The sequence below is a fragment of the Octopus sinensis genome, linkage group LG6 (assembly GCF_006345805.1).
Source record: "Octopus sinensis linkage group LG6, ASM634580v1, whole genome shotgun sequence".
In the NCBI taxonomy this organism is placed as follows: Eukaryota; Metazoa; Mollusca; class Cephalopoda; order Octopoda; family Octopodidae; genus Octopus; species Octopus sinensis.
The window spans coordinates 93,231,939-93,304,027 of record NC_043002.1 but is presented as its reverse complement, the minus strand read 5'-3'; the positions used below and the strand labels follow the sequence as shown (position 1 = coordinate 93,304,027).

General features: G+C 36.2%; 1 protein-coding gene across 2 annotated transcripts; it reads right to left on the bottom strand.

The window, feature by feature from the left end:
* Positions 1 to 15,098: 15,098 nt before the first annotated feature.
* Positions 15,099 to 64,196, bottom strand: LOC115212989 (synaptojanin-2-binding protein). Of its 2 annotated transcripts, XM_036504164.1 has the most exons (5): positions 63,747 to 64,196; positions 63,556 to 63,705; positions 22,174 to 22,310; positions 18,300 to 18,413; positions 15,099 to 15,321 (listed from the first exon to the last, which is right to left on the bottom strand). In XM_036504164.1, exons 2-5 carry the CDS (start codon positions 63,620 to 63,622, stop codon positions 15,181 to 15,183), a joined length of 459 nt encoding a protein of 152 aa, XP_036360057.1. In that variant the 5' UTR covers positions 63,623 to 63,705; positions 63,747 to 64,196; the 3' UTR covers positions 15,099 to 15,180. The 2 variants fall into 2 exon arrangements, with proteins under 2 accessions (XP_036360057.1, XP_029637715.1); XM_029781855.2 differs by having other exon boundaries at positions 63,556 to 64,196.
* Between the last annotated feature and the right edge of the window lie 7,893 nt (positions 64,197 to 72,089).

Below are 72,089 nucleotides of genomic sequence, written 5' to 3'. Positions count from 1 at the left end.
CTAACTCAAGTAACATGCAGACTTTGCATACCAAACTGAATGAAGGCTTGAATTTAGTAGTCTTGATTTAATGAAACTGACCGGATCTTTTCGGTTTGAACGGCAGTTTTTTTAACATAATTTCTAGGTAACTAAAAAATTTTAAACTTCGTATATTGGTAGAATGTGTTAATAATACATCTTTTTCTCTTGGCTTTATTGAGAAAATTCTATGGTTTGTAAGATATTTGTTGTTTTTTTTTCTTCAATTTCTGCAATTTCAACCAATCAGTGATGTCTATTGAGGTAAAAAAAAACATTGTGCCGTATGAATATGTCCCTCGTTTAAGAAACAGATTGGGTTTATTTACATTTGTGAAGAAAAAAAGATACCCTTCCCCTAACCCTAACCCTAAAACAGATTGAAATGCAATAGATCAATACTAGGGTCATAATTATGGGTGACAATTTCATATGACACCGCTAGAAAAAACTGCCGTTCAAACCGAAAAGATCCGACTGACCACTTATTATTTGCTTTTTTTCTCTTTGATATTTATTTTAAAAAAACTCTCATACAAATATATTCATTTGCTGATTGAAAATTGTAGATTTTTCTAAAGATAAATTCTATAGATTTTTTTTTTATTTATTCAAACCATTATTCTTTAAGAAAAAGAAAAAAATATTGGTATTTAGCAATACAAAAATCTGAATATGCAACAAATTAGTATTTTTATGTGTTTTTCTTTGTTTTTTTTTTGTTCTTCATTCCATTGATTAAAAATTTTCCATAATTTAAAATTTTCCCTGGCACTTAATGAATGAATCTAATTAAAAATATCAAAATATATTAAAATAGTGCAAACAAATTAAGTTTAAAATTTTTTTTAAATATATATATATATAAAAAAATAAAACAAGGAAAATTAAAAGATAAAATTTCAATTGAAAAAGACAAAATAGGAAAGAAGCTATTTTAGAGATGAAAGTGATATTAAATGACATTTATTGAAAAATCATAAATTGATTATCTCTTATTACTAGTCCTATTTCCTCAAACAGGCTCTTTACATGCTAAATATGTCAGTCAAAGTGAGTGCAGCTTCAAAAGGAAGCAAAGAGCAGCAGGCAAGCTGCCACAATTGGTTCATATTTCAAAGAATCTTTTGCTGATTGCTTTAACCCTTTCGTTACCAACCCGGCTGAAACCGGCTCTGGCTCTGTTGTACAAATGTCTTGTTTTCTTAAGTTTTAAATTAAAATCTTCCACCAAACCTTAGTCACAATTTATGTTCCTAACACTAGCTGAATGATTACTAATTTATTTTACTAAATTCTTTGTTATATTTAAAGTAATTGAAAGAAACACAGAGCATCTCAAAATAAATACAGTAACAAAAGGGTTAAGTAATCTCTCACATTTTCCCCACTTAAATCATTGCAAATTATTACACTGTAGCATCAAACACAAACAGAACTTAACAGCAATTGTTTTTACAATTTAGCATAGACGCAGGTAAGGCTGCGTGGTTAAGTAGTTTGCTTTGCGACCACTTGGTTTCAGGTTTGGTCCTGCAGTGCAGCACTTCATGCAAATGTCTCCTACTATAAGCCCTGGGCTGACCAATACCATGTGAGGAGATTAGGTAGAGGGAAACAGCAGGAGCATTTCATGTGTGTATCTTTTCTTTTATTTGTTTCAGTCATTAGACTGAGGCCATACTGGGGCACTGCCTTGAAGAAGTTTCGTTGAATGAATTGATTCCAGAACTTTTTTTTTAAGCAACATACTTATTCTGTCAGTCTCTTTTGCCAAACCACTAAGTTATGGGGACATAGACACACCAGCACAAATTGTCAAGCAGTTGTGGGGGACAAACACAGATGTAAAGACAAAGATACACACACAGAGAGAAAAACATGTGTGTGTGTGTGTATGTATGTATGTATGTATGTATGTATGTATGTATATATATATATATATATATATATATATATATATATAGGTGCAGGCATGGATGTGTGGTAAGAAGCTTGCTTCTCAACCACATAGTTCCAGGTTCAGTCCTACTGGGTGGCACTTTGGGCAAGTGTTTTCTACTATAGCCTTGATAACCAGTGTTGGTGTGTTTGCATCCCCATAACTTAGCGGTTCGGCAAAAAAGACCAAATGAATAAGTACTAGGCTTAAAAAAATAACTTGTTCAACTAAAACCCTTCAAGGCAGTGCTCCAGCAAGGCCACAATCAAATGGCTGAAATAAGTAAAAGCATAAAAGAATATATACAGGGGTTGGACAAAATAATGGGAACACCTTAAAGTTTCAAGCAAATTTATTTTAATATGGGGCATGATCGCCTTTGGCAGTAATTACAGCTTGAATTCTATGAGGTACAGACTCATACAAGTTTGAATTGTTTCCAAAGGAATTTTTGTCCATTCTTCAGCTAAAACAGTCTCCAGTTCTTGTAGTTATGATGGTGGAGGATATCGACTCCTTACTTGTTTTTCTAAAATGCACCATAAATGTTCAATAATATTGAGATCTGTGGACTATGGTGGCCAGATAAGATGTTCAACTTCACTAGAATGTTCCTTGTGCCATTCAGTAACAACTTTAGCTGTGTGAATTGGTGCATTATGATCCTGAAAGATTGTGTTTCCCACAGGAAACAGATCTGCAACCATAGGATGAATTTGATCAGATAAAATGCTTAAATGTTCTTGACTATTAATTCTGCCACGAAGGCTGGCGGATTTCCGAGATATAACCCCCAGATAATCACAGATCCTCCTCCGTGTTTAACAGTTGGAAGAAGGCAGTCTGGGTCAAACACGTATACTCAGCCAGTAGTTGGAAATAAGGTAAAGGCTGACTCGTCTGAGAAAATAACATTCTTCCACTATTCTAGGGACCAATTCTGTAGATTTTTATTCCTCTCTAAATGCTTTGCAACATTTGTTTTTGAAAGTAGTGGTTTTCTGGTTGAAGCCCTCCCATGAAATCCAGCTTTGTGTAGCTCCCGGTGAACAGTTTTTGTAGAAGCTGAGTTCTTGAGGTGGTTATTAAATTCTGCAGTAATTTTGGGAGCTGTACTTTTGTGATCCTTTCTAGCAATTCGTGTAAGAGTCCAACGGTCCCTATCTGAAAGTTTTGGTTATCTTCTGGAGTTTTGTTTTGATGAGGAGGTTTTTCCCTCTTTCTCAAAGGCTGTCATTATTTTCGAGACAGTACTTCTTGATACACCAAACATTTCGGCTGTTTTTGCTATGCTAGTGCCTGCCATACAACTTGACCTATTTGAAAGTCCAATAGATCTGTAATTTTAATGAATTTTAATTACCTTTTTCTTATGATATCTGAAAAGAAACAGCAATTTCAGCAAAACATATTAAGCAACACTAATGATAAATCAAAAAACATAAAAATAAACAAGCTTTCGATGGTTTTATAAATATTTCAAAATTATGATGCTAGGTGTTCACATTATTTTGTCCAACCCCTGCCTGTATATATATATGATGATGATATATATATATATATATATATACACACACACCATATTTTAACATGTATCAGGAACCCCTTTTTGTCAAAAATTAGGTTTAAAAAATATTGGAGTTTCTTATACATGTATAGTATTAGAATCCCTTACAAAACCTTTTCCAAATTTTAAGCCCCCCAAATTAGGGCATTCTTTATACATGTTAAAATATGGTGTGTATATATATATATATATATATATGTAATTCAAAGGGCCAGCCTTGTCACACTCTGTGTCATGCTGAATATCTTCGAGAACTACTTTAAGGGTACATGTGTCTGTGGAGTGGTCAGCCACTTGCACGTTAATTTCACGAGCAGGCTGTTCCGTTGATCGGATCAACTGGAATCCTCGTCGTCATAAGCGACGGAGTGCCAGTCATTTATATATATATATATATAGCAAACTTAGATTCAGTGGGATATATAATAACACTTGCTAAAATGTGAGTTTATGGTGGTTTTGGAGTTTTGGCTCTGATTTTAGCAAGTAGTATTATATACCCTACTGAATCTAAATTTTTCTTATATTATGCCTGTAATGTTGTGAACTTGCTGGCCACCTTAATATTACCTTGTTAATACCACTAATAACAGTAATAAAACATCTTTATTGAAAATCATATATATATTATATACTATGTTAAGAAAGTGAATATGGTGTCACCTGTTTCTCCTGCCAGTCAGCACAGTTGTCCAGTATGTAATAAAATGTGTAAAAGTTTGGCAGGGCTTAAAAGTCATATGAGGGCATCACATGGCATCACTAATGAATCATTTCAGCAAGTCTTTTTGGCAATGCCTTTTCTTGTGTAACAAGAGTGCAGCTATGATATATATATATATATATTGGTAAAAACAGTAAGATAACAAAAGAAAGAAAGAGACCTCAATATTATGTAAATAGAGGAAATTTATCTGCAAAACAATATGTGACAATTATTCGGTAGCCAAGATAAAACTCTGAGTTTCGGATGCCGAGGTGGAAATCCACAACACCATCTCTTTGGTTATCTGGCCATCCAGATATATATATATATATATATATAAATACATATATACATACATACATATATACACATATGAATATATAAACATACATATATATAAACCTATCTATATATATCATTAGTCAATCTGTATATTGAGATTATCACTAGTCAATCTGTATGTTCAAATACCTATGGAATAATGAATTCTCTCACTTGAAAAACATGTAAGGGTTGGTGGCAAGAAGACCATCCAGCTGTAAAATCCTCCCTCAGCCAATGCTAGCATGGCAAAATGGATAATAAACAAACATGCACAAAGCAATAAGTATATATTATCAAAGATTATAGCAGAATGAATCGTTCCGCAAATAAGTTATTGTTAACATGAAAGGAGCATTTTACAAAACTAACCTGATATAAATATGTGGTGAGAAAAAAAATAGCATTAATCAATGATTGATATGATTTTCATTTTGGGGTGAGAAAATTATTCTTGTTAGTAAACAGTATATATAATTCATTTAGGTAAAGTAGCACAACGTTTTGAAAAAAGCAGGTTTTTCTAGAAAATAAAATATGTAAGAATAAATATTTTAATTCTTTATTGTTTTATGTATTTTTATGAAGCACAGTGTGAGCCAACTGAATTGCTTGGGTGGAACAGTTCTGAAGGAATCAATATTCTTAAACCAAATGAGGGTTTATCATTGATGGTTGCCAGAAACTTTAGAAAGTAATTTATCTAAAATATAGTGAATTCTTGTTATTATTTTAAGTATTAATAAACCCAGGTACAGCTTCTAGCATATACATACATATATATGTGTGTGTTTAAAACAACAATATATATCATCATTTAACATTCATTGTTCATGCTGGCATGGGTTGGATGGTTTGGCTAGCACTGGCAAACTGGAAGGCTGCACCAGACACCAGTCTGATTTAGCATGGTTTCTACAACTAGATGTCCTTCCTAATGCCAACCACTCCAAGAGTGTAATGGGTGCTTTTACGTGGGTCTTCATCTCAAAGAACGGCATAATGCCAAAGTTTTTGGTCATTTTATCATTGCCTCCATGAATCCCAACACTCAAAAGATGCTTTTCACATCCCACCAGCATTGGCCACCTTACCTCTGTGAGGCCCAATGCTCGAAAGGCCCTTTTTACATGCCACCGGCTCACATGTCAGTTACATGACACCAGCATTGGCCATGACTATTACATGATGCTAGCATTGGCTATTACTATGATGCCGGTAGCATGTAAAAAGCACCAATCCGATCGTGGGCCGTTGCCAGCCTCACCTGGCACCTGTGCCAGTGGCACGTAAAAAGCACCCACTACACTCACGGAGTGGTTGGCGTTAGGAAGGGCATCCAGCTGTAGAAATACTGCCAGATCAGACTGGAGCCTGGTGGAGCCTTCTGGCTTCCCAGATCCCTGGTCAAACCATCCAACCCATGCTAGCATGGAGAACGGACGTTAAATGATGATAATATATATATACGATTTTACCCACTGAACTACCTGCTACTGTACAACTGTACAAAGGACTGTACCTACTCAGGTAATCACAGGATTTAATTATCCCTTAGAAGTCTTAAACTCCTCAAACTGATACCTACACTACATATATATACACACACACACACACACATATATATATATATATATATATATAGACATATATATGTATATATGTCGATATACATACATATTCTTTTACTTGTTTCAATCATTTGACTGCAGCCATGCTGGAGCACCACCATTAGTCGAGCAAATCGACCCCAGGACTTATTTTTTATAAGCCTAATACTTATTCTATCAATCCCTTTTGGTAAACTGCTAAGTTACAGGGATGTGAACACACCAGCAGTGGTTGTCAAGCGATGTTGGGTGGACAAGCATATACACACACATACATATATATATATATGTACAATGGGCTTCTTTCAGTTTCCCTCTACCAAATCCACTCACAAGGCTTTGGTCAGCCCAAGGCTGACCAACGACACTTGCCCAAGGTGCCACACAGTGGAACTGAACCCAAAACCATGTGGTTGGTAAGCAAGCTACTTACCATACAGCCAATATACAGGGACACACACACATATATATATGTACATACATATATATATATATATACATATATGTATATATATACTCTCACACACACACACGCACCACACAAACACGCACATACACACACATATATATATATATATATAGTATTAATGGATTTCATATCAGACTTTTATTAGGTACAACATATTTCAACCCATCAGTCTGGGTCTCTTCAGGTACACTGATAAAGAAGTCAGGCTAGATATTTTTTGTGTCAGTTGGCTTGTTGCTATATGCCCATCCAGTTTGAGAATGAATAAAAGTAAAAAAATATTGTAGAAATGCTAAAAATTCAAATATGAACTTGGAAACCATTCATTCCAGTTCAGATAAATGATGTAACCAGCTTATGGTTTTGTAACTGGTTAGAGGAAAAAGAAAGGTGAAAGGAAGATTAATACTTAGACAAGTATTATCGTGTTCATGTGTATATACACACACCTCTATTTACATACATATGCTCACATATACATACATACATGTATACATATATGGACATAAATATATACAAAAACTAATATATTTAGGTAAACGTGCCTACAGACATACATACACATACACTGACATATAAATATGTGGATATATACGTAGACCCATATATACACATACATCCAAAACCAGACACACACTTGTATTATACACACACAGATATATATATATATATTAACATATCTATCTATCTCTCTCTCTATATATACATATGTATACTCATATACACATGTATAGATACATATATCTATCTATTTATTTATATTGTAAAGTTACATTTAAACACACTAATCTTATACGTTTGTCTAAATTTTCTGTTATTATTATAATTATTATCATATATATATATATATACATACTAACTGAATAGCCTTTTGTTGCCAGGCAATTTTTATAATAGAATGTCTTATATAAATCTTATTTATACCATGTCAGAGCATTTCTTCCCCGACAGATAGGCCAGATTTGTGCAATTTTTTGCCAAAAAACATACTTGAAAATTTTTTTCCTTTTTTAAATTATTTACATGTCTGTTTAACCATTTCACATGACTTTATTCATTAAAACTTCTGGATTTCTTATCATTTTGGTTGTCATAATGCTTTGCTTTCATTTGTTTAATAAAAATTCTTCCTCCTAATGATTTTGCTTTCATTTTGTGATAGACAGCTATCATGCAGAAAATGCCAGCTTCCAAATCCTGTTTTCTGATTAGGTAAAATTGATTAAACTGTAAATCTCAGTAACATTCTGTTATTACCTTTCTCTCACACAATTTTTTGCAACCTTCTCATTTTATCATATAATTTGCCTAACACGCCTGGGGGAGGATACATTATAGATTTTTATTGAAATCCAATTAGCCTATTATTGAACTGGATGTTAGTGTAACATGTATACAAAGTTTCATGAATATTGGTTGGCTGGTTTGGGCACTAAGATGGTAACAGATAGACAGAAATTGCCATTTATATATTAGATACATATATATATACTAGCAGAGATACCCAGCGTTGCCCATGTTACATGCCATTGAAGAATTAGACTTTTCTGTTATATTTTCTGTAATGAACTGGAATATGTTTCGAATTTCATCAAAATTGCAGATGAGGGTTATTTCCCTCTTTACACACCCGAAAAAAATTGTAATTATGCCACATGTATCCCATACTGCTGATTTTTATGCGCATATTCTAAAATTCCAGTCTAATTGAACCTGTTAAAAAGATTTTGTTCCTGAAAAATGAAGGTCATGGAGCTCTAAAATGTGAGAGTTAAGGCTCCTGTTGGGGGTGGGCATCTTAATGTCAACCAGAGAAGTTGAATTGTTGAGAGTCTTTTTAAATTGGGTCTTATATCTATTGTTTGAATTTCTTTGAAATAGGAAATATATGTTTACTGGGTTTGTAAAAGAGAGCAAAGCTACAGGAAACCAAAAGATGAATGATCACAATAAGCAGTCAGCTACCCTACCCTAGTCTTTTCCACTCCCAATGTAGGATTCCTCATCATCCAGGTGACAGGCACAGCCATAAGATGCATTACGAATCTATAGCAGCTGGAAGGGCGTGACCCAGCTGAAATAAACATTAACAACTGTGTGACATGAGGGCTAGGGAGAAATTAAAGTGTCACCTCTGGAGTTTGCAAATGACCACTATACTGATATGTAACTGGACAGAATAAATTTACAATGTATAAGTGTCTTTGAATAACCAGTCACTCATCTGGGAAGGCCTTGAAATCAATGTTACCCTCCGGGGACTATGTGTGACCCAGTGATAATAAAAAGACTGAAAAGAGGTCTGCAATCAAATAACTTTACTCAATACTTTGCAACTGAATCAGTGGAGGTAAAGATGCCCCCCCATTTACTTTACAATTTATGCACCACATTGCAGAAATCACAGTGTAAGTGTATATCAAAGCAAACTGTTACGCTGTTATACCATTGAATTACAAATAATGCTCATCTTTTATGCTCGGGTAACCCTACAGCTTCCAAGAGCACAACTGTATTCGTTTTTGCTTAGATAAAATGACAAAATTGTGGGCGTGAAGTCCCCATGGAGGGGTCCTTGTAACTTGTAAGAAGATGAAATTTTATAAATATTACTTCATTTGTGTGTAATATGTATGGTTAAAATTTCATCAACAGCAAAAATATATGAAATGTCATGGGGGTTATGGCCCTTATGCATAGAATATAATTTTAAAATTTCATAAAGATCCATTCAGTACTTTTGACCTAGTTTTGGATCATATAAGAAATTACTAAAATTGATGGATACAACTGAGTGGGCAAACAAAAATGAGACAGAGCCTAGTGCTTTTTTTATGTTGATAAGCCTGGTACTTATTCTGTTAGTTTGTTCTTGTGAAACCAGTAAGTTACGGGGATGTGATTTTTCACTGGTGTTGCACCGAATTGTTGGAGACAAAGTGATGTCATTGGACACGAAAGATGCAGTGTAGACAGAGGTGATCAAAGGATTCTAGTCGCTTAATATCTTCCACCCTCATCGGCCATGACTCGCTGCCGTAAAGGAGAATCGTTCATACTAGTGCTTGGTAGATCCATACTTTGGTGGTGCATCGGATCTCAGATCTTGACCAGAGTTGTGCATTGAGTCGGTTGAAGGTTTGGCGAGCGAGGTCGATTCATGTTTTAATGTCAGCCTCACCTTGACCTGTAGCTGTAATAGAATGATATTTGGCTATAGAAAATCTACCTGAACAAATTCCATCTGACCCATGCAACCAGGGAAAAGTGGACACTAAATGGTGATGAATAAACGAATGAGCGAATGAATATCAAAACAACATCAAAAAATTTTTCTAGAATTTCACTAAATCAATATCTGACAAAATTTGATTCTTACTTCTCAATATTTGTACCAGAAATAGCAATTTATGTTATAACATGAACATTGGAATGAACAATGTGGAAATAATGAAACTGTAAACCCAGCCATAAATGCATCATATAACATTTTATACTCTTTAACGAAAATATACATTCATAACACAGACTCAACAAACAATGGCATTGAAATATATTTATTTTTTTTTTAATGAAACAAAATTTAATGAAAACAACCAGAATGCAAGTTCTTTAATCTTCAATAAGTTCCTCCAATAATTCTTTAATTTTTTAATTTTTTTATAGTGTCTGTTTCACTTCAGTCTTCATATTTACTTCTCTTAAATGGCTAAACTTCAAAACATTCTCACATTTTTTTTTCTCAAACTATTTATGGAGAAATCTAAAGAAACTGAATATCAGCTAGCCCTTGCTTCTACTGTTCTTCATTAATTCGTTTTTTTGTTTTTGTTTTATCCGTTATGCTCCCCCTCTCTCCTTTCAATTAGTTACTTCATTTTTTTGTCCTCTCTCCTAAACTTGCATGACAATTTTGTGGAGTAAATAAACTAGATTGCATCAAATTTTGGAACAAATATTCTGTAGTCCACCATTGCTTCCATCCATTTTGATCTTCAACAATATGTTGGGCAATGAAAATCCTTCCCACACTGCAGCTTGGCAACACATATACACATTTAAAAAAAAAAAAATATTTTAATAACATTCTAGAATTTCAATTTAATTAATGGATTAAAAGTTGTTTGGTACATAATGCTAAACTAATTCTTTAAATGTTCCTTGTAACCTACAATATAAATATAATTATCATAACAACCATCCACCTGTATCTGAGTAACATTAATTAATATAATCGTTATAACACAGTTAAATGTGTAATTAAGTAATGCTGATATTCTGTTAGAGTAAATATTTTTTGTATTTCACTAACAAAATATTTTAACAATAAGCTAATAAATTTTACATCAAAGTATATTAGAGATTAGAGTTTATTAACCATGTTTTCAATAAATTTCATCAAGAATTTTTTGTAACTTTTCTTGCAACTCTGAAGAATTATAAACATCAATACTCTAAAAGTTCTTTGAAGAAAATCTACTGAGAATTAATCTTTTTTTTATTTTATTTATTTATTTTTTTTTTTTTACAGAAACCAATCCACTGGAAGCTTCCTCTAATAGGTTTAGTTTTATAAATTACTTCAACATATTTAAAAAAAAAGAGAAATTTTTTTAATCTTAAGTATTTAAAAAGGACACTAAAACTATTGTTACAATTTTGGGGAATTTTCTCTTCTAAAATCACAATTAAAAGAATTACAGTTTAGCCTCTAAAAGATGATCACTTTTTCAAGATTCCTTCTGGTTAAGAGTTAAAAGCTTGAAGAAGTAATTTTAAAAGTAGCAGCATTTTAAGAATACTTTCAATCAAAAGAACATTTTAAAACCATCAGTATTTTAGCATTTGATTCTCCAATTCTTCCAAATGGACAAACTTGTACAGTATAGCTCTATTCATTCCTATTCACCATTATTTCAGCTATAAAACCTAATTTTCTTATCTCAACGTCTTTACAACATATTTTGTCCCCTCATGCATTATTTGCAATATGTGTCTATATATAATGCAGATATCTTTTTTTAAACACTAATCAATATTCTCGTTTTAATTCATTATACTTGGTCTAAATCTAAAGTTCACACAACCATTTCCAGCAGTTGCTAACAAAAGAACTGGTTACATAAATGTTTTCTCTCTCTATTGTTGTTGATTTCATCTCAATCCCAATTACTCTACTTAACCAGTCAAATGTATTACATAAAAAGTATTGAGGAATCTTTGGCTATTCATTTTGGCAGTGTTGATCCTTTGTCAGTCTGTCCACTTGAAAGCCAAATTATACCTAATATCCTCCAGCAGTACTAACTTCCAACTACATTCTTCTACACAACATGGAAAGTGCAGAATTTTCTACTACACTGTAATGTGATAACTGTGTCTATATTCATTTTGCCCAATGTGTGTTATATATATTTATAACCAATCTCTTAATGGAAAATATGCACAAATGTTTCAACATGGTCTGTGAGCAGTGATTCAAATAAACAAAATGCTTTATAAATATCATCCAACTGATGGTTTAAAAGTTGAAAATTGCTGTTAATTCACAAAGGTTAAGACGAAAGCAAAAAATACAGCAATTTTGGCAAACTATAAACTATATTAGAATAAACTGTCAATAAAAGAACCTTCTGAATACAGTACTGTATTGAAGGAACTGACAAATCTATATATCCAGTATAGTTTATTCTTTTCATATTTAAAATGTTGAAAAAAAAGAAAGAAATTTTATAATTTTAAAAATTCCGTAAAATTTCTTACATGAAAAAAAGATTTCCTTAAGAATAAAATTGACATCCTTGATGTAATAATAACTTAATGAAGATGAGTGCAAGCATTAAGTAACACTAACTTTATTGGTTGGCAATCAATATGATAATAGACTTTATGCAGTACCACCTGTCTTTACTGACACTATGGAAGTTTATTTGCTCAGATTTGCCTGCCCAGCCATCTTTGGACATCATACTCAGTTAGCTGAGGTGATGATCATCATTTCAAGTGATGGAAGAACAATAACAACAATCTACCACACACCACTAATTCTACAAGCAATATGTCACAGGTAAACTGGGAGTTGAACCCATTAATCTCGCATAATCACAATTACAAATTACATTTTTATCTTATTCAAAACAATAAGAATTCAATGTCTTTAGAAGCAAAATTTCACAAAATTCCTGTCAGGTCTTACGTACCACAAATAAAATATTTTAACTGGATGGGCAGAATCATTAGAGCATCTGATAAAATTGCCTTTTGGTATTTAGAGGCAGCCCCTTATGTTGAATTCTCACTGAAGTAATTAACATTACTTTACAATTTTCCAAGATCAATAAAACAAAGAACCAGTTAAGTACTGAGGTTAATTTATGTTCCAAGACATGAACAGAATTATAATAGAAAAACACAGTTTCAAATATATCTCCTTGAGTTTCTGATGCAAATATTTACAAGAGAACCAAACTTTGTGGTATTTGCTGTACCAGTCAGAACATAGGTGAATTGGTCAACCAATTGGCTTGAGTATTAAACTATAAAATATGCCACAATTCAATTTATAATTATAGCAATTAATTATATATAGATTTGGAACTCCAGTAATGAATCACTTTAATTAAACAGCAGTCATTATGTTGTTGTATCTGTAGTTGTAGATGTTATTACTATCATTATCAAAAAGATACAATGATTTTGTTTCTAAAGATAAATACTATATTCTCATTAATAGCACAACATTACTCACTTGGTAGACAAGACTTTAAATATACAAGGTTCATTAACCAAATGTAATTAAAAGATAAACCATCAAAAGTCAGAGATTTCCTTCTAAATGCAATTTTTAATAAATATGAATTTTGATTTTCTCAAATTTGAGTTTGCTTCTTTGGTTTACAATTAAAATTAAATTGAAAAACAAACAAAATGCATCAAATCCACTGATTAATCAAAGTCAGTTTATTTGAAACCTAATTTTTTAAAAATTCATAAATGCTTAGAATGCTAAATGTTTTTTTTTTTTTTCTTTCTTTCACTTCGAAATAGAAAATAAATTATTAAAAATAATATTGTGTTTTCTCTCTTAGCTTCTTCGAAAACATTTTAAATGCTTTATTGAATATGACTATATATATATATATATATATATATATATATATATATATATATGAGTGTAAGTATGTATGCATACACATACATACATGTCAACACACAAACATATACATACACACACGCGCGTGTGTGTGTGTGTGTATATATATATACATATACACATGCATACATACATATATATATATATAAATATATATATATACACACACATGCATACATATATACATACATATATAAATTTCTTTTGATTGAGACTTCAAGTTTGTCCTAATATCTTATTCAACCATAAAACTAAGTAAAATAAGGTGTTTTGTGAAACTTGAAGTCGCAATCAAATCTAATAATATAACAAATTTTTCTCAACATTTAGTTTTGTCATTGTAAAAAATTACTTTGAAATAACAACCTCAAAATCAACACACACGTGTGTGTGCATATATATATATAGATAGATATATATATATAACGAACATGTGTATGTAAATGTGTGTGCATGTGTATATATATATTTGTATGTATGTATGTATGTGTGTGTATATATATATATATATATATATATATATATAAATATATATATATATAAATGAGATTAATGTTTAAAAGAAAGTTTTGGGTAAATCCCCAAAAGTGGAAGAATTAAGGAATGTTTTAGAATCCTTTCAGAGTCATCTTTACAATTTAGACAATAGGAACACCCTCCCAAAAATAACTTGCAACAGTCAACCACCTTACACTATTAAAAAAGGAATAAAACAATTAGGAATATTACTTAATTATTTCAAACTTCACAGAAAAGGAATCATTAATGCAGAAATATGTATATCTATTGCTATACTTGGGGATGGCATATTTTGCTAATTAAACATGCTATTGGTTTGAACTTCACTTTAGCTATATTATTATTGTTTACAATAATAACAAAACTCAAGTAAAGACCAAGGATATAGTGCATGTGTTTGATTGGCAAAAGATGACCATTGCCAAGTGTAACAATATTTGTTTCAACACACAATTTCACATCAAGAATCTTGCAAAACATACATACATATTACACATATACATATATGTGTGTATATACATGTACACACCCACCTATAACTATATATATATCACATATATACTTAGGTGTATGTATATGTAGATAGATGTTGCATATATATATATACTGCACATATATATATTTTATATATTACACCCACACATACACTATATATTACATGTATGTGTTATATATATATATATACATACATACACATATATATATATATATATATATATATACATACATACATACATACACACACATATATATATATATATATCCCCAGAGAAGAGACTTAATTTTTTTCCTCTTATGCACTAAAGTGAGAGGAGGAGATCCAATTCATTTGATAGATGATAAAATAACTAAATGTCTAAAATTCTACATAATTATCTGTTGAAGAAGCGTTTGTGTACAAAGAAAGCGCCGGCAGAGAGGACAGCAATGCCTGTCACCAAAAGCAGGGCTGGGTAAATATAATCTGTCATCGATTGCTTTTTGTCATGATCTATTTTGCGATTGGCAGCCTTCTGTAAAAGAGAAAATAAACTTAAATGAACACCAGTTTTAAGTAAGTGTAAAAATAGTAACAACAAATATTTTACAAATATTCAATTAAGGTATTATATCAATATTAAACTTGTTATCATTTGATTGATAGATACATTTATTTGTTTATTTGTTTATGATTGTGTGTGCATGTGTGTGTGTGCATGTATGGCTGCTTGTTTCTAAAAACCATCAATGTCTCTGAGAAAATGTAAGACAATTGCAAGTTAATAATTAATTTGAAATGATGAAAGTTTTGACAGATATACAAATGAGGTAGTGAAGCTATTAATGTTCATGTTATATTTATATTATATAAGTTAGAAAAAAAGTAGTGGTGGATGAATTACATCTGGAGGGCCTAGCTGATGTATTCACCCAACCACACAGATCTTGATGACAGGCACAGATGCTGCCATTAAGCTATCAAATAAGCTCCATTGGTAACTAATCCCTCAAGTATTATCCCAGTGACTATTGACTTCCACAGTGGTAACCAAACACCCTCCTTAAATTACAGAGAGACGCATCTGAGAAACTAGACACTCTGATCAGCTATCAATATATAGAATGGGTTCTAGCCTCATCACATACCAGAGGCATATTTGCCGCAAGCTGCAATGAATGCAACCCATCCAAGAGAGGAGAGCTGTAACTTTGAATGAAAAATGATACAAAATAGAAGGAACTCTGCTTTCCTGGAATTTGGTATTTCAAATTAAATAACCATCTCCACTGGCAAACTCCAAAATTTTTTCACCGTTCCTCATGCCATATCCATAACTCCTGTAAGCTCCATCAAAACCATGTTTACTCCTTCCCAAATGTCCACTGAAGACTTTTGCTGCTATGAAAACTTGTAGATCTTTCATGTTTGCCATCAGGTTTTCTGGCACATACCAAGGTTTACTCCCTCCTTCTATCAGCAGAGCATATCTATCCTATGATGACATAGACTGAAAAGTTCAAACCCCTTGTTTCATCATCGTCAACCTTACACTCACTCTAGCTACATTCATCACAATTTACAAATTCTTCAGGAGTGGCTGTGTGGTAAGTAGCTTGCTAACCAACCACATGGTTCCGGGTTCAGTCCCACTGCGTGGCATCTTGGGCAAGTGTCTTCTGCTATAGCCCCGGGCCGACCAATGCCTTGTGAGTGGATTTGGTAGACGGAAACTGAAAGAAGCCTGCCATATATATGTATATATATATATATAATATATATATATATATATATATATATATATATATATATATATATATATAAGTGTGTGTGTATATGTTTGTGTGTCTGTGTTTGTCCCCCTAGCATTGCTTGACAACCGATGCTGGTGTGTTTACGTCCCTGTCACTTAGCGGTTCGGCAAAAGATACCGATAGAATAAGTACTGGGCTTACAAAGAATAAGTCCTGGGGTCGATTTGCTCGACTAAAGGTGGTGCTCCAGCATGGCCGCAGTCAAATGACTGAAACAAGTAAAAGAGTAAATCAGGAAACCAACAACAGCAGACACACTTTCAAGCAACTTTGCCACATAAATTTGTTCTTCTGTTCCTGCTTCTCCTTCCTACTCTTGCATAACTTCTTTCTATCTCATAACAGATCTTTTATCTTCTACCTTTTACTTGTTTCAGTCACTGGAGCCCTTCCTTGAAGAATTTTTAGTTAGATGGGCTGACCCCAGTACTAATTTTTTTTTTAAAGCCCAGTACTTATTCCTTGGTCTCTTTTACCGAACCACTAAGTTACAGGGATATAAACACACCAACACCAGTTATCAAGTGGTAGTGGGGAACAAACATTGACACAAATAGATATGTATATATGACAGGCTTCTTTCAGTTTCTGCCTGCCAAATCCACTCACAGAGTTTTGGTTGGTCCAGGGCTACAGTAGAAAACATTTGCCCAAAGTGCCACACAGTGGGACTGAACCAGAAACCATGTGAATGAATGGGATGCAAGTTTCTTACCACAAAGCCATGCCTGCACCTATACGTTCACATTTCTTCTGATCAGTGCCTCTACCACTTCTCCTGATAACCCTACCATAATTCCTATATTCCATCCAAAACTACAGATACTGATCTCTTCAAGAGACATCAGGAAGTTGGCCATGAAAAAGGGACTGAATTCCACTCTTACTTTGATTGGGTTTCCCAACTTCAAATTTCACAAAAGCAGAGACGATTCCTACAAAATACTTTGAGTTATGCCCCAACTGTACTTATCATGGGAGTTACAGTTAGATTCCCTTCCTAATCCCAGTCAGTCACCTCTTATAATGCACTTTTTGTAAGCCTTCAGGAAATGCTACTATATATTCTTTTTATCTTTATCTTTTACTTGTCTCACTCATTGGACTGTAGCCATGTTGGGGTACTGCCTTGAAGAATTCTTTTTTTAGTAGAATGAATCGACTCCAGTACTTTTTATTTTAAAGTCTGATACTTATTCTATCGGTTTGCTTTTGCCGAACCACTAAGTTAACACACCATCACTGGTTGTGAAGCAGTGGTGGGGGACAAACACAGACACTAAGACACACACATATACAACAGGCTTCTTTCAGTTTCAGTTTCCGTCTACCAAATCCACTCACAAGGCTTTGGTTGGCCCAAGGCTATAGTGAATACTATGTTGCAGGAATACAGACTAGACCCTCTCCACCAATGATTTCTTACCAATATCAACATGTAAGATGATACTCAGCATCAAGTTGGACATCATCTACATTAATGTCAACTGTTTGAGAGAACAACCAGCATGTGCGATGGCCACTCCCATTCTGTCACTAACTTATATAAACAAAATAAAGAAGGGAAAATGAAGGAAAAAGAAAAACAAAGTGAATTAGGATATGAGAGAGAGAGAGAGAGAGAGAGAGAGAGAGAGAGGGGGCATAAACAATAACAGTGCAAGGGATATGACAAAAAAAAGGGGCTTGTGTAACCTACCACAAGGTTATCCATTGCACCATGTTGGACCTTTAGCTTTACAACATTTCCAGCTGAGAGAAATATCTTGACTGCTTCACTATGTGGTAAATTCTCCAAACTCTGACCATTCACCTGAGCTCAACAACAATAAAAAGATAATATGACAATTATTTGAAATAAACCATTTTTTTTTTTTATCACAAAGATTAGACAAATCCAATGCAACTTTATCAAATCTTTAAGTAAGTATTTGCAAGAATCTGAATGCTTAAATGGCGAAGAAACACCATGAGAAAAAGCACTGCAGTCATGACCAACTGTTCCCTCAGGCTTTGTATATAGGTAGTTCTTGCTTTCTGAGATTCTGATTTGTGAGTTTTACATCCTTACAAGAATTTTCAGTGGCAAAAATTAAAATTTTTTTTTTTTTCTTGTTGCAATTTTTAAAAATTTCTGATTCAATGCATGCTGCCTCTCAAAATTGTGTCTGAGAGTAAATACGCCGATCAGCTGAACCAGAGGCCAGATTATATTGGTGGGAGTTGGCAATATCTGTCTCTGCTTTATAGGTTCTAGAATCATCATCGTCGTCATCTACAACTATGAAAAATGCACCAAGTACACATCATAAAGCTGTTGGTAAATGAGTAGAGAAAGCTTAAGGGTGCTTTAATTCTTCCTCTCTCATGAAGAACTGTTCAAACTCTCTAGTATCGGTGCCATGACGTCATGCACCTACTACACCCTGGTTGAAGACAGGAAAGGCATCCAATCAAATGACATGTATAAGTTCCGGTCTTTAAGTGCAGTGGCTCCCAGTAGGAAATGACTTGGACTGTTAAAACAACCTATCCAACCTATGCCAGCATGGAAAGCAAACAAAATGTAGGCATAGGCGGTGGTGGTGATAACTGCAGTGGCAACAATATCCCACCCCATCCCCTGGATTTGTAGGCTTGCAAGCTGCATGATAACCTCACAAGTGCATACTCTAAAGTGGTTGGCATTAGGAAATGCATCCAGCCACAGAAACCAGACACTGAGGCAATTCTCGAACCCATTAGATTCTGTCAAACTATTCAGCTCATGCAAGCATGGAATGTGGATGTTAAATGGAGATCATCATCATCATCATCATCATCATCATCATCATCATCATCATCATTTAACGTCCGCTTTCCATGCTAGCATGGGTTGGACGGTTCAACTGGGGTCTGGGGAGCCCGAAAGCTGCACCAGTCCAGTCAGATCTGGCAGTGTTTCTACAGCTGGATGCCCTTCCTAACGCCAACCACTCCGAGAGTGTAGTGGGTGATTTTATGTGCCACCGACACAGGTGCCAGACGAGGCTGGCAAACGGCCACGCTCGGATGGTGTTTTTTTATGTGCCACCGACACAGGTGCCAGACGAGGCTGGCAGACGGCCACGCTCGGATGGTGTTTTTATGTGCCACCGACACAGGTGCCAGATGAGGCTGGCAAACGGCCACGATCGGATGGTGTTTGTTACGTGCCCACAGCACGGAGGCCAGTCGATGCGGTACTGGCTACGGCCACGTTCGGATGGTTTTCTTGTGTGCCACGTGCCACCGGCACTGGTACCACAAAGATACAAATTCCATTGATGTTCATCTATTTTGATTTGTTTTGATTTTCACTTGCCTCAACAGGTCTTCACAAGTGTCACAAGAAGGAAGGTATGCACAGGTGGACTGACTACGTCCCATGTAGGGGCCACAGGTTATGGCCTGACTAGTCTTGCCGGGTCTTCGGATGGTGTTTTTATGTGCCACCGACACAGGTGCCAGATGAGGCTGGCGAACGGCCACGATCGGATGGTGTGTGTTACGTGCCCACAGCACGGAGGCCAGTCGATGCGGTACTGACTACGGCCACGTTCGGATGGTTTTCTTGTGTGCCACCGGCACTGGTACCACAAAGATACAATTCCATTAATGTTCATCTATTTTGATTTGTTTTGATTTGATTTGATTTGATTTGTTTTGATTTCATTTTGATTTTCACTTGCCTCAACAGGCCTTCACAAGTATCACAAGGAGGAAGGTATGCACAGGTGGACTGACTACGTCCCAGGTAGGGGCCATGGGATATGGCCTGACTAGTCTTGCCGGGTCTTCGGATGGTGTTTTTATGTGCCACCGACACAGGTGCTAGATGAGGCTGGCGAACGGCCACGATCGGATGGTGTTTGTTATGTGCCCACAGCACGATGGCCAGTCGATGCGGTACTGACTACGGCCACGTTCGGATGGATTCTTGTGTGCCACAGGCACTGGTACCACAAAGATACAAATTCCATTGATGTTCATCTATTTTGATTTGATTTTGATTTTCACTTGCCTCAACAGGTCTTCACAAGTGTCACAAGAAGGAAGGTATGCACAGGTGGACTGACTAGTCTTGCCGGGTCTTCGGATGGTGTTTTTATGTGCCACCGACACAGGTGCTAGATGAGGCTGGCGAACGGCCACGATCGGATGGTGTTTGTTATGTGCCCACAGCACGATGGCCAGTCGATGCGGTACTGACTACGGCCACGTTCGGATGGATTCTTGTGTGCCACAGGCACTGGTACCACAAAGATACAAATTCCATTGATGTTCATCTATTTTGATTTGATTTTGATTTTCACTTGCCTCAACAGGTCTTCACAAGTGTCACAAGAAGGAAGGTATGCACAGGTGGACTGACTAGTCTTGCCGGGTCTTCGGAAGGTGTTTTTATGTGCCAAAGACACAGGTGCCAGATGAGGCTGGCGAACGGCCATGATCGGATGGTGTGTGTTACGTGCCCACAGCATGGAGGCCGGTCGATGCGGAACTGGCTACGGCCACATTCGGATGGTTCTCTTGTGTGCCACCGGCACTGGTACCACAAAGATACAGATTCCATTGATGTTCATCTATTTTGATTTGTTTTGATTTTGATTTTCACTTACCTCAACAGGTCTTCACAAGTGTCACAAGAAGGAAGGTATGCACAGGTGGACTGACTACGTCCCAGGTAGGGGCCATGGGTTATGGCCTGACTAGTCTTGCCGGGTCTTCGGATGGTGTTTTTATGTGCCACCGACACAGGTGCTAGATGAGGCTGGCGAACGGCCACGATCGGATGGTGTTTGTCATGCGCCCACAGCACGGAGGCCAGTCGATGCGGTACTGGCTACGGCCACTTTCGGATGGTTTTCTCTTGTGTGCCACCGGCACTGGTACCACAAGGATACAAATTCCATTGATGTTCATCTATTTTGATTTGTTTTGATTTGATTTTGATTTTCACTTGCCTCAACAGGCCTTCACAAGTATCACAAGGAGGAAGGTATGCACAGGTGGACTGACTACGTCCCAGGTAGGGGCCATGGTTTATGGCCAGACTAGTCTTGCCGGGTCTTCGGATGGTGTTTTTATGTGCCACCGACACAGGTGCTAGATGAGGCTGGCGAATGGCCACGATCGGATGGTGTTTGTTATGTGCCCACAGCACGATGGCCAGTGATGCGGTACTGACTACGGCCACGTTCGGATGGATTCTTGTGTGCCACCGGCACTGGTACCACAAAGATACAAATTCCATTGATGTTCATCTATTTTGATTTGTTTTGGATGATGAAAAACAACAATTGCAACAAAAAAAATTCAATAACAAAGTAAAGCTAATTTTCTAGTACCTTCAATCCAAAAGATATTATTTTCACTGCAAAGCAGTCGTGGTGTGCTGAACCCCACTCTAAATTTTAAGTTATAATCATTTAAACAATATATAGTTTGATGAAGACAAGTTTTCATTAGTCATTTTCATCGAGTATAATTAATCAAATCATATTAAAGCAGAAAAAAAAAAGAAAGAAAAAATAAAGAAAAATGTGATTTACCTCTAAAATTTTATCTCCTTCTTCTAAACGGCCATCAATATCTGCTGCTTCTTTTTCTTTGATTCGAGCCACAAAAATTCCTGTATCCCAGGCCAGGGGCATATCAATTCCACCCCGAATATTAAATCCAAGACCAACTGAAAAAATAAATAAATATGAATTAAGGGGTTGCAAAGAAAATCAAATCCAAAATAAGATCAAAGAATTTATGACAAAAACTCTGAACACGATACTAAAGTTCTTGTAACACACCACCCCACACCTTAAAAACTAGAGAACATTCTGAGGATCTTTTCGGTTTGAATGGCAGTTTTTAACATAATTTCTAGGTAACTAAAAAAATTTTAAACTTCGTATACTGGCTTTATTGAGAAAATTCTATAGTTTGTAAGATATTTGTTGTTTTTTTACTTCAATTTCTGCAATTTCAACCAATCACTGACGTCCATTGAGGTAAAAAAAACATTCTGTACCGTATGAATATGTCCTTCGTTTAAGAAACAGATTGGGTTTATTTACATTTGTGAAGAAAAAAAGATACCATTCCCCCTACCCCTAACCCTAAAACAGACTGAAATGCAATAGATCGATACTAGGGTCACAATTATGGGTGACAATTTCATATGACACCGCTAGAAAAAACTGCTGTTCAAACCGAAAAGATCCCATTCTGAAAATTAATCTGTGGATGTTAATGGCTTAAATTAATGAAAACTATAGAAGTATTTTCAAATAATTTTAATGCGTATTAAATTTTGTAAAGGGAAAATAGGAAATTTGAAAATACAAGGGAGATAATTCCCGACAACCAAAAATTACTTTTAAAACGATGACTGAAAAAGCACATAAGAAACTTAAAAATTCAGTTCTGTTCTATTCTAAGGTTTAAAACAGGGTAAAGTTGATCAAATTTTTTCATATGAAAATTTCCGCTCCAGAGTGCAAACCTGGGCAATTTTCATTTCTTTTTTTTTTTTTTGGAACACCGGCAGTTTTCTCCTTTAAGAAGTATCCTCCACCTCCCGATACAGCTTATAACGATCGATTCAGAAGAAATATCGCAAGGTTATTTTATCTGACGCTCTAATGATTCTGCCAATATTTAACACTGTACCACACACAGAAGGTAGAGGGGGCAATTTATACATTTCTGCGTTAAAATTTAAACGCCAAAAAGCTTTTATTTTTATTATTATTCCACAAGAAATAATAAACTCAGCTTAAAGAAATTATTTCAATGGAAAATTTACTGATTTTCTGGTAAGGGATGGGGGTATTTAATAGAAAACAGTCAACGATTTGGAGTAACAATAAAAATGCTTTGGTTCTGTATCTTGTGACCAGATGTTAAAGGGAAATAACTTGTGACTCAAGAACATTTAAAGGCCAGATAAAAAATTAAAATGCATTTTTCTACGAGCATACATATTTCTCCCAACTGACACGTGATAGTTTTAGCAGTGAGCTTACGCGTAGGATTGCATTTAGGATCTTTTCGGTTTGAACGGCAGTTTTTAACATAATTTCTATGTAACTAAAAAATTTTAAACTTCGTATACTGGTAGAATGTGTTTATAAAACATCGGATCTTTTCGGTTTGAACGGCAGTTTTTTCTAGCGGTGTCATATGAAATTGTCACCCATAATTGTGACCCTAGTATCGATCTATTGCATTTCAATCTGTTTTAGGGTTAGGGGGAAGGGTATCTTTTTTTCTTCACAAATGTAAATAAACCCAATCTGTTTCTTAAACGAGGGACATATTCATACGGCACAGAATGTTTTGTTTTTTTACCTCAATGGACGTCAGTGATTGGTTGAAATTGCAGAAATTGAAGAAAAAGAAAACAACAAATATCTTACAAACTATAGAGTTTTCTCAATAAAGCCAAGAGAGCAGTTTTTAACATTCATTTATGTTAGACAACCACAAATATATTGCTCAAAATAATTCCTTTGTCATCCAACAAGCTTGATATTGATATTGCAACTATTTTCGTTTCACTTGTGAACTAATTACCCCAGCATGGCCATAACCCACTGGCGAAATGAAATTAACAGATATTTCCTTGAAACACTTTAGAGTAGCTTCAGTGAAAAACCAAAATTTAAGTTATATTATGTAAGAATTATCAAACTCTTGAAATTCTTATGTGAAGCAATACTTATTTCTTCACACTACAGACCTATATGCTTTGATTTTATATTGTTTTATAGAAATTATTCATGCTGATATAGAACACCGCAAGTTGCTTTACATTCTAGCTATTATAAAAGAGTAAATGTTGGCAGTTGTGTCTAAAATAAAACTACAAGAGACACATTTAGTGATGGTGATTGCTATCAAAAAGGATAACCCTTTTGATAACAGCCTGCATAAAACTGCTCCTGGTTCTGTGATATAAATTTACTGTTTTCAAGTGATCTAAGTTAAAACCTTTCATCAAAATTTCTGTTGATTTTGTATGTTCCAAACATCAGCTTAATAATGGCAAAAATTGTTTTCCTTAATCCTTCAATATTTTCAAAATTAATTAAAACAAAAGCAGTGTATTTCAAAAGAAATATGGTGATGAAAGAGTTCCGTCTTTCATATGAAAAACAAGTTAACTGAAATATAGAATTGTATCATATTTTTCTTGTTATATGAAGTTTATACAAGCATGGCTATATCATATAAAGGATTTATAAGGAATGGAGAAAAATAAGTGATAAACAAAGGAAATAACAGACTGTAAAGGGATACTGGTTGCTTCTTTACACTTTTGGGGTGCAACTTGGGTGCAACACAATTTCCTTTCCTTTTGTTTCTAGAAACTACCAGTCAGGAACGAAACACAAGTTTAAAAATATATACAATTCTTTATTCTCTTGGTTCAACAATGAAACACGATGGTGTACTGGTATCCACATAGTTCAACACAGCAAGGCTGAATTCTAACGTTTGTAAGCTTCTTACAACAATTCAGCATTAATAGAACAGGTTAAATCCTAAGCGTCTGGGACAGGAGAATAGGCTGAACACATGTTTAAAAATACGTCCTTTCTCTTCTATCGCCGTGTCTCAAGTCCCCAACGCTATTAAGGAACGCTATAGAATTTCTTTTTCAGTCTCTAGCGCATGTGCACGAGGGAACTTCCTTATGCCTTTCCAGAAGGTTCCAACCCCGCACACGCATACTGAAGAAGGACGTTCTGCACACGCACACTGAAGAATGACGTTGCGTGTGCGCACACTGGAATATGACGTCACTACAAGACAAAACATCTTAGTTAAGCACAGTTGATGGCAGATTCCACATTAGTTTTAGTGGTGAGCATCAAGTTTGTTCAACCAGCTAAATTTCTATTCATGAAATTAATGTGTAAGTGGCTGATTGAATCAATGCAGTTTCTAGAGCTTCACATCTTATACTGATAACATAATTCTCAGACCAAATCAGCGCAACAAAACTGGATCTTTAACTTAAACAAATAAGTAAAGAAAGAAAGGAAAGAAGGAATGGCAGACAGGTATGGTTAACTTTGGCAGGAGGAACAAGTACTGCAAATGATTTAGTCAATTTACCACATTGTAAATTGAACATAGGTAAAAAAAGAAAAAAATCATTGCCAGATTCCTATATATATATATATATATTGAACGCCTTCCATCCAGCCCTTACTCTCCGTGAGATCTCCTTTTTGATATCCCGGCACATATTTACTTCCTGTCCCAGGTAGACATATTCCCTCACCTCCTACGGAGAGTAAGGGCCGGATGGAAGGCGTTCAATGGCATAAGGGATGTGCTCAAGGGAAGATTGGACAGGACCACCTGCGCCAACCTCATTAACAGTGCAGTTCTGCCTGCAATGTTATATGGTAGTGAAACATGGGCTACCACAAAGAGAGAAGAGCAAAGACTGGTAACAGCTCAAAGAGCCATGGAAAGGTCAATGCTTGGTATCTCGTTGAGAGAGCACATAAGTAGCAAGATCATCAGAAAGAAGTCCGGCGTGAGAGATGTCATCGCAGAGTATACACGCAGCAAGTATAGATGGGCTGGACACGTCGCCCGGCTCACCGATAATCGGTGGACGCACGCAGTGTCGAGTGGTACCCGCGTGAGCAGAAAAGACCACCCAGAAGACCTCCACGACGGTGGAGTTACGATTTCAAGAGGATGATTGGGATCACGTGGATGAGAAAGGCGCGATCCAGAGAGGAGTGGACAGCGTGCTGTGACCAGCGGTGTCAAATGGACGCCTGATGGACTGGTCGGTCAAGGTGATCAAAGATCAAGGTGATATATATATATATAATATTTTGCCTTTGTGAGGATCTTTTTTAGTGATTTCGGTTGTTTGTAGCTTTTAATGATTTTATGTATGTGTAAAATTTCCTTTAATTTGGGGTCCTTATGTAGCATTGGTAAATTTTGGATGCAAAAGTGAAAAAATGTGGTAGGCCAAATTGCGCAACATGCCCAAACCTTTTAGAAGGATTTGAATTCCTCTTCAAAGAGGGACAAAAATTCAAAATCAAATCTGATTTTACTTGTGCATCAGTAACTATATATATATATATAGTTAATCCAAACATGAACAAAGAGAAAACACAACAACGTGAGGATGTGAAGCAAGTATAGTGTTATTGGACGCTCAGGAAAGGCAAGAAGGAGGAGTGGAGCTCTTTGGCAGAAACAGAGAAAAAGAAAGGTCCAAGGAAGGGAAGACAGAGAAAGAAAATCGCCAACAATACACATAAATTCATAAGTTCCAGTCCTCATTGAAATGTGGTGGCTTAATGTGCTTCAATGATCCTGACAACTATACCAGCAGGGCACAAATTTCTGGTAGAGCCTCCTATGCTGGACAGGTCAAGGTAGAGGCCAGGCTAATATGGAACACCTCTTTCCAGGAAATAAGTTAACACTAACTTAACCAGAAGTGCAAAACTATTTGTGGGCATCATATCAAACATACACTCTATTTTTAGAAAACTGGCCAGGTACCTTAACTAAAAAGAGATCCTTAATAGCAGCAGTAGAGACCAGAATTGAACTCAACAAAACATTAGAATTGAATCATGTTTTTCAAAAAGTAATCCTGTAAGATCAACATGACAATGTCTAAGGATCAATATCAGATATTAAACATTATTTCATATCAATACATGATCAGTCTTTGAGACCATCAATCACATCAACCAGGTACTATCTTTTTAATTATCACTAATAATTCCCAATTTTAGTACTTATATTGTTTTTATATTAACAACATACAATGGCTTTCAGCTTATTTCATCATCATCATCATCATCATTATCATTAGCAGCAGCATGAATTAATGCTAATTTTCCATGCTGGCATGGATTAGATGGTTCAACAGAATCTGGTAAGCTGTAGGACTGTGTTGGGTTTCAGTGTCAGTTTTAGCATGGTTTCTACAGATGGATGCCTTCCCTAATGCCAACCACATTAAATACAGTGAGTACTTGGTGTTTCTTTTTTCATGTCACCAGCACTAGTGGGGTTACTGAGTAACTTGCAAGACTGAAAAAGAACAAGGAAAAAAAGAAAAGCTCCCACTACTAAGTGGGGATGGTTTTATACCAGAAGTTGAAAGGTTAAAAAGTATGATAGAGGGACAAGCACAGGTGTGTTGCTTCAGAGAAGATACACGGCTACCCCATGTTACATAAGAGTGGGTAGGGTAATTGAGGAGATAAAAGAAGGTAGTGATGTAATGCCAGAGAAAAACTCTTGAGGTACAAGAGGGTGAGATGAGCATAATACAGTAATTGCGTAATTATTGATTTCTTACATAGGTACAAAGCTAGATTGGGTCAACAAATGAGTGTGTGTCCCAACACTTAACAACTGGCATTGGTATGTGTTTACATCCCCAAAACTTAACAGTTCAACAAAAGTGACGGACAGAATAAACACCAGGCCTAAAAGTTGCTTCAACTGCTAGAAAAAATAGCAGCCCAACTTTCCTCAAATCATACTCTATCATCTTAAAAAGGGAAGAACACGAACTGGATACTTTATGATCACAGACCTACTCAGTCAGGATTGACCTAGGGCTAAACATCATCAACAGCAACAACAACAACAGATATAAAGATTTCCCCTATATTTGTGCTTTCCTCAAGGGCCATTTCAATGAAAGTGAAATCAAAAAATAAGTTGCTAGAAGATGGTAGGGGTTTGCTACCCTGCTTAACCCTTTTGTTACCAACCTGGCTGAAACCAGCTCTGATTCTGAGTACAAATGTCTTGTTTTCATAAGTTTTGAATTAGAATCTTCCACCAAACCTTAGTCACAATTTATGTTCCTAACACTATCTTAATGATAACCAAGTTATTTTACTAAATTGTAATTGAAAGAAACACAGAGCATCTCAAAATAAATGCAGTAATGAAAGGGTTAATATATATATATAGAGAGAGAGATTGCATTGATAACCAGCTAGAAGAGATGTCCTCTTGGGGTTAAAAAAATGGTAGTAGTGTTGGTTCGTACAGAACAGCCATGTTGAAGTGGTGACAAACATCACTTCTCAGTATAGTTACTACTTACTTCTCTTATAGAGATTTTCTAAAAAGCAAATATATTTAGTCAAAAGCTTACTACTTGTATCTCACTACTGGCCCCCAATTATGTCATATATTGGAAATATACCTTGGGCAAGTGTCTTCTACTATAGCCTCGGGCTGACCAAAGCCTTGTGAGTGGACTTGGTAGATGGAAACTGAAAGAAGCCTGTCGTATATATGTATATATATATGTGTGTGTGTGTGTATATGTTTCTGTGTCTGTGTTTGTCCCCCAAATGTTGCTTGACAACCGATGCTGGTGTGTTTACGTCACCGTAATGTAGCAGTTCGGCAAAAGAGACCGATAGAATAAGTACTAGGCTTACAAAGAATAAGTCATGGGGTCGATTTGCTCGACTAAAGGCGGTACTCCAGCATGGCCAGTCAAATGACTGAAACAAGTAAAAGAGTATATATACACACATATTTATCCAAGTTAAAGAAATTCAAGAATAAAGAATAACAAAAATAATAATAATTCCCTCTGCTAAAGGTACAGGGCCTGAATTTGTGAAGGGGAAATTAGTTAGTTACATTAACCCCAGTGCTCAACTGGTACTTATTTTATTGACCCTGAAAGACAAGTTGACCTTGGTGGAATTTGAACTTAGGATGTAAATAGCCAAATGAAATGCTGTTAAGTATTTTGTCCAATATGCTAACAATTCTGCCAAATAATTAATAATAATTCTTTCTAATTTTGGCACATGACCAGCAAATTTTAAGGGTAGGAGAAAGTCGGTTACATCGATTCCAGTGCTTGGCTGGTACTTATTTAATTGACCCTGAAAGGACAAAAAGCAATGTCAACCTCGGTAGAATTTGAATTCAGAACATAATGAGTCAGAAGAATTGCTGCAAAAGCATCTTTTCCAATGTTCTAATAATTTCTGGTAGCTCACTACCTTAATAAAAAAAAAAAAAAAAATAATAATAATAATAATAATAATATTAATAATAATAATAATAATAATCATCATTTCAGCAAACAAGTATGGTTCATTTATCAGATGCCAACTAATTATTTACTTTCATGTTGAAAAAAGTATCCAGACAGAAAAGAACATGATGCCAAGTACCAAAATATGTATCTCAATAAATGAATTCATAGGAAAAGGTTGTTGAGTGGGGAATTGTTTATCTTTCCCAAAATCTTTCCTTGAAGAACTCCAAATGCTAAGTTTAATTAAAAAAAGTTCAAGTATTTGAGATTAACAACAACTCAAACATGCAACTCTCAATGATTAGCAAGGAAAGAATATTTTTCCAGTTAGATTTGGCATGGTTGTTATATCCGATATATTGATAGCATATATAAGGAATGAATAATCACGTCATAAACAGCCAGTACCAGGTTGGAATTTGCTAAATATAGAAAACTTTGAATTATTCAAAATAATGAGCTACAAACTTCATCTTTTTTCTTTTTTAGGGATAAGAAAAACGTTTTGAGTACTAATACAATAATATTAGCTATCTAAAAATAATTCTTAGATAAGTACTTTGGTCACTAGAGGTCAAATTAGAAAGGTGTATGAGTGCATGTAACCAGAATAATATTTGTTTCAAATTTTGAGTGGCTGTGTGGTAAGTAGCTTGCTTACGTATCACATGGTTCCAGGTTCAGTCCCACTGTGTGGCACCTTGGGCAAGTGTCTTCTACTATAGCCTCGGGCCGACCAAAGCCTTGTGAGTGGATTTGGTAGACGGAAACTGAAAGAAGCCCGTCGTGTATATGTATATATGTGTGTGTGTGTGTGTGTGTGTGTGTGTTTGTGTATGTTTGTCTGTGTTTGTCCCCCCAACATCGCTTGACAACCGATAGAATAAGTATTAGGCTTACAAAGAATAAGTCCTGGGGTCGATTTGCTCGACTAAAGGCGGTGCTCCAGCATGGCCACAGTCAAATGACTGAAACAAGTAAAAAAGTAAGGCCAGTAATTTCAGGCAAGTGGGTAAATCAATTACACCAACCCTGTGCTTGACTGGTACTTTTTTTATCAACCCCAAAAGGATGAAGGGCAAAGTCAACCTCAGCAGAATTTGATCTCAGAATGTAAAGATAGATGAAATGCTGCTAGTATTTTACCCAGCGCTCTAACATTTCTGCCAGCTGACCGCCTTATGTAACCAGAATATTATTAAATTGAAAAAATTTATAACTTTATTTTTATTATCTTCAGGGCACCATTCGAGCGTGATCATTACCAACGTCGCTTCACTGGCACCTGTGTCAGTGGCACGTGTAAAAAGATTTGAGTGTGGCTGCTGCCAGTACCGCCTGACTGGCCCCCGTGCAGGTGGCACATAAAAATCACCCACTACACTCTCGGAGTGGTTGGCATTAGGAAGGGCATCCAGCTGTAGAAACTCTGCCAGATCAAAACTGGAGCCTGTTGCAGCCATCTGGTTGCCAGCCCTCAGTGAAAACCATCCAACCCATGCTAGCATGGAAAGCGGACGTTAAACGATGATGATGAGAGAGAGTATGTGTGTGTGTTTTCAATGCATAAGCAACAGTTTCAAATTGTAGCAGATTAAGATATGTTATGAGAGGATGTCAGGGAATAAACACAGAAGATGGTGGGTATTAGAGGGAAAAAAAATGTTTGGAGAATTGTAAAAAGGACAGAAACAAACATCAAGACACAACCACAGAACAGGTAATAGTGAAAGAGGACTTAATAAGCAAGCCAAGAGATCTTTTAACAGGTAGGTAGATATAAGTGTGCTTATGATTAAGTAAGAAGCATCTTAGTAGTGAAAAAACTCTTGCTAAAGTTAATAACTCTTTACTCTTTTACTTGTTTCAGTTATTTGACTGTGGCCATGCTGGAGCACCGCCTTTAGTCGAGCAAATCGACCCCAGGACTTATTCTTTGGAAGCCTAGTACTTATTGTATCAGTCTCTTTTGCCAAACGGCTAAGTTACGGGGACGTAAACACACAGCATCGGTTGTCAAGCGATGTTGGGGAGACAAACACAGACACACAAACACATACACACACATGAATATATATATATACATATATACGATGGGCTTCTTTCAGTTTCTGTCTACCAAATCCACTCACAAGGCTTTGGTTGGCCTGAGACTATAGTAGAAGACACTTGCCCAAGGTGCCACTCAGTTGGACTGAACCCAGAACCATGTGGTTAGGAAGCAAGCTTCTTACCACACAGCCACTCCTGCACCAATAGAGCTTACATGTTCAGTGTTGTCTCCCTCGTTTGTTCAGCCACACAATAATGTTAGAGCTAACACCTAATATATCTTTTTCTCATCACTGTATTTAATCTAAGATTTTTTCTTTTCCTGATGTTGAAAACATTTGAAATAATCATACCTACATTTCTATTCAGAAAGTAGTTGAGCATTATAAGTGCCTGCCTAAAAGTCATCTGAGCTGGTATGGCCTAGTAATATGAATAGATTATATATGTGGGATGAAACCATGTAAAAAGTTTACAAATGGAGAGTGCCATAACAGAAGAAAAACAAGGAATAAACAAGAAAGAGATGAAGTTGAGATGTAAGAATAGCATGCATAACTGATAAAATGGTGCAAGATCACAATAAATGGAATTATGTTGCATGACAACACAAGACAGCAAGGGAGGGGGGAAACGAACATTATTATAATGATGATGATGATGATGATAATGAAGAAAGGCGGTGAGCTGGTAGAATTGTTAGCATGTCAGAAAAAATGCTAAGAAGCCTTTCTTCATGTTCTGAGGTCAACATTGCCTTTTATCCTTTCAGGATCAAGATACCAGTTGAATATTGGGGTTGATATAAAAGACTATCCCCTCCTCCTAAATGTCATGCTTTGTGCCTATAGTAGATAAGAAAAGATGATAATGATGATAGTGGTGTTGACTGTATGTGTGTTTTTCACCTTGTTCAGTTATTTAAAAATTACCTTTTCAATACAGTAATATATAATGGAATCTGTCGGGCTAATTGGATCATTAAGATGGTACACATTAATAGAGTTAAATTGTGTTTGCCAACTGAATCTAAGTTTTAATAACCCACTTAAAAGTTTTAAAGGACCAACTTGAAACACCTAGCCAAATTGGATTGTGTCATTCAATGACCATAAATTAAATTACTAAACATAGGTCAATAGTTTCAAATGTTGACAGCTGGGCATTTTTTTTTTAATATTGCTACCACAGAAACACAAAGTCATCATCATCATCGTTTAACATCCGTTTTCCATGCTAGCACGGGTTAGACGGTTCGACCGGGGTCTGGGAAGCCAGGAGGCTGCACCAGGCTCCAGTCTGATCTGGCAGTGTTTCTACAGCTGGATGCCCTTCCTAACGACAACCACTCCATGAGCGTAGTGGGTGCTTTTTATGTGCCACCAGCACAGGGGCCAGAGGAGGCTGGCAATGACCACGATAGGCTGGTGCTTTTTACGTGCCACCGGCACGGATGCCAGTCAAGGTGTCGCTGGCATCAGCCATGTTTGGATGGTGTTTTTTCCGTGCCACCGGCACATGTATCACAATAACAATTTCCATTTGAATTTTTATTTTGATGTTGATGTACTTGACTCAATAGGTCTCCTCAAGCACAGCAAGTTGCCCTATGATCTAAGGTAAGCACAGCAGGCCATCCTGCAAGCCATGAACTCATTTCATTTGTCAGGTCTTTGCAGTCACAGCATATCTCCAGGGGTCTCGGTTTTTCATCATTGCCTCTGTGAGGCCCAACGTTCAAAGGTCATACTTGACCATCCCAATTCATGTCTTCCTAGGTCTACCTTTACCCCAGATTGCTTCAACTGTTTGAGAGTGGCACTTCTTCACACATCTCTCCTCATCCATCCGTAGTACATGACCATACCAACGCAAATGTCTCTCCTGCATGTCACATCTGATGCTTCTTATGTCCAACCTTTCTCTCAGGGCACTTACACACTGTTATGCGTGCACACTGACATTACACATCCAGTGGATCTTGCTAGCTTCATTTCTTTCGAGCCTATGCATGTCCTCCGCAGTCACGGCCTGTGTTTCACTGCCATGAAGCATGGCAGTTCGCACACATGTGTCGTACAATCTACCTTCCACTCTGAGCGAGAACCCTTTGACACCAGTAGGGGAAGAAGCTTTCTAAACTTTGCCTAGGCTATTCTTATTCTAGTGGTAACACTCTCTGAACATCCACCCCCACTACTAACTTGGTCACCTAGGTAGCAGAAGCTATCAACTACTTTTAGTTTCTCCCCCTGGAGTGTGATGGAACCTGTTTTCTGAGTATCTGTGGTGTCTATTGCCACTGTGCATCTGCCACATACAAAAGCTATCTTCTCGATTAATTTTCCTTTGATGTTGCTGCACCTCTTATGTGTCCAGAGGTATCATCATTATCTAATTCCCAGTCTTATTTTCTCTGCCTCTAAATTTATTATTCAGTGTCAATTCCTTGCAATCATTATAATCTGATACCAATCACCATTGAATGATTTTTGAACTTCAAATTAATACTGGTTTATAGATTTACATTGTGATCGTTGCCAGAGCAGCCAACTGGCTTCCGTACCTGTGGCACATAAAAGGGCACCATTCAAGTGTGATTGTTACCAACGTCGCTTCACTGGCACCTCTAAAAGATTCGAGTGAGGTCATTGCCAGTACTGCCTGGCTGGCCCCTGTGCAGGTGGCATGTAAAAAGCACCCACTACACTCTCGGAGTGGTTGGCATTAAGAAGGGCATCCAGCTGTAGAAACTCTGCCAGATCAAGACTGGAGCCTGGCGCAGCCATCTGGTTGCCAGCCCTCAGTGAAAACTGTCCAACCCATGTTAGCATGGAAAACGGACATTAAACGATGATGATGGTGATGATGTGGTAGGACTAATTCACAAGCAGTTACAACACTGTCAGTTTCAGGTAAGAGATGAAACTGATTTTAAGTAAATTTGTGTTTGTACAAACATTGTGGTTATTTCTTTGAATCTATTTATATTGAAGGACAGAAAAACTAAAATATAGTTTTGGCTTTTTATCTTAGTATCTTTTATCTTTGACTTGTTTCAGTCATTAGACTGCAGCCATGCTGGGGCACCGCCTTGAAGAATTTTCAGTTGAATGAATCGACCCCAGTACTTATTCTTCAAGGTGGTGCTCCAGCATGGCTGCAGTCTAATGGCTTAACACAAGTCCAAAACTATACCAAGTGGTGGCGTTCCATCACCATCAGAACCAGAAACTTCAAAGCCACCAGAAGAGAAAGGGATGAAATCAAACGACAAGAGAGAAAGGCTTGAGAAAATCAACCTCATCCTCTACCACCATTGCCATACAGTCAATGCCATTGACTTTTCTATGCAAGAATTGGTCTACAGAGTCATCAACAGCATCACCATAAAGGAAGCATTCAGTAAAGAAGAAAATAAACACTCAGATATGAGATAAAGCCGCCACCAATTATTCTATTGGTCTCTTTTGCCAAACCACTGAGTTTCGGGGATGTATATATATTATATCAAAGGACAAAAAAGACTAAAATCAATATTAAAATTTAATCTTATATTTAGATATGTAAGCATTCCCTTTATTCCTTGACAAAAGGTCATCCTTCTCAATCAACAATCAAAGGTGCTCTAGTAACAGCAATGATTTCACCTGGTGAAATGCTTAGTGGCAATTCATCCGCATATTCTCGGTTCAAAATCCACTGGGGTTCACTTTGCCTTTCACCCTTTCAGGGTTGATGAAATAAGTACCAGTTGAGCACTGGGGTCGATGTAATCAACTATTCCCTTCCTCTGAAATTTCAGGTCTTGTGCCTCTAGTACAAAGGATCATAGTTGTGTAACTCTGTTACTCTTTGGCAGTAAATATAGATCTGAAAACAAGACATAACCTTGGAGAATCTGTGAAGGCCATGGGTATAGTTCTGTCTTCCTAGCTAATTATTAAAACAAACACTGTAATACTTCTGTCAGGATTGGTAAAGTGGCAGACAAAATGAATATGAATTGGAGAAACAGTAGAGTAGTGGATGGGTGAAAATAGTGGTGAACGCTAGTGGAAGAGGATAAAGAAAATTCCTCAACTAGAGACGACAGTCAAGCGCATTTCCTGCCTTGTACCTAAATTAGAAATTAATATCACATATTTGGAAAATATTTTAATGTACAATTGGGAATATGTCAAAATATGTCAAAAATATAGAGATACAGCAATGATAGATATTCTACAAAGAACATTTCAGCTCAAGAAATTTGAAAATTGAATCTCAGAGAGATTGAGGATACTAAAAGTTTTAACACCTTAAAAAGGGGACAAGTGAGTAGAAATCAAGAAATCAAATGCCACATAAGGAACTCTTGAGTACTCCTTATATTCTATCAATGTTGTATTGTGAAGACTTCAATTAAACTATAGAAGTTAATATTACCTCTGTAGTTAACAAAAGAAACATAGTGCTTTTATTTAAAACTAGCAGTATCGCCCGGCGTTGCTCGGGTTTGTAAGGGAAATAACTATATAAGCATTTTTAGAGAGTTATAGCCAAAAAATAGCAAAAACATGCATTAAAAATGGAAAAAAAATGATGGTAAATTTTTTTTTAAAACCGTTGACTCATCGTAGACATTTTTAGAGAGTTATTTCCCTTATATAATAGCGAAAAAATACATTAAAATGGAAAAAAATGATGGTAAATTTTTTTTTAAATCGTAGACGCACGCTAATACTCAGAAGGGCTCGATATGAATCATGACTAAAATGTGGGAGTAGTTAGGAATCTAAATCGTAGGAGACAGACACACAACTTCTCTTTTATATATAAAGATTTGCTTTTAAAGAGACCTTTCTAAAGTTCAAGAGCAAAGGACAGCAGTGCATAAAAGGTAGGCTTGGTGATATATATCTTCTATAGAGTTAGCCATTCAAAATTTACTAATAGAAAGTGAGAACTCCACAAATCAAATAGCACAGACACACAGACATACACAAATAAATACAATGAGCCTCTCACTTTCTGCTTACCATTTCCACACTCAAAACATTGGTTGCTACATGGCTGTAATAGATGCTTGCTCAAAGTGCCACATACATGGACCAAATATAAAACCATGTGGTTGCAAACTATGTAATCACATATGTCCATGCCTATGTATTCACACACACACACACACACAAAATATAGTTTAGTACACCTTTCTGCATATCATTACAGGGTGCATACCCACTGTTCATCTGTACAGTGAAACTGCATGACCAACAGTGCAATGTAGTTACAAATAAAACCCAAAATATTTCATTAGCAACCACTACACCTGGGTCTCCTCAATCAGAGCTGATTTCAAATACTCAACTAAATACAATTTATTGAGATTGTAAAATATTGATTCAATAGAGAAAATAAACTATAAATTAACTCTCTCTGATGTGCCACTATGTACCATTTTCAAAAAGTTATGAGTAGCCTCTATGTGGTTACTTTGCCAGCTAGAAATAGCACCAGCCAAATCTCTATCAAATCATATGCTATTGGTTTAAAACAAAGAAGGATATATTGGGTAATGTAGTACTAGATATATTAAGTCCAAATAAAAAAAAAAAAATGGGATAATCACAACGAGAATGCTGTAGGCGCATGGCTTAGTGGTTAAGGTGTTGAACTCATGATCATAAGGCTGTGGTTTCGATTCCTGGATCGGGCGGTGTGTTGTGTTCTTTATTTCACATTGCTCCAGTCCACTCAGCTGGCAAAAATGAGTAATCCTGCGATGGACTAGCATCCCGTCCAGGTGGGGAATTTCTACGCCACTGAAACTGGGAAACCGGCCCTTATGAGCCTGGCATGGCTCGAGAAGGAACTTGATCAGGGTTGACCTGAGGTTAAACAATTACAACAAACTTTTGTTACTCAACTCAATCAGTTACATGAAATAAGAGTTTCCTCAGACTTGAAGTCCTGTTATAGTTTGAAAAACTTTATTATAAACAAGATGAAGCTGAGAACTGAACCCTGAAGAACACCTATTTGTGTGTTATATAGCTCAATTTATTGCTAACTTTCATGTTACTCCACATATATATGTAATTTATATGGCAATCATAAGCCATTCATCTACACCCAGTTTTCTTAGTGACCACCAGACTACAGATAGTGATAGAAGGTAAGATAGAGTACAGTAACCAGAAATGGTGAGATAAAACAGGGGTTATAGGGTTATGCAGTACTTTAAAAATATTTAATGGTATGAAGGATTTTGTGAATGCACGAAACTGTCAGATCTAATTTATTATTAATTAAATGAGCATTATTCTTATTTCTTAATATTTTGTATAGCTCCATACAGCACAGTCCACACCCATATCTGTGGATGGAGTATGGCTGAGCCCTATGAATTATGTTCCACATAATGTTGAACTTGATATTGTTATCCTTAAGTTCCAAATATTTCTAGGTAATGATGTGCTATTAGCCTTATGTCTGAGTTTAAAAAAAGATTTTAACTATTTTAACTACTCTTTAATTATTTTTTAATTCCTATAAGATTCTGTACATAGTCATTATTTACCACTTCCATTTTTTATTATTATCCATCTGCTTTCATATACTTTTTATTGTATACTTAATCTAATTATTTATATGATGGCCACTCTTCTTATTTGATATCCTCTCCTCTATCAGCGCATCCTAAACTTACTGTCTCTTTTTTTATGGTCTTTCCAACCTTAAAGGAGGCATATAGAAGGCTGTTAGATAAATAAATAACTTGGTGACTTTACCCTTTGTACTTAGCCCCAAAACCTTATTGAATAGAAATAAAAGATAAAAAGAAACTAACTCTATCTTAGTTGTAGGGGTGAAATGCTTTGCTATTTGAGCCCTTTCCCTCTTGCTTTAAATCTTCTACCCACGCCTGACATTGCATTAGTTTTTCCTATAATACTACCAAACTGTACTAACAAATTCATTCTATGATCAACAATGGTCATAGAATCATGAAGTGGTGCAAACTGTTGGGTTTTGAATGTTTTTGAATGTTGTGATTCATGTATTTACCCGATTAAAATGGTTTTTTCTAATGATGTAATGTCTTCATTAATCAATTAAAAATTTGTTGGAAACAGCTGTAGTGGATTGACACATTATTCATCTGTTGTTATTTATTACTCACCTTACTTGGAACCTGCTTCTTGCATAGATCCAAAGTATATTATGGACTGTACATTTAGTTCCCTGATTAGCCTCAGCGTTATTGATATACTTAATTGTATATATAACCTGAATATCTTTCTGCCTGTACTTCAATACATGCGTATATATTTGTCTATCTTTGTTGTGTATACATCTTATTTTTGACCTGACCCAATGCCTTACCATTTACCTATTATATATGTATGTAAGTATGAATGAATGTGTACAAATGTGTGTGTGTGTAAGGGTAATAACCCATTTGCCCAGATTTTAACAGCCAAGGGGAATAACCCATTCATTTTCCTAAATCATTTGAGATAAATCAAATTGAGTATGCTTATTTCTTAGTATTTGAACTGTTAGAGTTATTTTCGTAATTTATCCTGTACAACCCTTAAACAAGTAAATAGTATTTTCCTAAACAATAAATCCACTTATTTCGGTTAGTGACTTATTCACGAATATACCAACACTGGTGCTGTTGAGGGTAATATTCTCTAGGAATGCACAAAGGCCCTTTTCAAAGTTATTTACTTTGAATTGCTCGTATCTCATATCTGATTAGCCTGTTATTACGTATCATGCATCCCGATTTTAGTATACATACCCTATTAGTATTTCCTCCTATGTTATATATACCCTGGAAATGCATTAAAATCCTTTTCGAGGCTACTTTATTTGAATTCTTACTATCAGGTAACTAATTTCATGTTATTACATAACTGCCTTCACAATTTGGGTATTCATAACTTATTGGGAATTCTTAAAAACAAGATCCTGTGTAAGATAGTTTGATATTCTCTGTAAATGCAGGAAAACCGTTTTATGGGCTACATACTTTGTAATGTTGTTATTGGATTAGCGAAACAATTATGAGAATGGAACCAAGGGACAAGCCCCACTTTCCTGGGAATTACCAGGTATGTCAGCTAGTATATATATATATATATATATATATATATAGAGAGAGAGAGAGAGAGAGAGAGAGAGAAAGAATTAAATAATAAATAACAATATGGTAATATGACATGTACACATGTAAATACATGATGTTACTGAATAAATAAGCTAGTCTGGTCTTATCCAATAATGTATGAGGTAAATGTATTTAGCACAAAAGAAATATTTTCATTGCTATGGACCAAATCCAAGTTTTACAGCCATAATTATATTTTTCCAATATCCCTCCACCATTGAGAGGGAAAGAGAGAGATAACCTGTGTTCATAACTTCAAAGTAAGGAAAATTAGTTACAGGAAGATTGAGTTGGTAGGATAATTTGGTGCAACCAATACTCTCCTGAAATTCCTGTAGACCTTACCATAGTGAAAAATCAAAAACATATATAAAGAATATACCTAATTAAATAAACAAACAAAAATCATACTGTATCACTGATTGATCAGGAAACAAGATCTAGGAGAAAACAACTGATAGCTAAAAATAAAATTTACTCTGCATGATAATTCAACCTGATGGAAATAGAAAAATCTCCTTCAAACCACATTGTATCACCTTAAGAAAAGGAAGGACATACTGAATAATGGAATATTCCTAGATACATTAAATCTAGGAAAAAAGCAACAAAACATGATAGGATTTTTGTGAGTCGAATGGCTTTCATTGTAGGGCTACCCTGGGGCTAAACAGCAATGTTCAGTCATCACAAAGCTATCTACCTAGTAACTGGATAGAGAGGACAGACAAGTCTTATTCACAAACTAATTGTTAAGTTAGTGTTACCATATTTAATATAAGGATCATGATAGAAGGTAGAGGGAATGCAGTGAAAGGTGAACATGGGAGGAGCTACATGGAAAACAAATGTTAAGTTTGTAATTAACATATATGATGCTTAAAAAATACAAAAGAGAGAGAGAGAGTCAACCAGTAGTGGAAAGAGTGTCTTGGCAGCTTTAGTAAAAAAACTGCAGTCACTAGAAAGAGAAGGAAACTTAGAAAACCAGCTGAGGAGAAAAGTTGGCTATTTTGCTGCTCTATAAAGGATCCATGCTAACAATATTCTACTTGCAAAAAAACAGCACAGATGTAGCAGATCAAAATGGTTGCAAGTCATGCTACATCTAGCATTTTGGATATGCCATACTTTTAATTTTGTCTAAGAACAGACTGCAAACTTGTCATAGAGAGATTGGTTGTGGGCGTAGAGAGGGTCAGTTAGGGTTTACTGTAAAGTCAGTATTAGCATGCATGATGCTGGGAACTAAAAGATTTTCACACCAAAACGAAGACGGACAATGTGAAATATGTTGTACAAAAAGCTGAGTAACAACATAACAGATTCTTTGTTGGTACAGGGTCCCAATGTGAGGAAAAGATCAAACATATGTATGTGGTGCGTCTTTGTGTATGTGTTGTGTTTGTCCTCTACCACCACTTGGCAACCGGTGTTGGTTAATTTACATCCCTGTACGTTAGCAGTTTGGCAAAAGAGAATGATAGAATAAGTACCAGACTTAAAAAAATAATTACTGGGGGACGATTCATTCAACTAAACACTTCAAGGCAGTGCCTGGGAGTGGCTGTAGTCCAGTAACTGAAACAAGTAAAAGATAGAAGACAGTGAAGTTGGACTTAAAATTCCAAGACATAAACAAACAGCTTCAGAATGTGAATACATTCTTTACACTGATTCCTACAACTGTCAAGATCTGGAAAAGAGAAAGGATAATGTAAGGTGGAGTGAGAAAGATCAAATCCACATTTACTGAATCACCATTAGCTCAGGGTATTTACATTAATAGAAGAGTCATTATCTCCTTTGTATTTACATACACCTTACAACAGAGTAGTTCTTTCAAATAATCATATAAGAGATTCAAAACAAAAACATCTTGGAAAATTTAGTGAAGGAATTTCCAGATACTTAATGGCAAAATCATTATAATGCACAGAGGAGGGGGAGAAAGTTGCAGCTGCAGTGATCATTGTAAATTTATAGAAGTTAGCAGCTGTAATAATAAATATTAGTAAAAATAGCAAGAGAAAAAAAATGTAACAATGATAAAAGAAGTAAAACTAGAGAAAAAAATCTAATTCTGCTAAAGAAAAATATAAGAGGGAAAGCTTTTTATTTTCGTAACAATAATCATAAAATTACTTAGTTAGACTAGACTAAATCAATGAGAGACCTCTGGTTGATTTTTTTGTCATTACTGTTGCACAGTGTAACTGAGAAATGTTTGAATTAAACAGAAAAACTTTTCTGCTATATCATCATCATCATTTAGCATCCGCTTTCCATGCTAGCATGGGTTGGACGGTTCAACTGGGGTCTGTGAAGCTGGAAGGCTTCGTCAGGCCCAGTCAGATCTGGCAGTGTTTCTACGGCTGGATGCCCTTCCTAACGCCAACCACTCCGTGAGTGTAGTGGGTGCTTTTTATGTGCCACCCGCACAGGTGCCAGACAGAGCTGGCAAACGGCCATGAATGGATGGTGCTTTTACGTGTCACCAGCACGGGGCCAGGCGAGGCTGGCAACGGACACGAACGGATGGTGATTTTACGTGCCACCGACACGGGGGCCAGACAGAGCCTATATATATATATATATATATATGCAATGTAATTACACACATGCTGTTGGCGATTTCTTTTCCTTTTCTCCTTTCTAACAAAGAGCTATGCTTGAAACATCAAACTCGCTCTTTTCACCAAGCGTCGAGCTAATACATTTCGTGTGCATGTCCTCTTGTTGTCCGTTAATTTTTACTTGTTTATTTGAATTGTGTATATAATTGTGTGTATATATATATATATATATATATATATGGTGGGTGGAAAGTAACTAGGCATTAGAAATTGCTTACAGAATTTTTAGTATCACTGAAGTCATGACGAAAACACTTTTTAAATAGAAAACGCTAAAAGGGATTTCTTATTTTCTTATATCTTACTAGCAGTATCGCCCGGCGTTGCTCGGGTTTGTAAGGGAAATAACTATATAAGCATTTTTAGAGAGTTACTTCCCTTATAGATGCCAATTCGGGCTTTCTTAGCCATTTCTGTTTTGGTGTCTTCAAGCCATGAAGTCATTGTTCTAAAAGAACGCTGGTCTCCTTGACAACGCTTTACGATGTTGATTTCCTTACACTCCCTTCCCCACAGCTTCACGAGGGAGGGAAGAAGGGGAGAAGCAAACAGGTGCAGGTGTGACCATGGACGCCAACTCCGCCGCCATCGACACACAAAAAATTATGCATTAAAATGGAATAAAAAATGATGTTAAATTATTTTTTAAATCGTAGACTCATCGTAGACACGCGCTAATACTCAGATGGGCTCGATATGAATCACGACTATAAGATACCCGAATTTGGTTAAACTGCACCGCAAAATGTGGGAGTAGTTAGGAATCTAAATCGAAGGGGACAGACACTTACGCAACTACAGTTTTATATATATAGAGATTTTCCAGATGGTCGGTTGCTTGACTGTTCAGGAGTGAGCTAAGATAGCAGCACACTATAAAATGTGGAATTCCATTGTTTTGGTTCAGAGATGGTGGCGTGCATGGAAAGGTAAGCATGTTGTATGCTTACTACATCCAGAGACAATAAAAAGTTGTCAGCCAAAGCTGATGACCATGGGCTCAGAGAATGATGCAAGAAAAAGTTGTCATCCAACCACGTCCCAATCAGCAGAGAATGTGGCAACAGTGCAGGAAATGTTAAATTGCAGCCTTCAAAAAACAACATGTCAAGCAGCTCGTGAAAGCGGACTAACAAAACACACAATACATACAGTGTTGCATAAAGAACTGAATTTATGTCCGTGGAAACCCCATTACATGCAGGTGCTAAAACCCGAAGACTGTGACTGCAGAAGTCCAGAGGTCCAGAACTCCAAGAAGTCCAGATCTCACTCCATGTGATTTTTACCTGTGGGGCTACACAAAAGAGGTGTACAAGATAAAACCTCGCACACAGAAGGACTTGGAGACATGGATTCAGGAATTTTTCAATGATATCCCAGATGACATCCTTCAGAAGTTTGTTCATTCCATCCCTGGCTGTTTGAAGAAACTTGCTGATGCCACTGGTGCTTACTTTCACTTTCTCATGTAATAAAGAACATGTATCAGTTGTTTCAATAAATTTGTAAAAGGAATATGGATTTTATTAACAATCCTTGATGCCTACTTACTTTTCACCTACCCTATATATAACTAGAAGTATGAGTTGTGTGAAGCTGTCTTGCTATAAAGATACAGCATGGGAAGTCAAGGTGTTCATTACTGACATCATCAATCTGTTTATGAAATTTATCAACATACGTGCAGGAGTGGCTGTATGGTAAAAAGTTTGTTTCCCAACCACATGGGTCTGGATTCAGTCCCACAGTATGATACCTTGGACAACTATCTGCTACTACAGCCCCAGGCTGTCCATGGCCTTGTGAGTTTATTTGGTAGATAGAAACTGAAAGAAGCCCACCATCTATCTATCTATCTTCTATATATATATATATATATATATATGTATATATAATTTCAACAATTGAGGGCAAAATTAATTAATTATTAATCAATTTCACCAAGTGTTCAGTATGCAAAGGGACCATTCAAGGCGAATTCAAATTATTACATTATATAAAAGGGCTTAGTAAAATAATTACTTTGCCGCATACTGAACTCATTAGAAATAGCAGCTAAAAAACTTTTTTAAGCTATTTCTAATACTTAAAGAAAATCTCTCTCATATATGTGTTTGCATAATTCAACTCACAAAAGTTTGGGGGTAAGGACATCGAAAAATCAAATGCTAAGGTATTCGAGAACGTACGTTTCAAGATTAGTCAAAACAACATTTCTATCATCGGCTCGGAAATTCCTTGGTTTGGATTTGGAAATCCAAATCCAAACCAAGGAATTTCCGAGCCGATGATAGAAATGTTGTTTTGACTAATCTTGAAACGTACGTTCTCGAATAACCTTAGCATTTGATTTTTCGATGTCCTTACCCCCAAACTTTTGTGAGTTGAATTATGCAAACACTATATATGAGAGAGATTTTCTTTAAGTATTAGAAATAGCCTTAAAAAAGTTTTTTAGCTGCTATTTCTAATGAGTTCAGTATGCGGCAAAGTAATTTATTTTACTAAGCCCTTTTATATAATATATGTATATATATATAAATATAATTTTTTGTCTGCCTGTCTATGCATTCTCAAATGGCTCAACCAAACCAAATCAAATTTTACTAGGTAATAGTATCAGACCCCATGGGTGTCAACATGTAATTGTTTTTTTCATTTGGATTAAAACATAACATTGGCACTGGGTCGGTATTACATGTAAAAGTGAAAGAATGAGATCTATATTGTAATGTGATATAATATTGTTTCACTTTTAATTCTAATGTGATAACACTAAGATCATCTTATTTCTAAAGAAAATCAGCAGTTCATACATGTGCTTCTATTTGGTTCATTTATACTGCATGCAAAAATAAAGACATACTACATACATACAACTGCTTACAAAAATAGAGATTAATGTATAAATTTTTCTATGTTCATAATTTCTGTTAACAATATTGAAAAAAATATGCCACCAAAAAAAAGACGTAATCTCTCCAGAAACGAGTATAAAACAAGGAGGATTGTAGAGAACTGAATGTGAGAGTCTCAAGAGAGAAAAGAGATGAGACTTTGTCAAGATCAGCAAACGAATGCAACGGTACATTAAATGGAGTCTCAAGACAGAAGCGAGATGAGACTTTCTCAAGATCAAGAAAAAGCATGCTGCAGCATGTCAAATGGAGTCTCAAGACAGAAGATGAGACTTTCCCAAGATCACCAAATGCATGCTGCAGTACATTAAATGGAGTCTCAAGAGAGAAGAGAGGTGAGATATTCCCAAGATCAGCAAAGGCATGCTCCAGTACATCAAATGGAGTCCCAAGAGAGAAAGGAAATGAGACTTTCCCAAGATCAGCAAATGCATGTTGCAGCAAGTCACATGCAGTCTCAAGAGAGAAGGCAGATGAGACTTTCTTAAGATCAGCAAATGCATGTTGCAGCACTTAATGTTAGATCATTAAAACAATGTTTTAATGATTAGACAGAGGTCCAATAGAATAGCTCTCAGAAACAGACTACATACAAATTCGTTCTTCACAACTCCTAGCTACTTTCAGATATGATCCACCCTATTCTTATAAAAATGATAATTTTGTCCAAACTGGTGTGCTAAATTCAAATTGTTGTTTCTGCAAAGGTTTAAAATTTCCAAATGAAACTAATGAGATGTGCTGCTCAGGCAGTAAGTTAACATTGCCAGCTCCTCCTCAACCTCTTATGGATTTCTGGAAAGCACTTCCATCCAGTCAAAGGATTTCCTGAACAATATCACACAATACAATTCTGCATTTCAAATGACATCATATGGTGCATCTAAGGAGATAATTGAACATGGATTTATGCTGATGTTCAAAGTTCAAAGGCAAGGCTATCACATCATTGGTTCCCTGTTACTCACAAATGAACAACCACAGTTCCTCCAAATTTTCTTTATGAGTGATATAGGACAACAAACCCGAAGGAGGTGTCAAATCTTCAGATGATGGGTCATGTTAGATGCAGTGCTTGACTGCCACAAAGGAAAGTATATCCACTGGCAGCTTTTTGATGCATTCAAAAACCACGTACCCCATCACCCCAATTTTCCATGGGCTTGGAATACTCCAAATGGACGCATGGCATGTTGCTTAGTTGAATTAGCCCATCATTTACTCCACAAATGTTTTGTCGTCAATGCTGCACTTTCTTGTATCACTTGTTTCAACGTAACTGTAATATATACAAACTCTGCCATTTTAATCCTGAGCAATGCTGGATATCTCTGCTAGTGTGTGTGTGTATGTATATATATATATATATATCGTGGCCGTTGCCAGCCTCCTCTGGCCCCTGTGCCAGTGGCACATAAAAAGCATCCATTATACTCACAGAGTGGTTGGCATAAGGAAGGGTATCTAGCTGTAGAAACACTGCCAGATCAGACTGGAGTCTAGTGCAGCTTCCTGGCTTCCCAGACCCCGGTCAAACAGTCCAACCCATGCTAGCATGGAAAACGGACGTTAAATGATGATGATGATATATATATATATATATATATATATATATATAGATGAACATCAATGGAATTTGTATCTTTGTGGTACCAGTGCCGGTGGCACACAAGAAAGCCATCCGAACGTGGCCGTAGCCAGTACCGCATCGACTGGCCTCCGTGCTGTGGGCACGTAACAAACACCATCCGATCGTGGCCGTTTGCCAGCCTCATCTGGCACCTGTGTCGGTGGCACATAAAAACACCATCCGAGCGTGGCCGTCTGCCAGCCTCGTCTGGCACCTGTGTCGTTGGCACATAAAAAACACCATCCGAGCGTGGCCGTTCGCCAGCCTCGTCTGGCACCTGTGTCGGTGGCACATAAAATCACCCACTACACTCTCGGAGTGGTTGGCGTTAGGAAGGGCATCCAGCTGTAGAAACACTGCCAGATCTGACTGGCCTGGTGCAGCCTTTGGGCTCCCCAGACCCCAGTTGAACCGTCCAACCCATGCTAGCATGGAAAGCGGACGTTAAATGATGATGATGATGATGATGATGATGATCTATGCGTGTGTGTCTTTGTGTCTATGTTTGCCCCACAACCATTTGACAACCAGTGTTGATGTGTTTACATTCCCATAACTTAGCAGTTCGGCAAAGGAGACCAATGGAATAAGTACTAAGCTTTAAAAAAATAAGTCCTGGAGTTGATTTGTTTGACTAAAATCGTTCAAGGCAGAGCTCCAGCATGGCTTCAGTCAAATGACTGAAACAAGTAAAAGATATATATATATATATATGACCCCTCTGGCACCTGTGCAGGTGGCACGTAAAAAGCACCCACTACACTCGCGGAGTGGTTGGCGTTAGGAAGGGCATCCAGCTGTAGAAACACTGCCAGATCAGACTGGAGCCTGGGGCAGTCCCTGGCTCCCCAGACCCCGGTCAAACCGTCCAACCCGTGCTAGCGCGGAAAACGGACGTTAAACGATGATGATGATGATTGAGAAGTCTATTTGAACATTGGGTCTCATGGAGGCAATGATAAGTGACCAAGACCTTTGGCAATATGCTATGCTTGAGAAGACCTGTCAAGCCAAGTGAAATATTCATGGCCGGCGCTAGTGTCATGTAACTGGTACCTGTGCCAGTGGCATGTAAAAAGCACCCATTGCACTCTTGGAGTGGTTGGCATTAAGAAGGGCATCAAGCCATAGAAATCATACCAAATCAGACTGGAAGCTTACCAGTTTCAATCAAACTGTCTAACCCATGCCATCATGGAAAGCAAACGCTAAATGATGATGATGTGTGTGCACATATATATGTATATGCATATACGTATGTGCATGCATGTGTGTGTGTGTGTGTGTCCCTGTGTTTGTCATCCACCATTGTTTGACAACCAGTGTTGGTTAGTTTATGTCCCTCTAACTTGGCAGTTTGGCGAAAAAAGATCAATATAATACCAGCTTTTAAAAAATTAAGTACTGGGGGTTGATTCATTCAACTAAAACCCTTCAAGGCAGTGCTCCAGCATGGCTACAGTCAAATGAATGAAACAAGTACATGATAAAAGAAAATACATGAACCAATGAGCAACCCTCTATGTGATCCCCTGAACTGTTAAAAAAAGCAGTCAAATCTCACTCACATCACAACTTATAATTTGGTTGTAGCTTTACTATGTCTGAATAAGATGTGGCTGGAATATCTTTGATCATATGTCTGCTTGATCGGACTGACTAGGAACTAAGCAACATGACAACAAAATAGTCACAGAGCATCTGTATGATTTCCATTCATTTCTACCTTGCTTGTTTAACGCTGAAATAGTGCTTAATTGGTTAAATAACAACCAGATTAGTGTATCTTACATAAAAACCACTTCTGACATATTAACACTTTTTCTAATGAAGGCAGAATGTTGTATTTAATCTACTTAAGCATGTTGATTGTAAATATATGTATATATACATAAACAATGTTTACGTCCTCTTTTTTAAACCAGCTTGAGCAAAGAACAAGAATGACCTATGTCTACCTTGAAAAATTTAAATGTTAGCTGTAAAAAAAAAATGGAGTAGTTTTAACTGAAAATATTCATAATAGTTAAAACAAGTTGATAAGAGGATGGTTTCTTTTGTTGTAGCACTGAAAAATTGACAGAAGCTTTACAGATGAAACAATAGCAATGAATGGAGAATGTTTAAATAAGGATATAGAAATATTTTGTTTGGATTAGGACTGTCAGTATGTTTGTGTATCTATGTATAGCTACTATAAAAGATATATTAAAAACAAGGTCTCTTTAATAGTTAGTTAAGGTATGTGCATTTGACACAGAAACAAGGGCAGTGAACAAGATATTGGATAGTATTTCATTGTTCTCACTTAATCTTTATAGAGTTGACACTAAATCCACTGGGTGTAAAGCTTAGACTGGAGAGGGAAACTGAGTCGTAAATACATTACGTTATTTAGTAGACAAAAGGCGGCAAAGTGACAGAGCTGTTAATGCATCAGACAAAATATTTAGCGACATTTATTCAGGCTCATTACATTCTGAGTTCAAATTCTGCCAAGGACAACTTTGCCTTTCATCTACCAGATGAGCACTGGGGTCAATGCGATTAACTTACCCCACCCCTCAAATTGCTGGCTTTATTCCAAAATCTGAATCCATTATTTAGTTAATAACATATTGTTCTTAACAGTTAAGAAATACAAACTAGTTGAGCAAATACTTTACTCACTAAGCTTTCAAAGCTCTTTTGGTTTGTCCACTCTTTTGATTTATATTTTCACACCAAGATTAAATATATCTAATATTTAGAAAGATCATCCATCCACAGAAACTACACCAAAACAGATGTTAGAGCTTGACCAGTCTTTTAAATTGTCAAAGCTTGTCAAAAGCTTGGAATACAGATGCTAAATGATGATGAAAACATATGGTATATAATTGCCATAGACACATTTGATAATGTAAATACAAGGACATCATCATCATTTAACGTCCGTTCTCCATGCTAGCATGGGTTGGACAGTTCGACTAGGGATCTGGGAAGCCAGGAGGCTGCACCAGGCTCCAGTCTGATCTGGCAGTGTTTCTACAGCTGGATGCCCTTCCTAATGCCAACCACTCCGTGAGTGTAGTGGGTGCTTTTTACGTGCCAGGCGAGGCTGGCAACGGCCACGATCGGATTGGTGCTTTTTACGTGCCATTGGCACGGAGTCATGTGTGTATATATAAAATGTTGTATGTACAACGTTACTATGTCAACTAAATTGACTCGTGATTAATCAATTCCTCTTTATCTTTACAGAGTACTGCTTCCACTTCAACCAAAAAAAACAAGGTTATCCAATAGTAAATCAGCACTTACTAGAGACTTTCATCACACATTTTTTCTCTCTAGAGATTCCCTGATGTTTATAATTGCATGTTAACAAGATCTTTAGGAATTAGCAATTGACAGAAGATATGAAAGCCCAGAGGGAGTAGTTGAAATTGCTAGTGAACAAACTAAAGACAGGGAAAATGAGTGAAGAATATAAGGTTTCAGAGAGAAGAGGAAGGTACTTCCAGTTAGGACTAGAGTATACCTTTAGTAAAGTTAACACTGTTGCCACATTTAATCCAGGTTTCCAGTTTGAGAATGATTTCCTCACATCAATCTTTGAGACCCTGAAAAGGATCCAGAGCACTGTTCTTTCTCATCAGACAAAAAGAAGAAAAGAAATTTAATGTACAGAAATGATAAGAGTGAGTCTCTGATATATCTTTAATCATTTACTTGTTTCAGCAATTAGACTGCAGCTGTACTGAGGCACTGCCTTGAAGAATTTTTAGTTGAATAAATCAACTCCAGTACTTATTTCTTGTTAAGCCTGGTATTTATTCTATTGGTCTCTTTTTGGCAAGCCGCTAAGTTACAGGGACATAAACACAGAAACACTGATTGTCAAGTGGTAGAGGGGACAACCAAACACACACACACACATACATACAAACATACATATATATATATATATACACACATATATATGTGATGTGCTTCTTTCAGTTTCCATCTACCAAATTCACTCACAAGGGTTTGGTCAGCCCAAGGCATAGTAAAAGTACTTGCCAAGGTGCCATACAATGGGACCAAACCCAGTACTAAGTGGTTGAGAAGCAAGTTTCTTACCACACTGCTATACACACACAAACGTATAGCATTATCAGACTTAGCAACAATGGAGTTATGAAGGGTAAGCAGTACAGAAGTAATGGAATTATGGTGAGCTGGAGATGAAAATACTTTCAATAGGGTGGTGCCATAAGTACATCCATTTTGTAAAGTGGCATTAGGAAGAGCATCCAACCATAAAAATGGAATGTACAACTGAAATATCCTCAACTTGTCTAGGGAAGCAGTAGCATCAACTAAGAACAAGTTCCACCCCATACTAACATGGAAAAGCAAAGAAAATAATGGTGATGCTGAGAGTTGAAAGAAATGCACACAATGTTTATAGCAGCTTTGTCTGCAAGAATATGACTTGTAACGACCTCTGCTGAGAAAAGATGGGTGGAAGGAAACAGATTACATAGCTGCAATTGAAGAAATTGGCAACTTGGACAATTAGTAAATGCATATTTTGCCCTCAGGACAGTTTCCTCTTACAAGAATTGCTCTTCTGTGTGAATGTGTTCTGAGTTGTGATAATGGGTAATTGCCTCCAAATATTTATTATAGGCTGTTTATTTTTCAACAACAGATGAAAGAATTTGATAATGCAAAAGCTATGAAGAGAAAGATACAAGAGAATTTCTTTGTTTTCACTCACTTTCTTGTTTTAGATGGGATGAGAATAAAACTTACGCATCCATAAGATTGGCAATAATTTTTCCAGTTAGTTAACCACATTAAAAAATTTACATTAACTATTATGGAGTTTTCTAAATAATGGTGAAAGAAGTAAAAATTATTATTAAAAAGAATTGAAAGTATCAAAAAGGAACAGATGAATTATAAGTACTCAATACCACTGTAGATCTGAAGACATAGACAAGTGTTTAAGAAGTTCACCTCAACAATGTAGCTTCAGTTTTGATCCCAACAGAGTAGCAAATTGGGAAAATGTTTTCTACTATAGCTTAGGGTCAATCAAAGCCTTATGGGTGAAACTAAATGGAAAGCAGTCATAAGGACTGTTCTTGTCCCTAGGCAGTAAATTTAATTTGTTGGCTGGTGTAACCCTGCCACCTGGTTCTTGCATGAGTTTAGTAGAGTCCATACTGCTATAAGAATAGAGGCCAGACTTGAAGATAACTTCTACTTCCTCCCATCAGTTTTAGAGGCCCTGGAATAGTCAAGGATGTTGCTTTCCTCCTCTCGTTAAGTCATTAAGAGGACGAAAACAAAACTCATAAGAACACATAACAATTGCAGTTAGGGAAAAGACATGCATTAATCATTAGAACCAAAGTTAACAGCACTCCTGATTAAAATTGGGAACATTCAATGTTGATGTCCATTGTAGATGAGTGGGAAAGGATGACAGAAGAGAAGATGTGATAAAAAGAGGAAAAGTTGAAGTTCAATTCTGCTCTACACATAACAGATCTGAATACACTGAAAAGAACTAGAGCATTTAAAAGAGAAATTGGGTATGAAAGATGACAATAGGGCTCAAGAAAATTTGAACCCATGTACCTAGCATAGTAGCATAATTATTTACCAAAGGAGCATCAAAATGTTAAAATCTAATTTAATTACTAACAATTGCTGAGATCACATGTTTAGAAAACATCAATGAAATCATTATGTATGATTCGAAATTAAAGTCCCTCAAGTGAAGCTTTGAAATCAGAGCCTTTATTGTGGCTTATATTTGTCTTTTCTCTCATCAGTGGCATTTGTAAAATGATTAATTATTAATAGTATTCAAGTCAGTTCTTGTAACATTAGACAGAGAAATAACACTTTATAGCTAATCTCTACTGCCATTAACCTTTTAGCATTCAAACCGGCCATATCCGGCCAAAAGTATTCTACCTGTTTTATGTTCAAACTGGCCAGATCTGGTCTCTCTCACCAGCCCTACAATATTTTTTTTGAAAATTAACAGCTACCTCATCAAAATCTCATAGCTCCAAGATAATGCATGATTAGTTCAAGGCAATGTGGATGAAAAAGGATTAATTTTGGCAGAATAATGCGAACACTAAAGGGTTAACAAAACAATAAATGGAGAATTTTCAGTTTGAAACAAAAACATCAAAACTCAAATTTACCCCAAACTTTGATAAAAACCATGTTCATTCTTATTTGTGAGCAAGTAAAAATCGAAGTCAACATTTTCTTGTTGCTAGTGACCGAAGTAACCAGTACAGTTTTCTTGGTAAATGGTTTTATGAGTTTGCTTCCATACAAGTCATGGATACTTCAATCAAGGCAACATAAAGGAACATTAGCACTCTTTAGGGACAAACTACTACAAGTAACCAACTGACCAGTGTCAGTGCAAGAGATAAGAAATGACACAGTAGTGAATGAGGTAAAGAGGTTTGGAAGATAAAGAGAAAGGAAGATATCAAGAAGCTAAGTAAAAAGTCAGACATTTAATTTACTTAAACAGAAGAGACACAGAGTGGAAGGAACTCTGTGGTCTTGATTGAGGTAATCAAACTCTCTACTGGTGGTATGATTAAATTGCATCCAATCTATCAATCTATGCTATGTGTTTAATAATAGGAAGAGCATCCAGCTGTGAAAACTATACAAAAAAAAAAGACCAGACCAATTTAACATAGATAAGAGAGGGACTTTTTAGTTTTGTCAGACATGGCCTCTCTTGTACAAAGGTATCAGGTTTTTGCCAGATGCAAAGGGCTAAAGTAAATGATGAGACATTGTGAGACCCATCTAACCCATGTCAGCATAAAAGGGGCATAAAATAATAATGATGATGATGATGCTATTGTTAGATAGAACTTAAAGCCAATGACAAGGAATGGAGAACTGAATTAGATATAGTAAACCATCAAGTTGGTTACTCCAACAATTCTTGAAAACGTTATTATTTGTAAAACTGTTCAAATCCCATTAATATGAAAAAAAAAAACATTAGAAAAGCAACATCAAATTTTTGAGAGCTTTAAATTTTGTTTTCTGTGTAGGCTAATTATTGATGACTATAAAGTTAACTTTTAGAAATTGTCTGTATGAAATTAATGAATCTATATGGCACCTGTGCAGGTGGCACGTAAAAAGCACCCACTACACTCATGGAGTGGTTGGCGTTAGGAAGGGCATCCAGCCGTAGAAACATTGCCAGATCAGACTGGGCCTGGTGCAGCCTTCTGGCTTCCCAGACCCCAGTTGCACCGTCCAACCCATGTCAGCATGGAAAGCGGACACTAAACGATGATGATGATGATATGGGAGTGGGGGTATGATCTGATGCTTTTAATGAACTTTACCAAGAGCTTGTTGCCAAATTACAGACACATAGTGAGACATACAATGACCTTGATATTTAGAGGACAACATGATTATGAATCTAAGGTATATTGCATGTATACTTAAAACTAACATTTGTAGATGCGTTAGTGTTGATAACATGAAAATGTTTTGAACTTTTCATGTCAATTCATTTGTTTACAGGTATTACCTTTCAAACTGTCTTATTTGTAGTCTCTTCCAAATCTATGTCAGTTCAAAACCTTCAAAATTATGAAGTGTAACATTTTACACCTGTGCATCGAGACACCATCTCATCTTACATTCACGAGTCAATTTCAGTGCACTTCTATAATAGAAAGTCTGTGCTATTGGAAATTCTTATTAATAAAGCCAGAATAATGACTAAATAAAATCTAAAATTTTTCATAAACATACCTCATGTTATTAGTCATGTAAATACAATTATGACCAGTGGACATATATACATTAATAAGAGAGTTCAGTAAATAAAACTATTATAAAAAGTGAACACTAACATTTTGAACATTTGCCCTTTGTCTGAGAATGAGGAAGTGGAAAAGTGGGGGTGTTGCTTTGGTTACAAGCTAGTAAATAATAAAATTATCCATTTCAACAAAATCTCTATCAAGTTTTACACAATTTCTTATTTCTTTATTACCCACAAGGGGCTAAACATAGAGGGGACAAACAAGGACAGACAAAGGGATTAAGTCGATTACATTGACCCCAGTGCGTAACTGGTACTTGATTTATCAACCCCCGAAAGGATGAAAGGCAAAGTCGATCTCGGTGGAATTTGAACCCTGAACATAGCGGCAAACAAAATACCGCTAAGCATTTCGCCTGGTGTGCTAATATTTCTGCCAGCTCACTGCCTTTACACAATTTGTCAACCAAGTTTCACTTGCAAAGCTTTGCTCAACCCATGGCTCTGATAGAAAATACTTGCCCAAGGTGCCATACAGTCAGGTCAAATTCAAAACTCTGAAATTGTGAAGTAAACTTCTCAACCATACAGCCTTGCCATGCATTTACAGACAGCCTCTTTGATAGGAGGCACACACAAGCACAGTAGTACAGACACATACATAGATCCAGGAGTGTGTGGGAGTATACACATATATATGCCTATAAATCAAAACAACATTTATCTTCCACTCTCACATGAACACTATCATCATCATTGTTCGACCGTGGTCGAGACAATGGAATTTACCATGCTACGCCAGACTTCACGGTCCAACATGGCATTATGGAGGTCCTGTTGCTTGATGCCTGTATCCCTGGAGATTACATCAGGGTAGGAGAGTGTGCGCCGTCTGGTATTGCGAGTAGATGGCTTCCAGAGGAGAAGAGTAGAAATTACTTCTTTTTCAGCTCTACAACAATGTCCAGCATACTGGACTCTCCTACCTTTCACAAGAGATGACACAGGTGGTAGTTTCCCATATATTTGCATTTTGGTTGGATGGCGCTTCCACGAGAGATTTTGAGCTCTCATAAGGAGGCGAGTGTAGGTTCCATCCAACCACCATGAACACTAACTGAACTTATCAAATTCTTCCAACACTCCTGATGAACATGTAGCTGTCAAGGTAACCATCACTAGTTACCTTGGCCTCCAGGTTTTACCCTATTCACTGTATACTATGCTCCTTTATTACAAGCATTTATCTAACCAAACTATAGCAGTTCAACCACATCCCCCAGCTACATGATTTCAGGTTCAGTCCCACAGCACAACACCTTGGGCAAGAGTATACTACCATAGCTTCAGGTTAACCAAAGCCTTGCTGACTGAGTGAAATTTGGTAAACCGAAACTGTATGGAAGTCTGTCAAAATGGACTATTCCATGGGTGGTTAATTTAATCTACCACTCAGTTCAACACCTTGATCCCTTTAGATACTTTTAAGCAATCTTGACGAGGTATCTGGTGTGAAAATAACTTCTTCCCACAAATCTCAAAGGATGAGAATTACCATTCTTCATCTGAATAAGTCATTAAAAAATGTCATTACATAGCTGGCTTTTTAATTTTGTAATCAATTTGGTAGCTTTCTTTTGAACATTTTCTACCACGATTAGATTCTCATGAAATGTGGTCCACTAAAGGTGCTACAGTTTTCTGAAGAGTACAGGAAGTGTGTTTTCTGTTCATCATTTTCATTTTTCCATACTCAAAGGTAATTGCTACCTGCTAGACCAAGCAATCAGTTTAATCAAATTTCCTTGTGATATTTCAGTGCTCTCAGTATCCTCAAGTACTGAATACCTAACAGATAACAATGACATGTGAAAGTACAATTACTGTTTATATTAACAGAAATTAACACTAAATCAATTTATTTACAAAGAGGTGAAGTTGATAAAAAACCCAAACTCACCATCTTCAATTTGGTCTTCATGCTTTATGCCTATCATCACCTATGGTCATGAATGCTGGGTAATGACCAAAAAAGTACAATCATGAATACAGGCGGTCAAAATGGTGTACCACTGAAGGGTCACTGGAGTAACGTTACTCAACAGGATATGTAGCTTGAAGATCAAGGAGTCTCTCCAGGCTGAGCCATTATTTCTCCACATGGAGAAGCTATATATCCAGTACTACAGATGTAATTAAAATGTCAGAGGAAACAATTGAAAGACAGATTCTTTAAGTCAAGTCAATTGGTGGGGGACCAAGAACAAGATGATTGGATAATATCCATAGTCTCAGTTGGTCATGCTTGGGAACCCAGTTGGAAAATTAAAAAACAGTTGCCTCTGATAGGACCCTATAGAGGAGATGCCTCAAGAATAGTGAACAGAAAAGATGAGTGAATGATAAAGTTTTTTGTTTTTTTATTTTTATGAGAATTATCCCAAAAAGTAATGCAGAAGTGAGCATAACTTTTAGTAACTAACATGGGTCATTCAAATTGAATATATTGGTACTGTTTTACTTGTTTCAGTCATGTGACTGTGGCCATGCTGGAGCACTGCCTTTAGTCAAGCAAATCGACCCCAGGACTTATTCTTTGTAAGCCTAGTACTTATTCTATCAGTCTCTTTTGCCAAACCGCTAAGTTACAGGGACGTAAACACACCAGCATCGGTTGTCAAGCGATGTTGGGGGGACAAACACAGACACACAAACATATATATACACACACACATATATATATATATATATATATATATATATATATATATATATATATATATATATATACATATATACGACGGGCTTCTTTCAGTTTCCGTCTACCAAATCCACTCACAAGGCTTTGGTCAGCCCGAAGCTATAGTGGAAGACACTTGCCCAAGGTGCCATGCAGTGGGTCTGAACCCAGAACCATGTGGTTGGTAAACAAACTACTTACCACACAGCCACTCCTGCGCCTATGAGTAGAGTAACTCTTCTTCCTATTTTCCTTCATTGCAAACAAATGTTAGGCTCCATGCAAAGCAATGTACCGTCATTGAATTCTTGACGAAGGAGGGGTATGGGCTGTCCAACCTCCACTGAAGGCTACAGAATGTTTATGACACAATTGGCAAGATCAATGTGCACAGATGGATGAAGAAGTTTTAAAAAATAGAAACCAGGATTCACCATGACACACATTGGCAACAACACACACAAATGGCAAATAGAGTAGGTCAGTGGTTCCCCATTCATCATATAATCTGAATCTGGTGCTCTCCCACTTTCATCAGTTCAGTTCAATGAAGGACAGTCTTTGGCTGGAACGATTTGATGACAGAGATAAGGTGAAAGCAGCTGTAAAGAAGTGGATACAACAGTGCACACTTGAATTTTTTCAAAGAAAATTTGAGAGTTGGGTTCAAGGATGGAGCAAATAAGTGCATCATTTGTGATAGAGATTGAGTCGAGTAGTATCTTTTATACAGAAAAGTCGCTCTACCAGCCCGTGCAGTTTGAATTACAAATATCACTTGATAAAAAAAATCTCTACTTTTGCATTATTTTCAGGACAACCCTTATGCAAAAAGAACAAATCAGTGTCTAACACACAACAAATGATTTTACAGAATATATTGACAACATCCATGTGGTTGATAAAATACATACCAGTAATAACATGGATATTTAACTCTTTAACACCAGCCCTACACAAAATATATTGTTGCTATTACTAAGAAATCAATATGTTAAAGAAATACAAGATTGTTTCTTTTATATAGTGAATTGGAATTCATTTCTAGCTATTAAAAGTAAGTGGAAGGTGGTATGAGATTAAATATCAAGTTGACATTGAAGGATGCAAATGATCCTTATCAAATAAACATTAAGTCAATATTAAACTGCTCGTTCAGTTATCAGCTTCTCAAATTCTGATTATTTCTCCAACATTGCGTTTCCTAACAAGTTCTGTACGTCGTCTATTGCATGGCTGTTGGATGACACTGCTACCCCATCAAGTAAAACTCCATCATCACAATTGTCAGTGTGTAAGTAAAACCAAAACTGAACACAGGTATGCAGATACAAAGAGCTGTCAAACTTTAGTTTCAAAAGCAGTTCAAAAGAGAAGTTGCTTTTTATGTATTTGGAAGTGAAAGTGTGGAAGATCAAAATGACTAATAGTGATGAAGCAGTTGGAATTCAGGTCACCCACCTTATCGATTGTCGGCCTCAATCGGAAATGCATATAACTACTGATAGCAAGAGAAACATTATTTTAGAATATCAGTGAGGAACAAAAATTCGATTACGATTTTGGCTTAAACGATTTTAATATAGAGGTAAAAAAGAGATGCAACGACAGATACATTTTGCGCACAGCATCAAGTATCTGATGGCTTTACTGAAACTGAGAACATACGACAATATTTTTGAAAATATACAACCATCATTTAGTTCCTTTCTTATAGCGGCCAACAATTCATATATATATAACCTTCATCTAATGACAGAGGTTATTTGATTGATACGAGTATAGAAAAAGTGAAATTAACTGTGTTTTGTTTTTAAAATTAATTTTAATTTTTCCTCTTGTGTCATCTACATAATTGAGGTTAAGGAAAAGCAGGAATTTTGCATACCCCAAACCCCAGGTCAGAAAAGTTAAAAGAGTTTAACTTTTACAGGCTGGAATCTATTACAAAAATTAAAAAAACAGTTTCTGATTAAATTTGGGTGTCAGCATGACAAAAAAAAAATCTACGATTAAAAATTAGGAGAGAAAACAATACTTTTTCATTACGTTTGGAACAACCAAAGCTTAGTCAAAATTTAAAACCGGACAATCAAGAACACCAGAACATTTTAATTATATTTGTAACTGCCCCAAAACCCTGTGCTACTGTTTAGTCTCATCTCCAAAAGGTGTCGATGGCTCGTGGTTGTCCTCTGAAGAAGGACATACAGACGAAACAAACAAATAAAGAAGCCGAATACTGAAAAAAATAGTCGACGAATTTCTAATCTTTGCGGAAAACAATCTACCTTAAATCACCGTTAAATAACAGAAAATTGACGACAATTTTCACCTTTGTAGAAAGGTGTAGCGGAGAAAATAGAAAGGAGTTAACGATGCATTTATTTTTCTCTAAAGTGAGGGAGTAGTAATTAGGTGATCTCAACAGGCCAAATTAATTGAGAGGGAGAGAGAGAAAGAGAGAGTATAGCTATGATAGAGAGTCGAGTTCATTAGGTACAAGTATCAATTAGAATTGATAAACTGTTATTTATCAATACTTTAACAAATAGTATAAGGAAATGCGTAAACAGTTGTTCATTCGAGACATGCCAACCCTCATCGAACAGGCCTAATGCTCAAAGATGTTCCCACCGAGTCCACCACGTTTAGCCCACGCACATTGCGACTACTCTCACATTATTCATCCAATATACTATTCTTTACAAAGAGTGTACGGTGTGATTCTGAAGGAATCTGGCTACTATTTCTAGTTGGCCGAGAGACCGCAGCGCAGACAGGTGAGATGGCAGCAGAAATAACCACTCGCCTGTCTATAAACGTCTTGTAACCTTCAAAAAGTTGGTCTTTTACTCGAATTAACGAAAGACCAAATACTTTCGATAATATTTACTGTTTGCACTGGAACTTCAATACCAAATAGATTAAAATATTTCCACACTGTCAGCCTTTTTAAACCATTTCTTTGAAGTCAGCAAGGAAAGACGATGAGAAGGCGTTTAGAATTAACCCATCTTGATAATAAAAAAAAAAATTTAAGCCATAGTAAGACTACTAGATTGTATTTTCTACTTGGCATTTAATTAATGCCAACTACAAAGACAACTTACAAGGAAGCGATGCAAAAACGGTGTCTTTCCCCCCAGCTATTTACAAACTGATCTTGGGTTTAAGGTGTAAACTATTTGCTTCATTTATAGTAAAATATATGGCATAAGATGTTATTTTTGTAATAAATTCATTTGTTTTGTCTATAAAATGACCACATCAACAACCACAGTGACTAACGTGAAACTTGTGAAATTAACCGGCAAATAAACACGTGAAATTACTCTCGGTCACATATAGTTGCTTCTTGTTGCTTGTTTTAAAGATCGCCTTTTAAATATTGCTGTTTAGCCCAAGGTCAGCCACGATCAAACTGGTCTAAGATCAAAAAACATTCCAATTTTGATCACCCCGTCTTTTTCTTTTCTTTTTTTTCTTTTTTTTTTTTGCATCTAGGTGATAGAATGTGATTTGAAGAGAATTTGGCGGCTATTTCTAGTATATATTGAGCGACCATGTGGGCACCGCCCTGGTTTATTATTAGTGTGTCTATTATCAGACTGCAACGTTTAGGGAGGAACACGACGACACAAAGTAAGACGAACATAATAACCTGACTCCATCATTCTCTCACGAAAAAGAAAACAGAGATAGTGAATCAAACAATTTTAATCAACAAAACATGGATGAATATAATCGTAAACACACACAAAGAAAATCAGGTGGCCAGTGCCTCTACAAAGTCGCTCAATTCGCTACAAATTGCAGCCGAATCTACCTCAAATCACACCATACTATGTTAAATAAAAGACGTAAACATTGGATACTGGTAAACCCCGGGTATATATATAAAGAAGGGATGCTCATAGCGGAAAAAGTGTTTGATCATTTCTCATTTCAGGTTTGATCTAGGGCCAAACAATAACAAGAGCCACAAACGAAATAAATCTATAGAAATAGAGACATGTTGAATGAGTATAGAAGATTTCTGGCACTGAGTGTATAAATAATTATAGCTATAATTTCAGACTCTGTTGAAAATTGTAAATAATATAAGAGAAATAAATATATAGACTATTATTATATTATATTGACACGTTTCATAGAGTTTAGGAATATGAGGATTTCTATGTATTCCGGTTTCATTTTCTGGGATTATTTTTTTTAAAGCGGTCAATTACGTTTATGATATTTTCACATATATTCCTTTATTAACGGCATGACTTATACCGTACAGATCACACACACATATATATATATGGATCGGTGTTGCTCTACTATTGTTATAAAACAAAGTAGAATTTTTAAACCTTGGCTATGTATGTTTTTGAGTTCATTAAAAGGAGACACACAATGCTAACAGAAAGAAAATTTGAAATATTGTGGGACGAGAAATCGGGACTAATTTTAACCATGAAATGGGCTACAGATTGGAGTGGTATGGGTGGGTGTAATGAGAAGAAAAACGTGTTGCTGCTGAAATGTATGCAACACATTATATATATATATATATATTTATATGTATGTGTGGTAGAGTTTATTTGTTGGGAGCCTGAAGGATCACACGTTGTGGTACGTGAAACTCGGAGTAGCGACGAAGTCAATCCAAACACCTCGTTATATCTCTATCATGCTATACTACATTTTGGTACCACATCGACTTTGTTTCCTCATATCTTTCTGAAAAATGCATGCTTTTCTTTTGGTTTTTGCAAATGAAATTTTGCAGAGAAATGGGAGTTTGGGGGAAGGGTTATAGGTTACGATGATTTTGATTACCATTAAATTTCATTTTTAAAGAGTTTAGGATCTTTCTCCCCCACATTTCGACTATTGCTTAAATGGGCACATTTTGAAGGAATACGTTTTCGAGGACGTAGATTGCGTAATATTGATATTTCAAAACATGTAAATTTGAAACAAGTGAAAAAATGCTAAAGTTATGCAAATTGGCAATATCAAAGATGAGAGGCGAGGTGATCCGAAACACCTTCAAATTCTTTCCCTAGACTACATCAACTTCACTGTAATCTGCACTCTCAAAAAGGCATCTCAGGAAAAATTCCTTTAAATAAATGTGCAATATCAGAAAGTCATGAGGAAACCAAGTCAAGTGGGGAGGGGACCAATTCGTAGTTATATATATATATACACATATATATATGCATTACACGCTATAATGCGTGGGCGAGGTGCAGCAATATTGAAATATTACGGGTAGATGGAAGAAATGTATTCATATAATACTGAGGAATCAAAGCAACAATAAGAATCACACTGATACACACGTATGTATACACACACACACATATACAAATATATATATGCATGTATATATACATATATATATATGCATGTATATATATATATATATATATATATGCATGTATATATACATATATCTATACACACATATACATTTATATATACACACACGTTTATATGTAAAAATATACATATGATACTCTACATTTATGTATTGAGTTCTGTTGCTTGGTGAATCAACAGAAATTTTATATATATACATATATGTATGTATGTATGTATGTACGTACGTAAAGGTCATCTACAGGACATTTTAAGTGAGTATCGGACAAGTATTTCATTTGAAAAAAGAAATTATCGTTGTTATTATTATTATTTTATTCTTGTTATTATGTTTATCATTAACAAACGTGAATGAATCTGAAGAATAACGGTAAAAATATTGAGTTCGGAATAAGTTTAGAGATAGATGAAGACAAATATATGGTAAATAAAATGTGTGGAGATGACTGCAAAGGTAGATTGTGTGATAGGAATGGTTAAGTTTGACGCTTGATGTAATTGTATTAATGCCTTACCGTGTTCATCTCTGTAGAGTACTATTTCATCAATTGGAAGGTCCATGTCTGTTGGTTTCAGACTCATACTCTCACTCCTCACTCACGCATCGAGATCTACTGTCTTAGAGAGAGAGAGGGTACGGGAGGGTGAGAGTTAAAGAGAGAGAGAGAGTGTGAGGGTAGATGAATGGGACAAGAGAGAGTGAGTGTGAGGGTAGATGAATAGGACAAGAGAGAGTGAGAGTATGAAATTGAGAATGTGAGGGTAGATTAAGAGAGGAGAGAGAGAGACAGACAGGAAGAATAAATGTGTGAAGGTAGATTAGGCGAGAGATAGAGAGATAAATAGACAGGTAGAGGCGGAAGAAGAAAGAGCGGTTAAAAACGCCAATCTATATGGTTGATAGAGAATGTTTGACCCTGGGGAAGGTGAAGTACTTCCTTCACCTTTTAGTGACAATGATTTAGAACTACGAAATGAAATGAATTTAAAACAAGTAGAAAGAATCATGCGAAAACAGAAACGGGAAAAGGAATGAAATAATTAAACGATGAAAAATTTATCGGAAAAAAATTCGAAATGTTGTGTTCTAAGGAGACAAAAACGAAATTCGAAATATTAAGAGATGAAAGAAGATTGGGAAAGTGAAGAGAGGAAAAAGTGTGAAGGAAAACATTGAAAGAAAAGGATAAGAGAGGAAGAGAGACAGAAAGGAAAAAAGAGAGGTAGAAAGAGAGAGGAAAAAAGAGAGGGAGAAAGAGAGAGGAATAAAGAGAGGGAGAAAGAGAAGAAGAGAAAGTGAATACAAATAAAACGCTTGTGAAACGTGCAAAGTACGGTTACTTCCCCTGCTTAATGTGTGTGTGTGTGTGTGTAAGTACAGATATATATACTTCTGTATATATGTGTGCTTGACACACACATATACAAAGATCTAACTCTCCAGGATGGCGTTGGACTTGTGGCCCAATAAGCTGGTGTTTTGTTAACGCATACACATACAGATATATACTGATGAATCAGGAATAAATGTTCTCGCAAAAATTGAGTTGTGAAAACGCTGTTTTAATTGAAATCAAAAAAGTAAAATATAAAATTAAAACATGTTTGTGTTTCCTTATCTTGACTTCCGGCTTTTTTCCAAAGGATAAAAAGGAACAATCGTTTCTAATATAGGCGCAAGCACTTATACTAAAGGAGGGCGGGGTAGTCAATATCAAACCCTCTCTCAAATATCCATGACCTCTGTACTTGACTAGCACGCAAGAAATGACAAAAGCAATGTTGGCCTCAAAGGCGACGAGCTGGCAGAAACGTTAGCACGCCGGTCGAAATGCTTAGTGCTATTTCGTCTGCCCGTTACGTTCTGAGTTCAAATTCCGCCGAGGTCGACTTTGCCTTTCATCCTTTCCGGGTCGATAAATTAAGTACTAGTTGCGCACTGGGGTCGATGTAATCATCAATTTCATTAAGTACCATTTGAAAAGGAAGGTGAGAGTAGACGGAGATTTACTAACTTCTTTGTGTTTATAGAAAGAAGAGAGGGCATTTTTTTTTATGCTTTGAGCATAGCTGCATAATCCGGGTTTTTTGTGGAGGTTTTCCTCCAGATTATCCGAATGGATTGTCCTGTTATGCAAGTTCGTTTCCATTCAAAATTACTGCTCTCTTAGAAGGATCAATATACATCTCACTTTTATATTTAATTTTTGATGAAGTTTCTTTCACTGGATGCCTTTTCTGTGTTCAGCCATTTTGAAGAGTCTACTGGGTACATTTTTATCATGGCACGAACACTAAAGTGGTGGTCATGGTCTCAACAAGTCTAAAGAGGCCTCTTGATCCCTACTTCCAATGCTAATTAATGCAAAACAACTTTTAAATACAAACACACACACAAGTTTATATATATATATAATATATATATATATATATATAATATATATATATATATATATATTTTTAATTTATTATATAGAAGGAGCTTCTACAGGACTAGAACTGTTTCATTCAAAAGAATGAAACAGTTCTAGTCCTGTAGAAGCTCCTTCTATATAATAAATTAATTTACTCTGCTATGTATTGAGTACCTTATTTACTGTGGTTAACCCCGACTCAACCCGGGACCTACATATATATATATAAGGTAAGTGAGGCTGTAAGGTTAAGAAGTTTGCATTGCAGCCACATGGCTTCAGGTTTAGTCTGACTGCATAGCATCTTGGACAAGTTTTTCTACTATAGGCCTGAGCCAATTAAAGCTTTTTAAATGGGTTTTGTTGATAGAAACTTGAAGAAGCCTGCTATCTGTCTGTCGGTCTGTCTACCAACCTGTCAATCTACCTATCTATCTATACAAATATACATACATAAACATATTACCTGTTGGTTGGCCATAAATTAAAAAAAAACAAGGCACATTCTAAAAGAGAAATTAAGAAATTATACTTTTATATTGTCAACCAATCAGGGATGGCCTAAGAGTATTAAGGGCCTTTGGGCATGACTGTTCACTGGGCCCCTTTGAATAAGTATTTTAGTAGAGTTAACATATAGGCGCAGGGGTGGCTGTGTGGTAAGTAGCTTGCTAACCAACCACATGGTTCCGGGTTCAGTCCCACTGCGTGGCATTTTGGGCAAGTGTCTTCTGCTATAGCCTCGGGCCGACCAATACCTTGTGAGTGGATTTGGTAGACGGAAACTGAAAGAAGCCTGTCGTATATATGTATATATATATATAGCAGTGCTTGACAACCGATGCTGGCGTGTTTACGTCCCCGTCACTTAGCGGTTCGGCAAAAGAGACCGATGGAATAAGTACTGGGCTTACAAAGAATAAGCCCCGGGGTCGATTTGCTCGACTAAAGGTGGTGCTCCAGCATGGCCGCAGTCAAATGACTGAAACAAGTAAAAGAGTAAAAGAGTATGTAGAGTGCGAGCTCCTCAGAGCCCCAGCCCTCAAACAGTGCCCAATTGACTGATGGCTCAGTCCGCCCCTGCAACCAATATATTCCTGGTTGTGGCATTTAACCAATTAGAATGTTACTGACTGTTTAAATTTGTTACACCAGGTAAGCTTGTTAGAATAATCAAAATCTCTGTTCAGATAGTACAAGCATTTACAACACCTTGGGGCCTGTGTTGTTCAAGGTAGTTACATGAAAATCATCATCTTCATCATCATCATCATCATTTAATATTCACCTTTCATACTGGCATGGGTTGGATAGCTTGACAGGAGCTGTCTAGGCAGAAGACTACACCAGGCTTCTGTGTCTGTTTTGGCATGGTTTTTACAGTTGGATGCCCTTCCTAACACAAACACTCCACAGACTGGACAGGGCTTTTTATGTGGCACCAGCACAGGTGAGGTCAGTTTTGGCATGTTTTTTACAGCTGGATGCTTTCCAGTGTGAAGTGGATGCTTTTTACATGGCAACAGTACCAGCAGGGTCACCAAGTAACTTGCAAGACAAGGAATTTTGAGAGGAGATGGAGGCATTGGAGGAAGGTATCTTGTGTCAGATGACACAAAATATTAATAGCAATTTAGTTTTACTAAAAAAGATGTAATAGAAATATTTTTTGGTTAATATCAAATAGAACTCAGTTTCATTAGTTTATGTTTTATAATTATTTTTTATCTTTTACTTATTTCATTCATTAAACTGCGAGCATGCTGGGATACTGCTTTCAAGGGTTCTAGTTGAATGAATTGGTCCCAGTATCTATTTATTTTAAAGTCTGGTACTTATTCTATCAGTCTCTTTTTCTGATCCATTAAGATACAGGGAGATAAACACACACACACACAAACCACTCATGCCAGTGCCATGTAAAATTCATTCATGCCGGTGCCACATAAAATACACTTGTGCCGGTACTGCATAAGCACACTCATGCTGGTGGCACATAAAAAGTACCCAGCACACTCTGTAAAGTGGTTGGCGTTAGGAAGGACATCCAGCTGTAGAAACCATACCAAAACCCGTCCAACCCATGCTAGCATGGAAAATGGATGTTAAACATTAATGATGATGATGATGATGAGCTTCTTTCAAGTTTCTGTTTTCCAAAGATTTTGATTATCCTGGGGCTCTATTACAAAACACTTGCTCAAGTCACCATGCAATGCAACTGAACCCAAAACCATGCACCTGGAAAGCAAACTTCTTACTACACAGCTATGCCTGTACCTATCCACAGAGCCATACAGTCTGGAAATTTTATTGGATCTTTTCGGTTTGAACGGCAGTTTTTAACATAATTTCTAGGTAACTAAAAAATTTTAAACTTCGTATACTGGTAGAATGTGTTTATAAAACATCTTTTTCTCTTGGCTTTATTCAGAAAATTCTATAGTTTGTAAGATATTGGTTGTTATTTTTCTTCATTTTCTGCAATTTCAACCAATCAATGATGTCTATTGAGGTGAAAACATTCTGTGCCATATGAATATGTCCCTCGTTTAAGAAACAGATTGGGTTTATTTACATTTGTGAAGAAAAAAAGATACCCTTCCCCCTAACCCTAACCGAGATTGAAATGCAATAGATCGATACTAGGGTCATAATTATGGGTGACAATTTCATATGACACCGCTAGAAAAAACTGCCGTCCAAACCAAAAAGATCCATTTTATTTATAGGTAACACTTTTTTTTTCTATTTCATAATTATTTTAAAGCCAATATTAATGACTAATGAGGAGAGAGAAAAAAAAAACAAGCAACATAATCTGTAACATTAATTAATAATGTTAATTATCATAGCTTTTAACTATCATAGGGATGCTCCTATATTAATTGCAATATACGTAATATACTGATGCTATCTTCACAGGCGTTAGATTTTGCCCTTCACTATGTCATAAGGTTTCAAGGACATTCACCCTGTTTTGATTTCATGACATGATCACACAGAATGTCAGTTATATCTACAAAGCAGACATAGAAATGTCAACAACTTTAGCATTATATTTTCAGTACAGTATATGTCTATTACCTACCTTCTGTGTACATCTCTCTCTTTTACTTGTTTCAGTCATTTGACTGCTGCCATGCTGGAGCATCGCCTTTAGTCGAACAAATCGACCCCAGGACTTATTCTTTGAAAAGCCTAGTACTTATTCTATCAGTCTCTTTTGCCAAACCACTAAACGACGGGGACGTAAACACACCAGCATCGGTTGTCAAGTGATGTTGGGGGGACAAACACAGACACACAAACATATACACACACATACATATATATATACATACATACTGGAGTCTGGTTCGCCAGACCTCAGTCAAATCGTCCAACCCATGCCAGCATGGAAGGCGGACGTTAAATGATGATGATGATGATGACATACGATGGGCTTCTTTCAGTTCCCGTCTACCAAATCCACTCACAAGGCTTTGGTCAGCCCGAGGCTATAGTAGAAGACACTTGCCCAAGGTACCACACAGTGGGACTGAACCCGGAACCATACAGTTCATAAGCAAGCTACTAACCACACAGCCACTCCTATGCCTACCTTCATATTTTTTTTTTACAAATACCATTTCTAGCAATTTTCTACCTGATGTTTCGTTTAAAAAAGAAAAAAACAAATCCAAGAATTTATCTTTTATAAACTTTAATCTGGAATGTGTGTGGTGGGAGCAACCAATCTTTTCAATTATTTTAAGTACCTTCTTTTTAAAAAAGAAAATACTTGGTGTATTTTAGTATATGAAGCAATTCTTTGTAGACTATTTCTTTTGAGAATAGGCTTAAATCTTCATGATGATAATCATCATCATCATCATCGCCATCATCTCCACCAGCACTACTACCACCACCATTATATTATTGTCATTATCACTTTCCTCATCGTTGTTGTCATTCTCATCATTGTCAGTATCATCATCATTGTTATCGTCATTGTTTTCATCATCATCATCACCATCAGCACCATCATTACCTTCATCAACATCATCATCATGACAGTAGTTTAAATATTGACTCTTTCATGTAAATATCTGAAATTCGGATACAGTTTGTATAAATAATGCTTACTAAACAAAATTCTTTACCGAATTCCTGTTTTACTCAATAAAATCTATGATTTAAAATCTGAAGAAAAATAAATAGATAATAAATTAAAGTGTAGTGAAGTATAATAATAAGAATTTACAACATCATCGTCGTCGTCGTCGTCGTCGTCGTCGTCGTCATCGTCGTCGTCGTCGTCGTCGTCGTCGTCGTGGCTTGCCTGGACCAATGCACCTTTTCCATACCTGATATCCCAGTCAAATAATGCAGCATGAATGCCTAGCTGGAGTTTTAATCACATTGGTCTTTCACTAGTTTGTAGTCATGGCATATGCAGATGAGATCATCTGCATATGCTATGACTACAAACGATAGCAATAGTTTGCTAACTGGACTGGTTGATCCTAGTCATTGACAATTTGTTCTCTGTTCATCTACTCAGCATCTAGTGATATTCATTACTTATCAAATAAGCTCATTTGCCAAAATAGTTCAGATCAATCATACTGCATCCCATTTCAATGTTTCCTGGCTTGGATTGTTATTATAATGAAAGTAAAATGTTGCATTTGACATTAACAAAACATGTGTACGTTTTTCTTTCTACTCTTGAACAACACTCAGTTAAAACCCCTCTATATCTCCACAAAGAAGTACTGGGGTTGATATGATGGACTAAATCCTTAGAGGTTGGTGCCCCAGAATAGTTACAGCCCAATGACTAAAAGCAAAAATAATTACAAGTGGCATTCCAGAAGATTTGAAACTTTTTCACAAGAGATATTTATTAATTTCAAAGAAGTACAAAACTCTAATCTCCTTTGAAGCAAGATTCTCTGAGTTCAATGCATTTTTTGTAGCACTCCAATCCCATGGAAATCCTTCAAAGGGAAGGTACCCAGGACTCTAGTCACAGCATCCTTCATCTTCTCACTGTCTTCAAAATGACTCACCTTCAAGTTCTCCTTCAGCTTGGGAAACAACCAAAAGTTACGGGAAGCAAGGTCTGGACTGTATGGAGGGCGAGGGACAGGTTTGTCACGTAGTTGGTTACCAAGATGGAATTGTGGACTGGAGCAGGTGCTCTGGCTTTTTACTACAAAACCTCTTCCTCCACAAACTTCTCTTTGTTGACCATCTAGCCAGAGAGAACTCAGTGGATGTGGATGATACCCTTGCTGTCGAAAAAAAAGGGATCATCATGAGCTTCCCAAGGGATTTGCTTTATCTGGCTTCTTGTGCCAGCAGAAAATGGCTCATGCAGTTTAATCCAAATTCAGTCTGGAGAATTTCATAAGCTTCTAAAGCATTTTTGCCCAGATTAACACAAAAATTTTATTGCACAACAAACTTCCAAATTGTCCTCACATCTCAACTGCATTCTACAAACTAGACAGCTGTGACAAACACTGTTTAGTAAGGTGTGTTTAAAGTGCTGTTACAGCCATCTCCTTCTACTTGAAAATTTGGCAGGTCAGCTTATCAGATGTCTAGTAATGATGTATTAAAATTACCATAATCTAGGACAGTTAGAACTGCTTCTCCCCAAAAAGCTTTCAAACTTCAGGAATGTATCTTATATGATTGTAGTGATGATGATGGCAATGATAATTTTTCTTTAATGGATTAATCAGGTGGGGGGGGGGGAGGTAATGGCCTGTGACTTTTGTCAGTCAAATACAGTTGCTACATTATTTTTAAATGACTGGTAATAATAGTGTTAAAAGGAATCTTTTGTTCATTATTTCTAGTTTAATAAAGCAGCAAGCTGGCAGACTCAAAACATCGGACAAAATATCTCAGTGTTTCTTCTAAGTTTTAACTTTTTGGGTTCAATTCCTTCTGAGCTCACTTTTGTATTTCAGTCTTGTGGGAGTTAATAAAATGAAGTACCAAGCTAGTACTAGAGTTGATTTAATCAATTAAATCCCTCCTACTAAAATTATTGGCCCTGTGCCTAAATTAGAAACAATTATTTCCAGTCATAATTTTCTCCTCTCACCTTACCTCCAATGTTCTCTGCTTTTCTTGTACTAGTCCCACTAAGTATTTTGTCCAGCTCTTTAACAATTCTACTTGAACCAGTACTTTGATTTATCCAACCTAGAAGGATAAAGGCAATGTTGATCTCAATGTGATTTCAACTCAAAATGTAAAGAGCCAAAACAAATAGCACAAGGCAGTTTGTTGGATGCTCTATCAATTTGGCCTATTTGATACCTAAGAGTTTTGATTGAAATAAAATAAATATTTTTACAACAATGACACTGAAAAACCAAAGTTCACAGTTTTTAACCTGTCAATAGTTATGAATGCCATTTATAGTCTTTTGAGTATATCTAGTTGGGTTTAAAAGTGCCAACTTAAAAAATTTGAAAAGCCAAAAATAAACATATACATACTCGTAGTTTTGTTTTTAGGAAGTTAGCATTGAAGTAACATGGTTCCATGTTTAATCTTACTGTTTGACACCTTGGGCATGGTGTCTTCTACATTGTGTTGAGTTGTACCATTGTACCTAGCTTCCTGAT

Excerpts from the sequence above, each read along its gene's own strand:
- LOC115212989 (XM_029781855.2), bottom strand. The coding sequence starts at position 63,622 with ATGAGTCTGAAACCAACAGACATGGACCTTCCAATTGATGAAATAGTA. Across the intron at positions 18,414-22,173 it reads AAGGAGATAAAATTTTAGAG|GTGAATGGTCAGAGTTTGGA; the intron begins GTAAATCACATT and ends TGTTGAGCTCAG. Across the intron at positions 15,322-18,299 it reads GTGCAATGGATAACCTTGTG|AAGGCTGCCAATCGCAAAAT; the intron begins GTAGGTTACACA and ends TCTCTTTTACAG.